Source organism: Bubalus bubalis, chromosome 8 (genome assembly GCF_019923935.1).
Source record: "Bubalus bubalis isolate 160015118507 breed Murrah chromosome 8, NDDB_SH_1, whole genome shotgun sequence".
Classification (NCBI taxonomy): domain Eukaryota; kingdom Metazoa; phylum Chordata; class Mammalia; order Artiodactyla; family Bovidae; genus Bubalus; species Bubalus bubalis.
The window spans coordinates 89,366,459-89,438,547 of record NC_059164.1 but is presented as its reverse complement, the minus strand read 5'-3'; the positions used below and the strand labels follow the sequence as shown (position 1 = coordinate 89,438,547).

General features: G+C 37.5%; 1 pseudogene; it reads left to right on the top strand.

Annotated features, from left to right (window-relative positions):
• Positions 1 to 37,635: 37,635 nt before the first annotated feature.
• On the top strand, positions 37,636 to 64,157 carry LOC102399392 (annotated as a pseudogene).
• Positions 64,158 to 72,089: the final 7,932 nt, after the last annotated feature.

Below are 72,089 nucleotides of genomic sequence, written 5' to 3'. Positions count from 1 at the left end.
ATTCAGCATATATATTGGGCAATTTTTCCTCACCAACATGATATTGAACTTTTATGATTATGATACTCCATTGGGTAAAATATAATACAAGAAGTCTGGATTATAGTTTCTACCAAATACAAACTTTATATTTGAATAGAAAACATACTTCCTTTTATAACTGCAAAATAAATCTCTAACTTTATCCATTTTATAACACAGTTTATTTAGGGCATGGTGAAGTGGACAAAAGAAATATGGATAGAAAACTCAAAACTGCATGTTTGAAAATGGACTATCTTAAAAGGTTATTTTAACATAAGGAAGCAAGTACATAAAATTTTACTTCCCTGATGGTCTACACTTTCCTGGTAGCTCAGGTGGTGAAGAATCCACCTAAAATACAGGAGACCCAGGATTGATCCCTAGGTTGGAAAAATCCCCCGGAGTAGGAAACAGCAACCTACTACAGTATTCTTGTCTGGGAAATCCCATGGACAGAGGAGCCTTGAAGGCTACAATCCACAGGGTCACAAAGAATCCGACACGATGGAACACACACACATAAAATGGTACTGTGTCTCTTTTAGTCATTGAAATAATCTTCACAAGTTGCAGTCAGTTTAGTCGCTCAGTCATGTCTGACTCTTTGTGGCCCCATAGACTGCAGCACACCAGGCTTCCCTGTCCATCACCAGCTTCTGGAGCTTGCTCAAACTCATGTCCATTGAGTCAGTGATGCCATCCAACCATCTCATCCTCTGTCGACCCCTTCTCCTCCTGCCTTCAATCTTTCCCAGCATCAGGGTCTTTTCCAATGAGTCATTTCTTCACATCAGGTGACCCAAGTATGGCAGCTTCAACATCAGACCTTCCAAGGAATATTCAGGACTGATTTCCTTTAGGATTGATTGGTTTGATCTCCTTGCAGTCCAAGGGGCTCTCAAGAGTCTTCTTGAACACCACAGTTCAAAAGCACCAATTCTTTGGTGCTCAGCTTCCACAAGTTTAGTTTTCATCAAAAGTTAAAATAGATATACTCTAAAAGTATATAGAAGATCTACTTTTCTAAATAATACATAAACAAGTTACATTGCAGTTCACATAGATAATCTTTATATAATCTAGGATTTACTAATAAGTCATATGAGAACATCAAAAATGTGTATGTATAATTGAACCTCATTATTTTTGCTTGCACTTAATTATGCTTTGATTTTATGTTCTCTGCATATGAAATAGTCACTGAGGTAAAAACACATTACAATGCTTATTATTAGGCTACTGTGAATAAATGCATTTGACTATTTTGTTCTTAAAGTTTCAAGTTAAATATTTAGCCATATTTAATCACTATTTTATAACTTGCAAAGAGTCAAACAAGACTGAGCAACTAACACCACACCAATAATTATGTGTTATTAGGTGTAAGTTTCATCTTTATCCTATTATACAGTAAATGCTGTTGGAAGTCACCTAAAGATTTTTTTAAGGATGTGGCATATACATTAATATGCAGATTTTTATTGTTTTTATATCAAAAGCACACATTTATCTGGGCCCCTTCACATGGCGTTAGTGCCAACTCAAAGGTTTGAAAACATCTGCCTGCCACACTCCCTGGTCCACCATCCTGACATTTTGTTCCTCTATACACTGAACATCACACAGCTCTCTGAAGGTAACAGCACAGGAGTAGCACTTTGTTTGATTCAACAACACAGACATCAGGGTTTCTCTGTGTTTGCTGTGATAAAACCTTGCTGACAATAGGACAAATAAGGAAAAGGAATAGCTAAGCAAGGTTCAGGGTTGTGAAACACAATAGACTGACACAAACAAGAAAATGGGGGTAGAAATAAAGTAACAGACAGCCAAGGAGGAGCTATAAATGTTTCAGATAAACAAAATGCTCTGCTGAGATCAGTAGTATAGAGCCAAGAAGAATACAGAAATCAAATTTCACTCTCGTGTTCAATCTGAAAACAAACCCAGAAAAACAGAACAGCTGCACAACTTCTATTTTCTCATTCCCTTCTTAAAATTATTGCATCAAAAGCCACATCAACTGCATTTAGCTACTTCTCTTTCAGCTCATCACCATCAGAAGCACAATCATCCCACAATATCCCACAATATCCTTCTTGCTCCAATGGTGAATTTTGTTACCATTCTAACACAACTCTCAGCAGCATTTTAGACTCCTGACTACTCTCTTCATCCTGTCAAAATCTTCTTCTGCATTTTCTTATATATATATATATGTTGTGACATGGCATTTTTCCGGTTTTCTTCCAACTGCCTTGAACAGTGTGTCTGACTCTTCTTTGTAGACTCCCCTCTTCTATTCAATCCTTAAGTGTTGAGCTCCTCCAAGGTTTTCTTCTCAACTCTTTGCTCTATGTACATGTGCTCCTTAGTTTGTCCATGGCTTTATTCTTTAACATTTTATATATTTACTCTTTTGTTTATTTAGGTATAAACATGTTTAGTATAGGAATTTTCAAACATAGATAAAAGATTCATAAACCTAATTTTTTATAACTCAGGTTGCATAGTGAACAACATACAATGAATTTTGGTTTATTTATAATACCTATTATCTACACGCCCCAAGCTGAATCATTTAAATAAGGCATATATCATTTCCCCCTTAAATAAACTATCGCTTCTTAAAGCACAGCCATAAGACAATTAATTCAGTTCAGTCCCTCAGTCCTTTCTGACTCTTTGCGACCCCATGGACTGCAGCATGCCAGTACTGTTTTTGTTTGTGCAGTAATTGTCCATCACCAAACAATTATTTATTGTATTCAGTAAATGTTACAATCTTCCTGATTACCCCATTTCTATAAATGTCTTTTTTACATTTGCTTTGTTTAAATTGGGATCCTAATAAATCCCATAGGTTGAACTTTTCATAACTTTAAATTTATTTTTGACTCTGTAACAGTTTTTCTCCTTTATTTCTTGAGGAAACCAGTCCTTCATCCGGTAGAATTCCCAACATCCTCTATTTGTTTAATTCCACCCCCAAAAATGTCACCATGTTCTTAATCTCAATGCTTTCTATAAAATTAATTAGACCTAGAAATATATGAAATTCACATTAAATTTTTATACAGGGCCATTTCACAGGTGGTGTCATTTATTTTCAGCAGCTATGCATTTCAAATCACAACACGTCCATCTCTGTAAGCAGTTAAAATTGGTCAGCCTGTTAGGATCTTATCCATCCATTATAACATTTCTCCATCAACCTTTCACCTAATGATTTTTGCAGCCACTGAAAAACATTTATTTTCATTTCTTCACATTATCTACATGTTTTAAAATGTCACCTATAGGCTGGTGACTGACTTCATACTTATAGCCGTAACCTTCATTTATAGCCAACTGTCTACACACTATTCCTACATGAAGATCTAGTACTTATATCCAAGTTCACTTTGCCAAACAGAAATAATAGTCCTTGATTTTAACCTATAACCAAGTCTTACTTCAGTAAATGGAAATATCAGGCAGTGAGCTTCTTTTCCCATAAACCTAGGAATATTCCTTGGTTCTTTCTTTCATTTTGTATTATAATCTATTACTATATCCTTTTGGCTCTACTTTTCAAATATGTCCTGAACATAACTGACTTATATTTTGCATCCTGCTACAATCCTTAGCCATTTTGCTATAAACTCACCCCTAACTTAATAGCATTCTGATCATCATCTCTGTTACCAAGTTTTTCTCCTACCTACAGCCAATGCAATTCTTTCAAAAATAGATCCCACCATTTCCCTATAAAAGTAATATGAAACTTTTAAATTTTCAATCAGCATACAATCCAAACTCACTAATATGGTCAATCTTATTCTACTGAACCAGGCGCCTAATTCTCCAAACTCTCTTTCTGTACACGCCACCTACAGCTGTCCTTATCCTGCTTACCAAACACATAGACCATGTTCCCATCCAATACTTTTGTACTTGCTAGTCTCTATATTTAGAACAATCTTCCCAGTATATTCAAATGATTCTTTCACATCTTTTCAATATAAGTTCCATAGATTATTCCAAACCTCTCAGCTAAAGCAGCAGTTCCAAATTTTTATAAAAATAGTACTTTTGCATACCAATACTCATTATTTGGGTGTTTTATAAACTGATTAATTTGTTTTCCCCAAATAAAATACATGCTCCACCTGGTTAAAGAAGTCTGTTCTTTTTCATTCCTAAACCTAGAACAGTGCCAAAAACATAATTTGTAGTAAGAAATCAATTACTGTTGAGTGACTGATTTGCAACAGAAAAGTTCATTCAATAATTTGCAAAAAATTTTCTTCCGATGAAAAAAGTACAAAATACGATAAGCTTTATTAAAATTAAGCTAAGAACTACTCAAATTAAACCCAGAGGTATTAAAGAAGGATGTCTCAGCATTAGATATGATAAAGTTTGAAAAAGAAAAAAAATCATAAAAATAACAATAGTCTTTGTGCTTCAAAACAGGATTACTTAAAAACCATAGGTTTAAGGAAAGACTTTAAATAAACTGAAAACTTTCCTAAGATATTTTTACAAATAAGTAGTCTTTGAGTCTTATTTGGCAAATCAAATATGGTATTAAATATATCTTACTTTATTATGAAATATTTTTCAAAGTAATTTTGTCCCAAATATACAAATGAAATCTATTTTATTATAGAGTTTAATAAATACAAAGTAAAAGTTACAGTTATAACCTTGAATTTATTGTATGTAAGGTCAGATAAGTGCTTTTAATTTTTTAATGCTTAATATAAAGTTCCAATACAAGCTTACTATTGCTAATTGCTATGGTATTTCATTCCTTTTATTTTTCCCCTTTCTCGTACCAATTATCTGAAAATAATAAAAATTACTTGCACATATTTTATATTTTGAATTTAAATGAAATTATTTCTACCTTAAATACATTTTCAGATTTAATTAAATAGCTAAAAATGTCAGAAAGTATGCTAAGCACATAGAATGTGTTCATTAAATATGTTCCCTTCATTCCTGAATAAATACACCTCGGTTGGGGGTGTGAAAGGAAGAAGCCTACTGAATTTATCTTAGTGATACTGTTACTAGGCTTCATCCAATACTTTGGGTTTAACTGTGTATCACATAAATAGCTTCTGCATTTTTTTCCTCAAAGACCAACTCCCTTTATATGCACTTCTACCACTGGATTCACAGCAGACAAAACATAACCTTGAAAAAGTTACACATACTTACTTTACTGCTTATACATTGTTGAACACTGTTTCACTTTGGAGTAAAAATCTTGTTACTTTAATGTATTTTATTACAAAATGAAGATTATCATCATTACTTTATCTCATAATTATATGACAAGTTTGTTAGGTAGTTCATAAGAAACCACAGATGCAATATGTGAATGATTGTATCATAGTTCCTATGATGTTATCAATTAGTATTATTAACAAATAACTTACTAGAGGAAATCTGTAATACTGGAGGCCATCTCTTCATGGCCATAAGGCTTAATTTTTCCTTATCTAATTTCTGTTTACTCCTAAGGAAAGGTTTGTTGTCCCAATGAAATACCTAGCTTGTCTGGATTTGCATTATATTACTACCCAGCTCATCAACATAGTTTAGATAAGGTATACTATGCAATAATTTAAAAAAATTCATTTTAAATTAGTAACCAAATATTAGGGCACTTAGTTCTATGATTGTTGAATATAATGTACCACCAGCCTCTGGAATGTGCTTCTGAAAAATTAATTGCTTCCAGGGCTGTCTGCCAGTTTCCATAGTAACCAGAACATATACTGAAAGGTAAAATATTTAATTTTTTATGATAATGTTTTTCACAGTTTCTTGTCTAGAATGGTTCTTCAGTTACTAATGCCCATCAAGCAACTTCAGCTGAAATAAACATTTATCTACTAACTCATAGCTTGACTGGCATACCCAAAGCATCCTTGTGACACAAAACATATTTCTTTTCAGATTAATTGAGACTAGTAACCAAGCTATTGATCAGAATGCCTCCTGGCTGATTCATGAGGTTGGTTACATTTAAACAGCTATTGATAACTAATATGACAGCCAAAACCAAAAAGAGTAGATTAAATTAGCATGTAACTGATGCTGGGAGGGATTGGGGGCAGGAGGAGAAGGGAAGGACAGAGGATGAGATGGCTGGATGGCATCACTGACTCGATGGACATGAGTTTGAGAAAACTCCGGGAGTTGGTGATGGACAGGGAGGCCTGGCATGCTGTGATTCATGGGGTTGCAAAGAGTTGGACATGATTGAGCTACTGAACTGATGTTTATTTATTTGTCTAAAGCTTCATATCCTACAGTTTGTTTAGTATTGGAGGTTAGATAACTGTAGGTGTCTTGGTAACATTTGTAGAAAATTTTCATTGAGTTATAATTAATCGGATCTAGAACAATATTCCAAGTAAAATAGTTGTTTTTTTTTTTTAACTGCTGTAAATATATGCAGAATAAAGTCTGGCATTTAAAAACATAACATAATGGCCTAATTCTAAAATATGCAAGCATCCAAGGAAAGGTACTTTCTTGTGAACTTTGCACAAAAACAGCTTGTACTAAAATTCAAAACACTTCTTTTCCCCACAAGCATACATTAGTCATTTTCTGTGTTTTGCTACCAAAGTAGAATAATTTTAGACATTCCTGACATTAAAGAGAAGACCTATAGGTCTTCCCATTCCCCTCACTCCCAGGTCTTTTTACTCAACTGAGAAAACATATAGTTAAAAGCATTCAGACGTCTCTGGATCCCTTAGCAGAATCCAGAAGTGTCAGACATGAAGCCATCACTCAAAAAACACCAACAGGGATCTCAAACTCATTGGCTTCCAAATCTCACCCCATCCCTAAAGCCATTTTCCATCCAAATGGAACAAGAGATCATGATGTCTGCTCACAGAAGCCCCAGATATCTCCCTTTACCCCAACGGTGGACTCCAGTTTCACGAATTAAATTTTAATCTACTGTAACATTCAAAATTACGAAAAACAGCACGGTAGCACGCAGGAATATGGGGCTTGCAGGATGATCAAAAACGTGTATGCCGAAATACGAGAAAAGCCACCTTCACTAGAAAACAAATCATTTTCTTCCACGTCCGGGAGACCTAGGATGGGGACGAAACCAATAGCCACAGGAGAGGGACCGTGATCAGCTGGCACTGGGAGGTACTCGTGGCACTCACCTTCTGCCCTCCGGCTCCAGGGGCAAGGTGTCTCAGTTCAGCGTCCCATGCTGCTGTCCGGGCGCTGCCACGCACCTGGAGGCAGCGCACCACTGGGCTGGGTCCGAAGAGAGCCAAACCCTGCCATGTTTGCAAGCATCTCAGCTCACCGCGGGGATTTGCCACGAGCGCCCCACGTGGAGGCTACAGGAGGGACGCTGGGCATGGCCACACCGGTGGTTTGGATTCTTGTGCCTTGTTAAAACAGAAGCACGTGGAGTCCACGTTGCGTCTTTTAACCTCCCCCAGACCTTTGCTTTCTCTGCGTGTTGTCTTTTCATGGCTGCCTGTCTGTTGCTTCTAATCAGGTCCGTTGTTTCCATCTTGGTGCTCTTCTCCGTTCAAACAGTATTGGAGCTTTAAGGGATAGTTGGCTTTCGGGGGGATTCGAGACAGTGAGCTTTGACTCGGTTGCTTTACTCTGCAGCTGCTCTTACCAGCCTTGGATCCAGGGGCAGTATCACTACCTGATCTTAGAGGCAGAGAAACAAAGATTGCACTGTTACATGATTTGCCCAAATTCACATTTCATTAAAAAGTTAGCCCCTTTATGACAATCAAATGAATCTGTTTAAATTTTATGGAATATCCAAGTAGAGAAGAGTGCAATAAAACAAAATCATAATGGAATAGAATGGATTGGAAACTCTAAGTCAGCCTGTTGTGTGAGTGTGTGTCCCTAGTGTTTGCTGAGAAACATTTCATAAGGCTTGCCAATGATAAATTTGGGTTTTGTTCAAATTTCAGAGCTCATAAAAGTTAACATCTGTCTTCTATGAGTCGCACTGCCCAAGGAAAGTAGACCATCTCTTTGACCCCGAAACTTGACTAAGTGTTTTTCAAAGTCAGGATCTGTTAACTCATATTAATACTAATTTTTTGTCTCCACTTGAAGTAAAACTGTGTTTGTGGTGTGTGTGTGTGTGTGTGTGTGTGTATGTGTATGTGTGTGTGCACGCGTGCGTGCGTGCCCTAACTAACCTTATGGAAGCTGGGGAGATAGAGAAGCTAAAATAAGATTGAACTTTGACCCTTTGTATCCAAAGCAACCCACTCCAGTATTCTTGCCTGGAGAATCCCATGGACATAGGAACCTGTTGGGCTATGGTTCATAAGTTCACACAGAGTTGGACAGGACTGAAGTGACTTAGCATAGACACATGCATCCAAAGCAAAATAAAACAATATCCCCCAACATTTCTATAATTCCTCTGAGATTAGTTGCTTAGTTATAGGACTTTTATCCAAAACTCTGATTTTCAACAGTAAAGGGTAAGAGTTCATATTGTTAGAAGTTACGATTTGATATAAATTGCAGGATATGGTAAGAGGGTTGGAAGGAGTTAGCAAAACTTGCAATGATAGTCTTAATCAAAATTTCAGAAAAATTGAGACCTGATTGAAATGAACAGGTGTTTATTTGGGGTCTGTTAGGACTATCCCAAGAGACACAGACTGAAGCACTTGAATCATGTTTCTCTGAACTACAAAATGGAGGAAGCGTATAAAGGCAAAAATGCAAGGCCACAGATAGTTATATGTTATTTGTGAAGCATTATAATTGGAACTGATGAAGTAAGGGTGCTAGTTAAGAAAGGATTGATTGGGGTCTGAAATGGTTGCATAGTTACAAGGGTGACCTTGAGACCACAAAGTGGCAGCTGTCAACTGATGCTCCAGATACCACTGGTGGTGTCCTTCCTTTGATATGTTCACAGAAAATTCAAGTTTCATGGTTCAGGGACATGTCTAAGTCCAGATCCTCAGTGGGCACCACACTCTGTTTCTGTGTGCATGAACTGTAATTACTTCATTACAATTGCAGTTTGTCATCAACAGCTTTTCTGTGGTGAGACAGGCTAAGCGAAAATATTTAGGTACCTGGCAATAGGAAGGGTTTGAATGGCAAAATTAGATTCTGGCATCATTCAGTAAGTTGAATGATGAGCCCAGATTTAAAGTGTTGAAAGTTCAGTAATAAGTAACAGCTTCTGGCAGTTTGATGAATTATGACTTCTTTTTTTCTTTTGGATGGAATATTAGTCAAATATTCAGATTGGGTCAGAGTGCAAAAACTCAGCCAAGACAGGTCAATTCAGCAACAGGTCTCCTGCCCCAGAGAAGACTTTGTAGTCCCTGCGTCCAGAGATAGAGAAAATATAGAGAAGCCATCTGAAATAGAGGTTAAAAGTAGAGCCTTTGAAGTACCCAGCAAAGAAAAGGGCCCAATGTAGGAATCTAGTCCAGACTGGCCCATTCCTTTGGGGCCAATTGGAAACTCACTCTACTCTCTTAGGTTTTGTCAAGTATTTACTGTGGTTAGTGTTAAGCATGTAGAAGTACTGAGGGTACAATAATGAATAAAAGGAAAATCTGAAAATACACTTGTGTATTCTCTTTTGGAACTGCTAGATGATGAAAATCAGAAAGATACCTATAACCTTCTGATGGTGGAAAATCAGATAGCAGCGATTGGGAATGGCAGATAGAATGATAAAGTGAATTCCCTTTTTAAAGTGAATTGGAAGTAACTGCTATGGTGGGCAGAGAAGGCAATGGCACCCCACTCCAGTACTCTTGCCTGGAAAATCCCATGGATAGAGGAGCCTGGTAGGCTGCAGTCCATGGGATTGCGAAGAGTCGGACACAACTGAGTGACTTCACTTTCACTTTTCACTTTGATGCATTGGAGAAGGAAATGGCAACCCACTCCAGTATTCTTGCCTGGAGAATCCCAGGGATAGGGGAGCCTGGTGGGCTGCCATCTATGGGGTCGCACAGAGTCGGACACGACTGAAGCGACTTAGCAGCAGCAGCAGCAGCTATGGTGGGGCTGGTCCATAAACTGCCGTCAGATGTGAAATTATGAGTATTTGCATGACAGGTAGCATCTTGCAAAGAAACAGAAAGTAACTGTTGGTTGATCATCAGTATGAATGGAATGAGCAAAGACAGAAAATCCAAATAGGAACAAACTATGGTCTGTAATAAGAATGAATGAGTTTAATGTATGTATGAAGTAATCAATCCTGGAGAAATTCTCTGAGTTTGTGAGATACATGATCTAAGCCTCCTCATACCTTTGCTCTGTAAGGAGTGGCTTTTGCTAGTTTTCCTCTGTGCGCACGGACTCAGAAAATGGGAAGCAGCTGTTAAAGGTATAGGCCTAGTTAGATAGGCTTCCCTGATAGCTCACTTGGTAACAAATCTGCCAGTTCGATTTCTGGGTCGAGAAGATCCACTGGAGAAGGAAAAGGCTACCCACTCCACCATTCTTGGGCTTCCATGTGGGTTGGCTGGTAAGGAATCTACCTTCAATGCCGGAGACCTTTGTTGGATCTCTGGGCTGGGAAGATCCCCTGGAGAAGGGAAAGGCTATCCACTCCAGTATTCTGGCCTGGAGAATCCCATGGACTATACAGTCTATAGGGTAGCAAAGAGTTAGACACGACTGAGTGACTTTCACACACATAGTTAGATAACAATTGAAACAACTCTCTCCTGAGAAAAAGTATTTAAAAAGTCTTCTGTAACTTGAGTTTGACAGATAAGAGTATGATACAGTTTTTAGATATTCTACACCTTGTTTACTTTAGGACTTCACTTGTACTCTGGTGAACAAATAAATAAGATCAAACTCCTGTGTCAAGATATTTCAAAACTTGGATATACTGTAGTCTGATATGATTTCCATATTCAGATAGTTTCAATCCCAGGAGGAGTTGTCACTGTGAAACAGGGGAAAATTCCACAGACACATATGGAGAGAGAAAGTGATGAGTTATTCTTGCAGATCATTCCCAGTACCCTAGAAAATGTAGCTATGTAGCAGCTGTGAAGATGAATGGGATATTTGGCAGTAAATGGGTGACTGGCAAAAAATATTGGGAGCATATGGAAATATGCTGTGAGCATACGCATTATTATAGAGTATTTTATCAAGAAGGCACATTAATAGCAAAAAATCCTACCAGCTATTATCATCATTAATGTTTCATCAGAGGCTTGCTCAAAGCAAATATGAGATTAAAGTAGATAACCAATGAAGACCTGTGGCACAGGGAACTCTGCTCAGTACTTTGTAATAACCTAAATGGGAAAAGAATTGGAAAAACAATAGATATGTGTAAATGTATACCAATCGGTTTTCTGTACTGGTGAAACTAACACAATGTAGTTAATCAACTATGCTCCAATATAAAATTAAAAAAAAAATTTAAAGAAGTTCTACTGTGGTAGGTGTGTAAGATTAAACAAATATTAGAAAGATAAATATAACCACATATTTTAGTCTATGAAAATATTACTGTATTGCCCTCATGTTTTCCAGATGACTGTGGATCAGTGAAATCTTCAAAAAGGGCAGGGACTGCAAAAGAAATATTTTGGGGTTAATAGGTTAAATTAATTGTACAAGGCATCACAGTAAGAGTCAGAATTAGAATTTTATTGCATCCACAGCCCTGTATTCTTTTCATAAGTTTATAGTTTTTGGTTCTTGCAATGGACATGAAGTATTATAATCACAGCTAAGACTTGCTATTATTCCTTGAGGAACATAATTAAACAATTTTGTATTAGGCTCTGATCAGTGAAAAAGATGGAAGAAAAAGATTAAATTGATATTTTATATGCCTCTATTTGACAGTCATAAAACTACCAATCATAAAACTATAAACAAAGATTTATATTGTTGGACTTTGTTTTGGAGGTATTTGATTCATACTTTCAAATGTATTAATTCTACTTCACTATCTCTATGCTTTCATCCTGCTCCTTAAGCAATGGGCTGCCTGCACAAATTAAAATCAGCTGCAGACAAAAGGCTGGCTTGTGTTTTACTAGTGTTTTCATCATATAGAGTGTTGTTTTTTTTTAATTCCCAGCAATTAGAGGAGCAGTCAGTAGAAGTGAAGTTCACAGAACTAAGAGAGGGAGGAAAATCTCATAGATTTTGAACTTTAAAAATTATAAAGGTCTCATGTTTTCATGTCTTCATGTTACAGTTGTTTCTCTGCACTGTGCTCTGTCTTCTTCATGCTTTTGCTCTACTACTTATCCCGTTTCTAAGTTCTGCCTTTTAAGAATACAATTTAAAGCAAATAAAAGATATCCAATTTGGAAATGAATCAATAACACTCTCTAACCACAGATCACATGATCCTGCATATATATAGAAAGTCCCAAGGAATCCACAAAGAAAAATACAAGAGCTAATAAACAAATTCAGCAAAGTTGCAGGGTACAAGACACAAAAATCACTTGTGTTCCCAGCAATGAATAATCCAAAAGGAAATTAAGAAAACAATTCAATTTATAATACATCCAAAGAATGAAATATTTGACAGTAAATTTACAAGTAAGTAAAAACTTGTACTTTGAAAACCACAATTTTTACTTAAAGAAATTAAAGAAAGCCTAAATAAAGGGAAAGCCATCCCCTGTCCATGGACTGAATAATGTAGCTGTTTTACATGGTTGTAGCCTGGAAAATCCCATGGGCGGAGGAGCCTGGTAGGCTGCAGTCCATGAGGTCGCTTAGAGTCGGACACGACTGAGTGATTTCACTTTCACTTTTCACTTTCATGCATTGGAGAAGGAAATGCTAACCCACTCCGGTGTTCTTGCCTGGAGAATCCCAGGGACGGGGGAGCCTGGTGGGCTGCCGTCTATGGGGTCCCACAGAGTTGAACACGACTGAAGTGACAGCAGCAGCAGCCCTCGATTGACTTTATTACATTGCAATGGGTAGAGAGGAAGGCTCAACTTTTTTTTGCAGACTATTTGTTTAGGCTCGATCTAGTTCAGAATTTTTCACCTTGGCACTATTGATATTTTGGACTTCTTAATTCTTTGTATGCAGATGGCACCACCCTTATGGCAGAAAGTGAAGAGGAACTAAAAAGCCTCTTGATGAAAGTGAAAGAGGAGAGTGAACAAGTTGGCTTAAAGCTCAAAATTCAGAAAACTAAGATCATGACATCTGGTCCCATCCCTTCATGGCAAATAGATGGGGAAACAGTAGAAACAGTGTCAGACTTTACTTTGAGGGGCTCCAAAATCACTGCAGATGGTGATTGCAGCCATGAAATTAAAGACACTTACTCCTTGGAAGGAAAATTATGACCAACCTAGAGAGCATATTCAAAAGCAGAGACATTACTTTGCCAACAAATGTCCATCTAGTCAAGACTATGGTTTTTCCAGTAGTCATGTATGGACGTGAGAGTTGGACTGTGAAGAAAGCTGAGCACCGAAGAATTGATGCTTTTGAACTGTGGTGTTGGAGAAGACTCTTGAGAGTCCCTTGGACTCCAAGGAGATCCAACCGGTCCAGCCTAAAGGAGATCAGTCCTGGGTGTTCATTGGAAGGACTGATGCTGAAGCTGAAACTCCAATACTTTCGCCACCTCATGCAAAGAGTTGACTCATTGGAAAAGACCCTGATGCTGGGAGGGATTGGGGGCAGGAGGCGAAGGGGACGACAGAGGATGAGATGGCTGGATGGCATCACTGACTCGGTGGACATGAGTTTGGGTAAACTCTGGGAGTTGGTGATGGACAGGGAGGCCTGGCGTGCTGCGATTCATGGGATCACAAAGAATCAGACACGACTGAGCGACTGAACTGAATTCTTTGTTTTTGTCAGAGTGCAGGGGTGTCCCGTGCTTTTTTAGAGTGTTTAGCAGTACCCTAGCCTTTAGATTCCACTAGAGGAATTAGATTCTATTAGCATTTTCACACTCGACACCCCAAAATATCTCAAGGCATTGCTAAATGTCCTTGGTGGAGGAAATGGGGTTAGCCCCAGTTGAGAACCACTGTTCTAACATTGTTTCATATGTCTGGTTTATTCCCAGTAACCACCTTCAACAAATTTCAAAATTATGGTTGAATCTGGTAAATTTAATCTTTTAGGAAGTTAGCAGATAATTTGTGTCATGGCTGTGGCCTGAATTAAACTGAAACATTTCCATTTTTTTCTGATTTTTATTTGTGAATATTTTATTTAGTTTTGATTTATAATCTCTGATAGTTGTTTTCTGTCCCATCTTGAAAATAGACTTATTCTAGTTATAACAAACATGAGAAATGAAAGACTACTACATTATCCTATTGCAAAAATAACTTTCTATTGATGAGGCTAGGCTTCCCTGGTGGCTCAGAGGTTAAAGCATCTGCCTCCAATGCGGGAGACCTGGGCTTGATCCCTGGGTCAGGAAGATCCCCTGGAGAAGGAGATGGTAACTCACTCTAGTATTCTTGCCTGGAGAATCCCATGGACAGAGAAGCCTGGTAGGCTACAGTCCACGGGGTCGCAAAGAGTCGGACATAACTGAGCGACTTCACTATACTATACTATACTATTGAAATCCAAAAACAGTAGTCAGTTTGTTTAAGGATCGATAGCTGACTTGAAGCTAGTCTTACAAAATCTCTCCATCCAGGTGCTATGAATGCATTTTATTTAATGTTGAGACTCTGGATTCCTGTTACTTTGAATTGGTATTTAAAAACATCCATTGTGTTACTTATTTATAAACTTGTTTTTCTTGATAATTTGACTTTGCAAAATCAGTAAACAATTCAAATATTTCCACTGTCTCTCCAGTATTACTTATTTATCTGAAAAATCATAATATCTGAAATATATGAAGTGCAATTCTATAACCTATTTACTGTAGTATAATGACACAATGAAATTTCAAATTAAATCATGTATAAAAGAATATTTTTATATTTTCTTCATTTGTAAAGAGACTATAATAATTAAAACTAAATCATGAGTAATTGAACCATGATGACTTCTTAATGGCCTCATCTTATGCCACTAATCATTTTGTGTATATGATACAACTACTAAATTACTAAATTATGCATGGAAGCTCTAACCTTTGTTTTAAATTTTATTTTCAGAGTCACATCAAATTAGGAATCAAGACTTTAGACTGCATTTGTATATTCAGATTTCTGGCTCCCCTCAGAGTGAGTTACTTAAACAATATCAGCCAGATCACTGATGTAAAGATAAAAGTTTCTGATAAATGAAACAAAAAGATATGCCTTAAAAATAGCATAATCTTCTAATATCCTGTGCAGTCTGCAGTAATTGGCAATTATTGCATTTTTCAGTTCAGTTTAGTCACTCAGTCGTGTCCGACTCTGTGACCCCATGAATTGCAGCATGCCAGGCCTCCCTGTCCATCACCAACTCCCGGAGTTCACTCAGACTCACGTCCATCAAGTCAGTGATGCCATCCAGCCATCTCATCCTCTGTCATCCCCTTCTCCTCCTGCCCCCAACCCCTCCCAGCATCAGAGTCTTTTCCAATGAGTCAACTCTTCGCATGAGGTGGCAAAGTACTGGAGTGTCAGCTTCAGCATCATTCCTTCCAAAGAAATCCCAGGGCTGATCTCCTTCAGAATGGACTGGTTGGATCTCTTTGCAGTCCAAAGGACTCTCAAGAGTCTTCTCCAACACCACAGTTCAAAAGCATCAATTCTTTGGCACTCAGCCCTCTTCACAGTCCAACTCTCACATCCATACATGACCACTGGAAAAACCATAGCCTTGACTAGACGGACCTTTGTTGGCAAAGTAATGTCTCTGCTTTTAAATATGCTGTCTGGGTTGGTCCCCTGGAGAAATGAGACTGAAAACATTTAATTTGGGACTTAATGTGAACTGAATACCAAACAACTCCTGTATGTTATTTGGGCTTAATTGCTTTTTGAAGGATATAGAATTTTTTAGTTTAAAATCCTCTTATGATCTTGCTTTCCAATGGCAGAGATATGGCTTCCCATATTAGTCTTCATGGAAGATAATAGCTATATAAATCGATGTAGGTATTAATATCAGCATTTATCAAAGGCCTATCAAAACTGTACAAATGACTTTAATCCTTCCTCAATTATTCATTTCAACTGTAAGCAGCCTATAAATACTACCATTTTCTAGCAGAAGACACTGAAACTTAGTGACAATAAACAACACATAATTTTATAAGCTCACAAAGGCCAGTACATGGTAGAGTTAAGGTTTGGGTTTTCATTTCTGTTTTCTGGTACACTATATTGAAACACTTCCTTGTGTATGTCAATAGTTAAACAGAATAAAAAACTTTCAAACCCCTGGATATTTGAGAAAGGTCTTAAAAGATAAGTATGCTTCTTCTCAGACTAAATCAACTATGGTTATTTGAAGGAGGAATAACAAAGAGAAAAGTAACTTGGAGGTGTACTTGATCAAGGCATATTTGCTGCTGCTGCTGCTAAGTCGCTTCAGTCGTGTCTGACTCTGTGCGACCCCATAGACGGCAGCCCACCAGGCTCCCCCATCCCTGGGATTCTCCAGGCACGAGTTCTGGAGTGGGTTGCCATTTCCTTCTCCAATGCATGAAAGGGAAAAGTGAAAGTGAAGTCGCTCAGTCGGGCCCGACTCTTAGCGACCCCATGGACTGGAGCCCACCAGGCTCCTCCATCCATGGGATTTTCCAGGCAAGAGTACTGGAGTGGGGTGCCATTGCCTTTAAGGAATGACAAATTGTCAAACAATTCAAGGAAACAGGAGTTCCAAGTAGGTAACACCCACTATCAACTAAAGGATATAAAGAAAAGTTTAATGAGGATTGGATAGAGGCTTATACATATGTTAAGAAATTGAGTACAAACCTTTGGAAAGTGAAGAAACAAAATCTTCCTTGCTCTCCACAGAAGATAAAATTCTGTATATATGCTTTGTTAGGTTATTTAGAGACAGATGAGAGGCAAGGAAATAGTTCTATTCAGCATAAGCAATTTTCACGATTCCAATTGAGGAGCTATTCACTTGAAAAGCAGCGCTATTAAACAAAAAGCAATGACAGTAGGTTAGGTCCATCCATCATTAGCAGAGACGTGTCTGAATTCCAAAAGGGACTTTCAGGCTACATTGCTAAAGGAAATGTGTCTAGTTTAAATTAGAAATATTTTTGCACCTCCAGTTTGTGACAGGTATTTTTACATAAAGTCTGAAAAAGAACTTTGAGGTGATGGCATCAAAAACTAGAGGGAGATAACAGAAAAGTCTAATAAAGTTTCCTTCAGTAATGACCACACGGAACAAATTAATAGTATCCAGAGACACTATAGAAAGTATTGCAAATAAGTTATAAATGAACATCTAAAAATGGGAATAGAGTTTTCTAATGGATTGTGCCACATCGAATTTTGTTTCAGAAACAAGTAGAATGGGAGCAGAATTGGAAAATAACTGAGACAATAATAACAAAATGTGGAACTTGGGGAAACTCAAAAACATAAGACTTTAGGATGGCACCCATTACCACTTTATGACAAAAAAAAAAAAAAAGAAAAACAATAGTGTATGCTTGGTTTTAGTGAGTTTGGACTCTTGGATTTAGTGTCTTGTAAAGAATCCACAGAGGTCAAGACTATAAAACATTAAAAAAAAAAAAGAAAGAAAGAAAGAAAGAAATCTAGAACCTTTGGACACTCATACCACTCATACTGTTTACTATTTACTAATTTACTCTTCCTGAGCAAAAATGAAGAATTGGGGATAGGGGGAGAATTGTTAAAAAGGATAGTGTTTGCAAGTAACATAAAAGTCAAAATTCACTTTTTAAAAACTTGTTTATATACACTGCTGCTGCTGCTGCTAAATCACTTCAGTTGTGTCCAACCCTGTGCGACCCCATAGACGGCAGCCCACCAGGCTCCCCCGTCCTTGGGATTCTCCAGGCAAGAACACTGGAGTGGGTTGCCATTTCCTTCTCCAATGCATGAAAGGGAAAAGTGAAAGTGAAGTCGCTCAGTCGTGTCCGACTGTTCTCAACCCCATGGACTTCAGCCTACCAGGCTCCTCCGTCCATGGGATTCTCCAGGCAAGAGTACACTATCATGTGTAAAATAGATAGCTAGTGGGAAGCTGTTGTACAGCACAGATTAGCTTGGTGCTCTGCGATGACCTAGAGGGGTGGGATGGGTGGGGGAGGGAAGTCTAGAGGGAGGGGATATATGACTACATAGAGCTGATTCACTTTGTTTTACAGCAGAAACTAACACAACATTGTAAAACAATTATATTTCAATAAAAATAATAAAGCAAATGAAAAAAATTAACAAATAAAATACCCAAAACCAAACTTGTCTATTCACCAAATAGCCATATATAAATATGGCTTCTCATCTAGCAAATTGCCCATTTTTGGTCAATAGATGTATGTTGATCTATTTCTATTTTTCTATTATTTATATTTTTTATTACTTCAACTAAGCCTCACTTTTTGACTCCTTACACTTAACTTTTATAGAAGTCATAATATTAAATAAAAGCAACTAGCCAAAGATATTTCAGAAGGAAGAAATTTAACTTCTTCCATCTGGATGTTAAAAGCAATTGGGAGGATAAATAAACAACTATTTTAAAATAAAATGTTAAAATTTGTGAAGCTGTTTGAACAATTAAATGCAGACTTCCTTTAGACACACAATGTCCATAACATCCTAAGACTATGATTATATAATAAATACCACCCTAAGAACTGTGAATATGTCCAGAATTGTGTTTTCTATGTCCTTATTTTTAACAGATGAATTACTCAGTTTGGGGACTTTTTCTCCTAGCTACTATTTTTGTGGGGTTCCTTCAAGGCAACCTTTTCAAAATATTCTACCAAACACATGTTTTCATTTAAACAGTACCATGTAGCATGAACTTAAGAGTTATTAGGCCACTGTGCATGTTCTCAGTAAGATATTTTCTCTATTCCCCAATCACTGATTTTTTGTTAATACTAGTTACAATAGTTAATACAAGTTCACTGTTGCTCTGTGAACTAAATATTATAAACCAATAGAGATATAGCTGAAAAGTGCCTTAGGCAACATATAATGAATAAATGGAAAGATTTTGTTTGCTTATTTCTCTTAATTTTTTTACAAATATAATTTTTAAACACAAAAATACTAGACTTTAATAGGAATTAAAGTAATTATAGTTATTATGATATTTGATCCCTCACATAACTTATATCTAGCCCACCACGAAGTCCTCTTGGGAAAAAGGTCAGGCACAATATCAGTGCAAGCACACAAGAAAAGATAAATTTTACATCTTTGCTATTTTGAATTTATATCAACAATACCACAAAATCATCTGTTACATGTTGTTCTTTTTATCCCTGCTAAGATTTAACATCACTTAATAGAAAAGTGGGCTTCCCTATTAGCTCAGATGATAAAGAATCCGTCTGCAACACAGGAGACCCAGGTTACATCCCTGGGTCAGGAAGATCCCCTGGAGAAGCGAAAGGCTACACACTCCAGTATTCCTGCTTGGAATAGGGTTGCAGAGAGTCAGACATGACTGAGCAACTAACACCTTCATACAAATGGAAAAGTAGTTGATGTGTATCAAATGTAGGTATATTGTCATCCTGCTTACTTAACTTATATTCAGAGTACATCATGAGAAATGCTGGGCTGGATTAAGCACAAGCTGGAATCAAGATTGCCTCGAGAAATACCAACAACCTCAGATATGCAGAGATACCACTCTAATGGCAGAAAGTGAACAGGAACTAAAGAGCCTCTTATGAGGGTGAAAGAGGAGAATGAAAAAGCTGTCTTAAAGCACAACATAAAAAAACTAAGATCATGGCATCCAGTCTCATGGCAAAGAGATGGGAGAAAAGAGGAAGCAGTGACAGATTTTATTTTCTTGGGTTCTGAAATCACTGTGGACAGAGACTGAGGCCATGAAATTAAAAGACACTTGATCCTTGGAAGGAAAGCTATGGCAAACCTAGACAGTGTATTAAAAGCAGAGACATCATATTGCTGAAAAAGGTCAGTAGAGTCAAAACTATGGTTTTTCCTGTAGTCATGTACAGATGTGAGAGTTGGACTATAGAGAAGGCTGAGTGCTGAAGAACTGATGCTTTTGAATTATGGTGCTTTAGAAGATTCTTGAGAGTCCCTTGGATAGCAAGGAAATCAAACCAGTCAATCCTAAAGAATATTCATTCATACTTGATTCCCTGAATATTCATTGGGAGGACTGATGCTGAAGCTCCAATATGTTGGCCACCTGATCCAAAGAGCTGACTCACTGGAAAAGACAGAGCATGATGCTGGGAAAGATTGAAGGCAAAAGAAGGGGGCAGCAGAGGATGAGATGGTTAGATAGTGTCATTGACTCAATGGACATGAATTTGAGCAAACTCTGGGAAATAGTGAAGGACAGGGAGCCTGGAGTGCTGCAGTCCATGGGGTCACAAAGAACAGGACATAACTGAGCTACTGAACAACGATAACAACAAAATCAATAAGAACATCTAACATCAGATTTTATTACCATTGCCACTTACAAAAAGGGCTCCTCTATCCTGGGTTGGCACAGGAAAAGGACAAATGTTCCCAGAGCTCTATTTGTTCCAGAAAGCAAGGATGCACGCACCACTGAGGAAGACTTGTCCAAAATGTGACAGGAGATGGCTTCCCCTTCTGGTTGAGATAAAGTATTGGGGATTGGATTTACTCTCTCCCCTGAAATAACTAACAAATGAACAATAAAATATGTGATACAATGGTTCTCAAGAACCATCCAAAAACAGAGGACAGTGATCTCTGAGACATGGGGAAAAAGGTGAACACTATAATTGTCCCTACTTAGAGCTTGGGTAGAGTTTCAAGGTCATGGGGTTGAGAGGGAGAACTCAGACAGAGTCCAGTGGAATTCTTCAGGTGATGAGATGGAGCTCCAAGGCTTGGGAGAACCAAACATCTATGGTTCACAGGACAGAGTACTAAAAGTAAAAACGCCATGGAAGAGAGAAATCTGGAGAGCTGCAGAAGGTCTTGCTAAGAATTTAGGCGAGTCTTGAGTGAGGAGACTAGTGGGGCTAGAAAAGAAGCACACACAAGGATTTGTAGTGGAAAAAAAGAGGGAAAAGTAACAGTAACAACAAAATAAAAGAGCATCAATGAGTTGGGAGACAGCCTGAAGCAGCCTGATACATAAGTAATTGCAATCCTGGAGGAGGAGGGGGAGCAGCAGAGAAATATTTGAAGAAATAAATTGCTGAATTTTTTCTTCTGATTTTATGAAAACAGTGAACTCACAGATCCTAGAAGCTGATCAAAACCCAAGCTGATAAACATAAAGAAAATAAAAAAAAAAAAAATACACCAAGGCACAGTATAATTGCTCAAAATCAGTGATAAAGATAAAAGACTTAAAAAGCAGCAGGGGGGGTGGGCTGGAAATCACATTGTTAAGGATAATAGCAGGCTTCTCAATGGAAATAATATGTTAAGAAGATAACTGAACAATATATTTAAAGTAGAGTTATTAAAACCTGTCAATCTAGAATTCCGTGTGTGTGTGTGTGTGTGTGTGTGTGTGTTCAGTCATGTCCCACTCTATGTGATCCTATGGACTATAGCCCATCAGACTCCTTTGTCCATGGAATTTTCCAGGCTAGAATACTGGAGTGGGTTGTCATTTCCTCCTTCAGGAGATCTTCCTGACCCAGGGACTGAACCTGCGCCACCTACCTCTCCTGCTCTGGCAGGTAGATTACCACTGAGACCCCTGGGAAGACCCTTAGAATTCCATACCACTTAAAAAAAAAAAAAAAAAAAACTCAAAAATGAAGGCAAATTAAAGAATTGTTTTAAAAAGCTGAAGAATGAATCCCCACAGATTCATATTCTAGAAATGCTAAAGGGAGTCCTTCAGTTAGAAGGAAAACAGACTTCAGTCCAGTAGTTAAGACTGGCAGTCCAATGGTTAAGACTCTACAGAGCTTCCACGACAGGGGGCATGCGTAGGTTTGATCGCTGGTTGGAGAACTAAGATCCCACAAGTTGCAAGGCCAAAAGAAGGAAAATAATACCATATAGAAATCTGGATATACATAAAGAAATAAAGGCACTGGAAATGGCAATTCAATGGGATTCATTATTACTATTATTACTAGTATTTAACTATCTTTATAGGACTACTGTTGCAGGGGTTCTAAGGGAATACCCTCAGGCTTGATGATTTGTTACAAGGATTCACAGGACTCTGCAGAGTTACCTATAGCAAATTAAACAGTTTAAAATCAGCAAAAGGAACAGGTTCATGGGTGAGGTCCAGGAGAAACCAGGTGCAGGCTTCCAGAGGAGTTGTATGGATATGCTTGATTCTCCCAACAACAGTGTGTGTCAACATTTGTGACGTAATATCAATCCAGGAAGCTCTCCTGGGTCTTGGTGTACAGAGTTCTAATGATGGCCTTGACTGAGTCTTCACATGTTGCCTTCAGACACAGCCTGCTGTTTCAGATTTCTATACCAATGTGAACTTCTTTCAGGCAGGTTTGGGAATGAGGAACTAGTAATATGTCCATATATAAAATACACCTCTTCCCAAATCCAAACAACCTAATCAACTGCTTTGCCTCTTGATTAGTTCCAAAAGGAGGCAACAAGAGCAGTTTATTCTTAGTTGCCTGTGGGTGGTATGTTACAGGTGGCCCTCCCCACAAGCCGGCCTCTGTTAGTCGTGTGTCATCATGGTCAATGCATTTAGTCAGTACTAGCTTATTCTTCCCAGAGAAGGCAATGGCACCCCACTCCAGTACTCTTGCCTGGAAAATCCCATGGACGGAGGAGCCTGGTAGGCTGCAGTCCATGGGGTCGCTAAGAGTCGGACACGACTGAATGACTTCACTTTCACTTTTCATTTTCATGCATTGGAGAAGGCAATGGCAACCCACTCCAGTACTCTCTCCTGGAGAATCCCAGGGACCGGGGAGCCTGGTGGGCTCCCGTCTATGGGGTCGCACAGAGTCGGACACGACTGAAGCGACTTAGCAGCAGCAGCAGCAGCAGCAGTTTATTTTTCAGTTTCTGACACTATCATACTATCATCAATTTAGTATAATTTCATACTAGGGATTTTGCATTAAGTTCAAAACCTTTCTACTCAAATAATGACAGGAAGCTGGTGAATTCAAATAGCCTATGAATACAGTACATGATAATTGAGATCATTCACACTTAAAGGCAAATTGTTGTCAGCTCATTTCCAAGACTGAGGGAAAAAAAGCATTTGCAAATTCGATCACTGACTACCATTCTCCTTTGGCTTGATGTAGATTTTGGAGTGTTGAAATCACATCAAGACTGCTGATGCTGTATGTGGTACTAAAAGTCATGATAATCTACTATTGGTCTCTCTCCATCAACTATTTTCCTCATAGGCCACTGAGGGGTATTTACATATATTGATATCAACATTTTAATCTCTGACATGCCATTAATTAAACTGAGGTTTTAGTTTCCTAGAGCTATTGTAAAATCAGTATACAAATTGGGTAGATTAAGACAACATACTTTTTTCTTTTTTTGGTCTCACTGTTCTGAGGGCTCCAAGTCCAAATTTACGGTATTGAATCTGAGTATGTTCAAGCTTTCTGATCCACCTGCCAATTTGTGGGTCATACAGATGACACAGGAAAACAGTGAGCCATACCATGACAGTGCAGCTGGAAATTTATATTGTGGGGAAATCTACAAGTAAATGGCTTAGATTAATTCAGTTCAGTTTAGTTTAGTTGCTCAGTTGTGTCCGACTGTTTGTGACCCCATGGAAAGCATCACGTCAGGCTTCCCTGTCCAACACCAACTCTGGGAGCTTGCTCAAACTCATGTCCATTGAGTCAGTGATGCCATCCAACTATCTCATCCTCTGTCGTCCCCTTCTCCTCCTGCCTTCAATCTTTCCGAGCATCAGGGTCTTTTAAAATGAGTCAGTTCTTTGCATCAGGTGGCCAAAATATTGCAGTTTCAATTCAGCATCAGTCCTTCCAATGAATATTCAGGACTGATTTCCTTTAGGATGGACTGGTTGGATCTTCTTGCAATCCAAGGGATTCTGAAGAGTGTTCTCCAACACCACAATTCAAAAGCAGCAATTCTTCAGTGCTCAACTTTCTTTATAGTCCACCTCTCACATACATACATGACTACTGCAAAAACCATAGCTTTGAGTAGACAGACCTTTGTCAGCAAAGTTATGTCTTTGCTTTTTAATATGCTGTTTAGGTTGATCATAGCTTTTCTGTTTTTTAATTTCATGGCTTCAGTCACCATCTGAAGTAATTTTGGAGCCCCCCAAAATAAAGTTTCTTACTGTTTCCATTGTTTTCCCATCTATTTGCCATGAAGTGATGGAAACAGATGCCATGATCTTAGTTTTCTGAATGTTGAGTTTTAAGCCAACTTTTTCACTCTCCTCTTTCACTTTCATCAAGAGGCTCTTTAGTTCTTCTTCGCTTTCTGCCATAAGGGTGGTGTTATCTGTGTATCTGAGGATTTGAAATGGCTCAACTGAAATTCCATTACCTCCAGCAGCTTTGTTTTTAGTGATGCTTCTAAGACCCACTTGACTTTGTATTTCAGGATGTATGGCCCTAGGTGACTGATCATACCATCATGGTTATCTAGGCTATCTAGATCATGAAGATCTTTTTTGTATAGTTCTCAGTGTATTTTTGCCTCCTCTTCTTAATATATTCTGCTCCTGTTAGGTCCATACCATTTCTGTCCTTTATATTGCCCATCTCTGCATGAAATGTTCCCTTGGTATCTCTAATTTTCTTGAAGAGATCTCTCTAGTCATTCCCATTCTATTGTTTTCCTCTATTTCTTTGCATTGCTCACTGGGGACGGCTTATCTCTTCTTGCTATTCTTTGGAACAGCGAGGGCCTGGCTGGCATGCTGGGGATGCTGGCACCAGGGGCCCAGCAGCTGCCCAGTGCTGGTCTCTGGCCATGCAGCCACTGCGTGCCTTGCTCCCAGGTGCTATGTCGGCCACGAGCCATGCATGGAGGCCCTGGCTCCATGGCAAGCCCTCTCCCCGCACCTCTGGGCTGGCGCAGGTGATCGTGGAAGACCTGGGCGGGGGGTGCAGGGTTGGATATCATTAAAAATTATAATTAACAAATATAAGTAAATGAGCAAGGTCAGATGGAGAGTTTTACATTTGTGGGAGTTTTTGTTTGTTTCATTTTTTAATTCTTTACAGTTTTTTTTTTTTTTTTAAGATATCTTCTTTTATAATGTTTAAAAAGCTGAAAATCATTGCTGATACACACAGAAATTTTGGCATATTCTCTGGTTTTTCTTTATGTTTAAAATGTTGATAGTAAGTTAAAAAGTAAAACAGAGTAGTGACTACAAAACGTGTGCAGTCTAATAGCACTAAGGGCTATCCGTCACTACCGTTGGAATAATTTTGAATATTCTGAAGAATTGGTGCCAATTAAGTTCTTTATTCATGTAAAACATCAGGTAAGGAATATGCTTTCTCAGTCAGTTATACTCACAAATACAATTTAGAAGTAGAGAATTCTATACATTATGAAGATTGATAAGAATTCCCTTTTTCTAATCATTGCCAAGATAAGACTGAAGAAAGTTAGCTACTTAATGCTAATGAATTACCCATTTTTACTTGTCAGATATAATGCAAAAGGCAAATTTTGACTCCTGAACTATTCCATCTGTCTGCTGACCTCTTTTTATGCCTTGGAGTGGTTGCCTGATCTGGGGACCATATGCCCTCAGCTTTTCCTATAGCAACAAAACCACATGATTTGAGATTTGGAACTCATGTAAATCCCCATTCCAACTTCATGGTAAGAAACATAACCTCAAACGCAGGTGAAATAATCATGTGATAGATCTTTTCATCAGCCTATCGAGGATAAAGTCAGAAATTATAAAAAAGAAAAAGACAACCTTCCCAAATGATTTTAATGTCACTGTAGTAACTGATGTGATTCCTTTAGAATCAAGTCACTCTCTACACCCAGGAGCTCTCTTTAGACAAATGGACCCCTGGATGTTGGCTGTACTTGGCATTTGGCTGTCCTCCATCAACTCAGATAAAATAGGCTCTCTTTATAATGTCAGAATTAAGTTGGCTGTAATTGAAATAAATGGATTTTACTGCTTTTCATATTTACAGATAATTGAGAAGAATTAAATTCTTATTTTATACAGCTTGTGCCTTATTCTTTGGAATAAGAAACTTCCGGGTGAACTTCACGAAATTTGATATTCTTAAGTTATCTGCTGGTTCTTCTTGACAGTGCTGAACAATAACAAAAAGAAAAACTTCATGTTCATAAATGACATTGAACCTAAGACTTGGAGAGTGGCAGAGACATGTTTTGATTTAAAAATTGAGCAGAACATGTCAGATGAGAGAAAATGAGAATATACACATGCCAAAATGTCATTTTCATAAAATACCTGTTTGAAAGATACTTCATTTTAAGCAGAACATTAAATAAGCCTATAAAGAAATAACTAGGACCACTTTAAAAGCATTCAAGATTTTTCTTTGTATGGATTTACATTGTAGATTCCAAAGGTCATGATCACTATTGTGCTAGAAAAACTGTGTGTTTATGAAGACAGAAAATAGATCAACAAAATACATCATCAAAAATCTCACCAAGTTTATCATATACATTTAAATCCAAGTTAGAAACATACCCATTTCATATAGCATACCAGGTAGTGGTCATATATGCAGACTGCATTCAAGTTCATATGAACCTTCAGAACTTCCTAAAACAAAGTAGAAACAACAGGGAATCTATGAAAGTGAAAGTGTTAGTCACTCAGTTGTGTCTGACTCTTTGCAACCCCATAGACTATAGCTCACCAGGCTTCTCTGTCCATGGAATTCTCAAGGCAAGAATACTGGCATGGAGAGCCATTCCCTTCGCCAAAGTATCTTCCTGACTCTTTGATTGAACCTGGGACTCCCACATTGCAGACAGATTTTTTTGCTATCTGAGCCACCAGAGAAACTTATCCCTCAATAGGATGAAAAATCAACAGATCAGTTTTTAGAACAACCCAAATCAGTAATTATGTCCACCAGATCATTGTTCTGGTTTTTAATCCTATTCTCTGCCAGACAGTATAGTTGTTTAATCTATATACCTTTTGGGCATACCTCTTCCCATAAGATAAGTTCAGTTACTAGGTAGGACTAAGCCTAAGGTGGTTAACATATATGTTATCAGTCACAATGAAAAAATAAAATCAGAAAAAAATGGAGGACTTGAGTGAGTCTCATTCAGTTGTCTTATTTAGGGTCCATACACACACGCTCATGTCCTTCATATGTATGTCTTTGCATGTGTGCTAAACAAGGTTCTCAAAATACCCTCCACATTTATTTCATGTTCCTGTATTGAACTGAACTAAAAATATTTTTTAGACTTATATTGCTATACTTGGGTTGTTTTCCTCAGACTGTATTCACTGTTTATCTCTCCTTTCTCTTAGTGCTGTGTTGTGTTTCTCTCTCTCTCTTATTTATTTTTCTTATTATAAGTGTCTTTCTCCCTGCATTTCCTTTCAGGGCTTCCATTTCTCTTTAGTTACCTGGTCTATAACTAGGTTTCAAACTACATTGTCTATTAAAGAGAAGATACTCCTGGTTTCGTAGTTTAGACCCAGGGATTTAATCAATATCATCTTCTACAGTATGGTGACCAGAAGCCTCATGGACCATAACATTTCCTGGAGTTGAGTTACTATGTTAGGCAGACTCAACTCTAAGATAGCAAGCCTTAATTCTTAGAACGTGTAAATATTACTTGATATGTGGGGTCTTTGCATTTGTGATTAAATGAAGGATTTTGACATGGGGAAATTGTAATGGGTTAGTTAGATCACAATTTTCATGATAAGAGAGAAACAGGGAGAGATCTGACAGAAAAGGTAATGTGAAGATGGAGCCCAGAGAAAATTAGAAGATGCCATTGTTAAAAATGGCCATGATTAGACTACAAGAAATGCCAGCAGACCTCAGAAACTGGATGAATCAAGGAATTCTTCCTCAGAGCCTATGGATAAAGTACAGCCCTGATAAAACTTTTATTTCAGCACAGTGAGATAACAATTTTGGACTTTTTGCCTTCAAAACTGTGAGCAAATACATTTTGTTGTGTTAAGCCACCAAGGTTATGGCAATTAGTTATAGTAGGCACGAAAAAAACTAATGCATTTATATAATTAGTTCATTCTTTGCATAATTAAATGTGTTATTTAATCATCTGTCTGATTTAGCAAAAATAATACTGACTTAATAGGATCCCTCAACAGCTACTTTTCTGTAGGAAAGCCTGTGTTCCCCCTGCCTGTTTCCCTTAAATTTTGCTTTTGCCACATGTTCAGGTCAAGGCAGTATTCTCATCTCAACATTACTATTAATTTATAAGAATGGACAGACTTTCTGTTCTTTATTCAGTGTACTATGTTAACATACGAAGGTATACTATCCTAAGCTATTTTAAAGATACTATGGTTTCAGAGCGAATCTAAAAAAAAAAAAATACTCAAGTTTGAAAGAATCTTCTTTCCTTTACACAAATTGTTTAATTTTAAATCTTAAGTAATTTCATTCATACAGAAATTTTACATTATTAAGTGCTCTGAAACAAGCACAAACATATAAACATTGAAAAGTCTTGTTTTTCTTGATGTTTTGGGAATGGGGAAGTCCATTCTCTGAAAGCTGAAATAATATGAATTCCCAATCACATCTCACCTTTTAAATGAAACTTTGACTTATGTAATCTATCCCAGGATGTTATAAGGTCTCACGTTTATTTTATTTCCCTTAGAGCATTAGAGCACATGGTGAAAAGAGTCTATGTCTGAACTTATAAAGCTGAGGATGGCTGATATTAACATGCATTAAAATTGCCATTGTCCCTCCCTTATCTGTATTTTTAAATATTAAGCAAAATGGGCAAAGCACTGATATAATAAAATAGCCATATACTTTGTTCATGCCATACTGTAGGCATGTAGGAGATACGGCTACAACTCAGCCACTGTCAATCAACATATAATAACGTCAAAAAGCCATTACTGAAAATATAACATAAAAGAGCCATTCAAGAATATCCATTATTAAGGAATAAAGTGCAGACTTATGAAAGCTAAGGATTTCTTCTCCTGTGTTCCACTATTCTGAGAATCATAGAATTTTAATCAATGGTTATCCCTTTATCTTATTATCCTTTGCTATTTTCATATTTCCCCCTCTGGAAGACTAAAACACTTTGCATAATATTCAAAGGCAAATTTGAATATGTTAAGAGAATCTGTAGGTTTATATAACATATACTCAAAGTAAGATGTATAATATTCATTTCATATATTTCTGGTTATTAGCCAGATTTTAGAGGTGTTCTTATAGCTGTTTCTAATTTCCCCTTGATATGCTTTTGTTTGCATATCCAATAATATTTCTAATTCTTCCCCCTATTTTTTCCTCTTTTTTAACTGAATTGACATATAATAGTATATTATTTTCCAGTGTATGATATAGTGATTAAACATTTATATACTTTTCCCCCATTTTTAACTAGAACCCCCTATTTGAGGAAAGAGGAAAAATACATACCCTATTGGATATTCCCTGTAGCTCAAACCGTAAAGAATCTGCCTGCGATTAAACCTGGATTTGATCTCTGGGTCGGGAAGATCCCCTGGAGAAGTGAATGGCAACCCACTCCAGTAGTTTTGCCTGGAGATTTCCATGGACAGAGAAGCCTGGTGGGCTACAGTCCGTGGAGTCGCAAAGAATCAGACACGACTGAGCGACTAACACTACCTCTACTATTGGATATTCATGTCAAGTGTCTGTTTTACTTTGCCTTGGTAAAACTAATTAATATTAACTTATAGGACATGATTTCTTTAGAAGGTAGTATTCTAAGGTTTTCAACTGAGGCTTAAGCAGCAGCTATATTTATTACTGCACATAAATTCCCTGAGTAGTCTGAAGGAAGCATTTGATGCTGTATTTGATTTGCAGCCAAGCCACTCAGCAAAACTGTTTCAACATCCTCTACGAACATGTAAGCAAAGTAGGTGTCTTTTAAGCTTATTATCAGCAGAAGTGTTCTCACCCAATGCATCAGCAACAATGATAAAAACAAAGTACACTAGACCAAAGGTGCAGAGCTGAGCCATGGGTCTTGAGAAGCTCTTTCCATAAATCAATGCATGATGTCTTTTCTATAGAGTATCCAATTAACTGTAAATAAAACTTCAGACATGCTTAAAAATTGTTTCTTCCCCCAAGAAATGACAGTTGGAAATAGCTTCCTGATAACAATCATTACTGGCTTTTACCATTTACTACAAAAGGCCTGACCATGGTTAAAAGGTTTAATTTTTATGTTTCAGTGGTCACAAAGTCAAAAACATGGATTTATCTACAATTGCAAAGATAGCTATAAATTCTATTACTAGTGACAGCAATTTTCCTTCAACTATCTTACGCTGAATGTAACTTTATTGCTAGTTCTAGGACGGACTTGCAGGAAATTTCTAGTTTACAGTCACCATGAGTTAAACTCACAATCCCAAGCAGCAGTCATTTCAGACTGGTGCATAATTTGAAGACAGAAGTGTAACATGTGGATCGCATTATCCACCGGCACTGGCCTTGGTGTCTTGGTTGCTTAATCTTCTGCCAGCCCCAGCCAATCAATATGTCTGACCTGTCAGAGTCAGATTGACAAGGTGCTTGCTGTGCATTTTTTCTTTTTTATTGCGTTCATTATTATCTTCACATAGTGTTTTTACATTTCCCTGGTAGGGAGACTGTCAAAATGCAGCTGAAGTCAATAGTTTGCGTTTTATAAATGAGAAGTCACTAATTAGACACCCCTCTAGCATAGTTAGTGCACTAATGGTATAATATCCACTCTTTTCCTAACAACTTATCAAGGTTTTGAAAAGAGTTGATAAGAATTGTTTTTAGATCTCAAACTAGTAATAGAACAGTGTGTTCTGGCCATGTGTTAAAGAATAAGATGTGATCTATACAATAAAGCTTTATAATTTTGTTTATAAATTCATGTATTGGGGTATTAATGTAGAGAACAGTACTAAATATTATTCTTTCATTTCAAGCTGGATATGGGACAATATCAGCAGAGTAAATACTCTGAAAAGCTCTGGAGTTGCATCAACACTTAAACAAACTTGTTATGGCAGTATGATTATCACTAAGAAAATCTCATCCATTTTTTAAAAAAGCATTTCTGGTTATTTCAAAGCACAGGATCATCTCAACATGAACAAATATGTAACATATGCCATATTACATAAAATTGGACTAAAGTTCATAATATTTAAGTAATTTATTCAGGATTACACTTCCCACTATGGCTTCCCTGGTGGTTCAGATGTAAAGAATCCACCTGCAATGTGGGAGATCTGGGTTCAATCCCTGGGTCGGGAAAATCCCCAGGAGGTAGACTTGAAAACCCATTCCAGTATTCTTGCCTGGAGAATCCCATGGGCAGAGGAGCCTGGAGGGTTACAGTTCATGGTGCCACAAAAGAGTCAGACACGACTGAGCGACTAAGCACACATATTCCTAAGAGTTTAAACAATAATGTCTTTTGTGCTGGTTAATATCAGAACTGGGACCAGAACCCAGAAACAGGTGTCTGATGATAACTTAGCACTCAAACAGCTGTGGACTAAGTGAAGTTCATTTTACATATATAATCAAAGTGGCAAAAAAATTTCCACTCACAGTGAAGCCTAGCTTATTAGTTTTCTCTGGTTTAGCCATTGCTTAATTGTGTCAGATGGAAACATTAATAAAAAAAAACAAAAACAAACTAGACCCCTGTTTTAAAAAATGGCCTGAAATATTTGCCAGTTAGCTAAAATTTGTTTTCCACCCTAATTAATGTTGTATTCCAACCAAATATAAAGATGCAAGACAGATAATTTACTCACTCTTTTACTTTATTTTCCCTGATATTTGCTATAAATGACATTTATAAATGTATTATATGTGATATGCTTCTGTAATTTAATTCAATATTTGTGTCATGTATAAAAGCAGATAAACAGATGTGCAAACATATGAATGATGGGAAAATATTGAGAAAAAAATGTTGATAAAATTCAAAACTAAAAGCTTTAATTAAAAGTTCAACAGATGCCCCCAATCTGTTCACATGATTGTGTTCCTTTTACTTCTCAGAACTTTTCAAAATATTAATCACTTTTAATCTATGTAACCACTCCAGTGTTCTTGCCTGAAGAATCCCAGGGACAGGGGAGCCTGGTGGGCTTTCGTCTATGGGGTCACACAGAGTCGGACACGACTGAAGCGACTTAGCAGCTTTAATCTATGTGAGAATTTTATTTGGGGGTAGTTGTAAATTTTCTGTATAGATATAATTTTAAATGATGCATTTGGATACTTGAGTCACATTTTCAGATGTCTTCTCATATTATAGTTCTTAAAAGTCTCTAAACTGTGGTCCCAACTTGCTTTCTAATTAATATATCATCTATATGTTACCCAGTAGATAGTATTGCTTGTTTCATCAAGTAGATATTTAATAAGTGCCTCTGGAAACTGCTAAAATCTCTTGCCACACACCTGAGGCTTTTGTGTCTCTGTATGTTAATTTAGTCCTTTACCCCACAGTCTAGAATGTTTTCTAAGAATTTCAGCATGCAGATGCTAAAGCCAGATTGCTTGGTGAAAATTCTATTATTACATCTTGTGACCCTGAAAGTGAAAGTGAAAGTGAACACTCAGTCATGTCCAAATCTTTGCAACCCGTGGACTGTAGCCCACCAAGCTCCTCCATCCATGGGATTCTCCAGGCAAGAATACTGGAGTGGGGTGCCATTTCCCTCTCCTTAGGCATATTTAAATTCCCTCTTTGCACAGGCTCTTCATTAAAAAAAAAAAAAGGATCCAATGCTTGTAGCTTGCACCTACTTATTCAACTGCAAAAACCAGTGAGCTATCCTGTCATCTGTTTGGAACAGTACTTGACATCTAGTAAATGCTCCATATCGGTTGTTGTTGTGGTTTAGTCACTAAGTCGGGTCCAAGGCTTTGCGACCCTAGGGGCCGTAGCCCACCAGGTTCCTCTCTCCATTTCTAGGCAAGAATACTGGAATGGGTTGTCATTTCTTTCTCCAGGGGATCTTCCCCACTGGAGGGATCAAAGCCTAGTCTCCTGTATTGGCAGGAGGATTTGTTAGCACTGAGCTCCCAGGGAAGCTCTGTATATCGGTAGTTATTATCATTTTTATGAATCTGGAATTTACCTTTTACAAATTATATCAGTTTTAAAATGTAAGTTTTCCCTCCTGTATTCAATTTCCTGTCACAAGCTGAGCTGCAAATCTGTTGTTCTTTTGACTTTGCTTACAATTTAATTTTTCATTTGTTCATTGAACATTTGTGTAATGCCTAATATGTATTAATTCTTCTGTTGGGTTCAGTTCAGTTCAGTCGCTCAGTTGTGTCTGACTCTTCGCAACCCCATGAATCATAGCACTCAAAGCCTCCCTGTCCATCACCAACTCCCGGAGTTCACTCAAACTCATGTTCATCGAGTCGGTGATGCCATCCCACCATCTCATCCTCTGTCGTCCCCTTCTCCTCCTGCCCCCAATCCCTCCCAACATCAGAGTCTTTTCCAATGAGTCAGCTCTTCACATGAAGTGGCCAAAGTACTGGAGTTTCAGCTTCAACATCAGTCCTTCCAAAGAACACCTAGGACTGATCGCCTTCAGAATGGACTGGTTGGATCTCCTTGCAGTCCAAGGGACTCTCAAGAGTCTTCTCCAACACCACAGTTCAAAAGTATCAATTCTTTGGCACTCAGCTTTCTTCACAGTCCAACTCTCACATGACCACTGGAAAAACCATAGCCTTGACTAGATGGACCTTTGTTGGCAAAGTAATATCTCTACTTTTCAATATGCTATCTAGGTTGGTCATAACTTTCTTTCCAAGGAGTAAGCGTCTTTTAATTTCATGGCTGCACTCACCATCTGCAGTGATTTTGGAGCCCCCCAAAATAAAGTCTGACACTGTTTCCACTGTTTCCCCATCTATTTCCCATGAAGTGATGGGACCGGATGCCATGATCTTCGTTTTCTGAATGTTGAGCTTTAAGCCAACTTTTTCACTCTCCTCTTTCACTTTCATCAAGAGGCTTTTTAGTTCCTCTTCACTTTCTGCCATAAGGGTGATGTCATCTGCATATCTGAGGTTATTGATATTTCTTCCAGCAATCTGGATTCCAGCTTGTACTTCTTCCGTTTCTCATGATGTATTCTGTATATAAGTTAAATAAGCAGGGTGACAATATACAGCCTTAACATACTCCTTTTTTTATTTGGAACCAGTCTGTTGTTCCAAGTGCAGTTCTAACTGTTGCTTCCTGACCTGCATACAGAAGCCTTTAAAAGAGGCAAATTTGGGATAAGGTATTTTTTTAAAAAAGGAATAATTTCTACCTAATCATACATAGTATTAATAACTTAGGTATTTTGCAATTAAACTATCAATGGTTATTTAGTATTAACTCCTTTTTTTATTTATAAATGCACCCTCTTTTAAAAGAATAATTGATATTTTTAGCTTTGATGACTATAGACCAAAGAAAAGTGCTTTGTTTATAGCTAACACATCAATAATTTTAATGCACCATGATTTTCATACATTCTATTTATTTATTAATTAATTAAAACATGACCATGTGTATTAATTTGCTAGGACTACCACAACAAAACACCACATTTGAGGGTTCAAAGAGCAAAAATTGTATTTCCTTTAGAAATCTATACCTATATTTTCTATAGATTTTCCTTTGAAGATTAATATTAAGTTAACTATCTTTGTTATGAATTATATCATATACAAACACTTATATTACATTTAAACATGTTTCCTGAACTTACTGCCTTTCATGATAGAGTAAGGGATAAGATTTTATAACTCAAATGCATATTGAATAAAGCAGATTGTATATAAAACACATACAACTTCTTTTTAAGATCCCGTAGAATATTTACCATAATTAAATATTCGATGATAGTAAAAAGTAATAATGGGGCTTCCCTGGTGGCTCAGACAGTAAAGAATCTGCCTACAGTGAAGGAGACCTGGGTTTAATTCCTGGGTTGGGAAGATCCTCTGGAGAAGGGAATGGCTGCCCACTCCAGTATTCTTGCCTGGAGAATCCCATGAACACAGGAACCTGGCAGGCTACAATGCATTGGGTCACAAAGAGTTGGATGTGACTGAGCGGCTGAGCATGCACAAAAAGTGATGATAATGGCAACATATGACAGAACATGGACTTCCCTTGTGGCTCAGACAGTGAGGAATCTGTCTGTAATTCAGAAGACCTGGGTTCAAGCCCTGAGTTGGGAAGATCCCCTGGAGGAGGAAATGGCAACTCACTCCAGCATTCTTGCCTGGTAAATCCCATGGACAGAGAGCCTGGCCAGCTACAGTCCATGGGGGCACAAAGGAGTCAGACACGACTTAGCAACTAAACAACAATGATAAAACATACATATGAAATCCAGCAATGAGATAAAAATATATGTATGTATATATGTATACATAAATACACATAAAATCATACAAATGAATACATTAAAAAAGCACCAACTCCAAAGTATTTAAAGAACAAGTCAATAATGCTCAGAGAAACAAAAAAAAATTAATAAGGATAAAATCTTAGATCAATGAATTTTAAAATTAGATTCACAAATAAGTCTTTAGGACATGAAAAACAAGTAGAAAAATATGATTTATCATAGCCAAGCCTATTCTCAACAAGACAGCTGTTAGCTCATACCATCAAATGAGTACACATGCATGAGTGAGTCCAGCTGAAACTATCCAAGCAGACTGCTCAGTTATCATGTAAATTATAAAAATATGAGTAAATAGGTGCTATTTTAAGCCTTTCCATTTTGGGATGCTTTTATTCTGGGGTGCTCTATTACACAACAATATTTAACTGATACAGTAGTCATTGAACCTTGTGAAAATTTTATCTGTTCAAAAGTAAAAATTTAAAAATACAAAGTGAAATAATAAAAATATGCCATTTTTCATCAAGCATAAGAAAAAATGTTTTTAAGTATTGTTATATAAGTAGTGAGAAAAATAATCACAAATATTATTTAAAATCTGCATCTAAAAATAATTATCTCAAGGTAGTTTAGATGTAGACATGAAAAATATGAGAATCTTAACATAGACTTTTATCTAAAAAACACTTATAATTTGTCTAAAGAAATTAATCTTTGATGCTCATAAAATCAGAGCTATGAAGAAGCTTTTCATAGGCATATTATTGACAATGGGAAATATATATTATTAAGAATAAAATATTGAATGCCAGGGTATGATACTTTGACTTTATAGGTAGCAGTACTTGGCTCATAAGATATCCTTAGATTTTAAAACTTCTACATTTTAAAACTCTCATGGTTACTTTTTAAACTTTTTGAAATTATGTACTTCCATACAGTGTCAAACTTTATTTTTCGGGGCTCCAAAATCACTGCAGATGGTGACTGCAGCCATGAAATTAAAAGACGCTTACTCCTTGGAAGGAAAGTTACGACCCACCTAGATAGCATATTCAAAAGCAGAGACATTACTCTGTCAACAAAGGTCCGTCTAGTCAAGGCTATGGTTTTTCCAGTAGTCATGTATGGATGTGAGAGTTGGACTGTGAAGAAAGCTGAACGCTGAAGAATTGATGCTTTTGAACTGGGGTGTTGGAGAAGACTCTTGAGAGTTTCTTGGACTGCAAGGAGATCCAATCAGTCCATGCTAAAGGAAATCAGTCCTGGGTGTTCACTGGAAGGACTGATGTTGAAGCTGAAACTCCAATATTTGCCACCTGATGTGAAGAGCTGACTCATTTGAAAAGACCCTGATACTGGGAAAGATTGAAAGCAGGAGGAGAAGGAGACGGCAGAGGATGAGATGGTTGGATGGCATCACCGACTCAAAGGACATGGGTTTGGGTGGACTCTGAGAGTTGGTGTTGGACAGGGAGGCCTGGCATGCTGAGGTTCATTGGGTCACAGTCAGACATGACTGAGTGACTGAACTGAACTGAAGGGTTCTGTGTTCCTATTTTGTTGCAGTGGCAAAGAATCCACTTGCCAATGCAGGAGGCACGGTTTGACCCCTGGGTCAGGAAGATCCCCTAGAGTAGGAAATGGCACTTGTTCCAGTATTCTTGCCTAGAAAGTTCCATGGACAGAGGAGCCTGGTGAGCTGCAGTCCATGGGGTTATAAAGAGTCAGACACGACTGTGTGACTTAGCCCACACACACATATACATTCTTAATTTAAAGGGAACTCTTGAAGGTTTTGCTCAGGTGCTTCAACCTGGAAAACTCAGTTATTTTTCATTATCCTTATGAAGAATGCTTCAGAATACTGTAGAATTAAGGTTAGTGATGTCACTGTCAGATCTGAATGCTAATCCTCCTTCCAATATCAGTAAGTATAAAGCATAATGGAACCATGAGAGGAGCATTCCAGATCTGGCTTGTAGTAGAATCCATTTTGGGTCTCAGAAATCCTACTATTTATTCCTTGTAAAATGAATGAAAAGACATACTTCTCCTATTCTTTCTACTCAACACAAACTACCTTTTTGGACTCATCAGCAACTCTAAGACAGTTTATAACAATGGTGAGTCCTGCAGGTCATCAACAACTGTGTCCGTGAATAGGTACTGCTTCAGTCAATTGAAATTCTTATAAAGGATATCTGTGGTTGCAAAGATAAATCACACAGCTAGAGAAACATTAAAAATGTAAAAGAATGGTGGTGAGCTCCAAGCAACTTGGCACATATTTATTCAGCAGACAAAGGGACAGAACTTAGAATTGGCAGGCATTTTCTGTAGAAAACCTCATGGGGTGTTTGTCCCCTTTAGGTATTCCCTAAATGGGAAAGAAGAAACAGGGTGAAATGGTGGCCAACCTTTGAAACCTCACACTTGATTTTTAAAATATAAATCACCTCCCCTCACTTCATGATGAACTTTCAGATTTTTGAGACAAATACAGAGAGAGGGAGAAGAGAAAATGACCCTTTTCTGATGTTGATAATGTGGATTAATTCCTTGAAGAACTGTTATTATAAGAAATTATACAGAATAATTCATATACCAACAAACATTTCTACAACAAACAATAATCATACTAGCAGTATCCATCATGATCCCTTACATTTTGTGAAGAGCATGACTAATGTGTCAGTTGTGAGGCTCACACAATTGATTTTTCCATGTTAACCGTTAGATCATCTCTCATTTGTCTAAAAATTCTGTCTTGTTTAATAATTACTTTTTATTAAAGAGTGTATTACCATAATGTCTCATCAGAATAGCACAGAATGGAGAAAAATAATAAGATTTATGTTTTTATATTTCTACGTCTTCCAACAGAAGCTTAAATACATGTGTCTTCAATATCTATCTTCCTTATTTCCTTACCCATACCTACAGCACACTCATACACACCCAACAGATATACATCCCATATGTGTGTGTGTGTGTTAGCAGCTCAGTCATGGACTGTAGCCTGCCAGGTTCCTTTGTTCATGGAATTCTCCAAGCAAGAATATTGGAGTGGGCAGCCATTTCCTTCTCCTGGGGATCTTCCCGACCCAGGGACCAAACCTGGGTCTCCTGCTTTACCATGTGAGCCACCAGGGAAGTCCATGCCCCTTTTATGCATGCACAACTCTGATCTTTTTATACTCTTACTTTGGTAATTATGCAGCTAACACTGGGCTGACCTAATCTATCTAGTCCAAATTGGAAAACATATTTTTAAAAAATTCATGTGATAAAGTATTTTAAAATGCCAACATATAAAGACAGAAAGAAATGAACAAAATAGCAGTATGCTGATAAATTTACTAATGTTATGAATCACAGTATCTATAGACAGTGACTTAATAACTAGATATTGTCAAGCAAACACTCATTTGGAAAAACCTATAGCTAACAATACACTCTCCCTAAGATCAATGTCAAATATAGGGATATTTTCTTTTATCAGTTTTATATAATAGTTAATTTGATGCCCAAGCCAGTGAAATAAAGGAATAAAATAAGAATATATTATCAGAAAGAAAGTAGTAAAACTACCTATTCACAAAGACATAATACTTTAATTAAAACGCCTTAAGGGAGAAACAAAAACTTAGAATGAATAAATGACATTTGAAAGGCATACAATTTAAAGGCAAAAATTAATCACATTCTTCCTATATTGGCATTAAATGATTAGAAATATGAAAAAGGAATCATTAAAATAAAATATTTAGGAATAATTTTCACAAAGGATATGCAAAATATCCACAATGAAAACTAAAAACAGAAAAGTATTCACAAGAAAAACATTAGTTTTAATAGATTAAAAATATATATTATATTCATCATTAATATTGCATTCTAAAAGTGTCCATTCTTTCCAATGTGATCCATAAGATTTAAGGTAATACAAATCATAATCCCAAGATGTTTTTCAGAAGAAATGGACAAAATAACTCTAAAATCATGGTAGCTCAGACGGTAAAGAATCACTCTGCAATTCAGGAGACCTGGGTTCGAACCTTGGGTCAGGAAGATCCCCTGGAGAAGGGAAAGGCTACCCACTACGGTATTCTTGCCTGGAGAATTCCATGGACAGAGGAGCCTAGCAGGCCATAGTCCATGGGGTCGCAAAGACTCAGACATGACTCAGCAACCACAATCCGTATAAAAATGCAAAGGATCTAAGATATTCTTTAAATAGAAGACAGAAGTTGGACATCAAGTATACAGTAAAATAATAGTAATCAAAATACTGTAATATGTATAACTAAGCAAATAGAGATAGAACAGAAATAGACACTCATATAGAGTCAATTAACTTCAAAAAAGTGTCAGAGCAATTCAATGGGGAATGAAAGTTTCTTAATAAATGGTGCTAGAAAACTTGTCTATCAATTTGCAAAATAGATACAAGAAACAAACCATACCCTTACCTCCTATTATTCATAAGTTAATTTGCGAGAGACCACTTATTTATGTGTAAAAGCTAGATACATAAAACATCTAGAAGGGAACACACAAGAATAAAGCCGTGAACTAAGAGCAGGCAAAGATTTGTTTGAAATAACCTAAAACCCATAATTGATAAACTATATTAAATACTTCATGTCATCCAAATACATTATTTTAAGGATAATGAAGCATGAACTCAGAGGAAAAAAATGTAAAATATGTATCTGGTGAAGAAGTTTTATCATATATAATCAAAATGTCTCAATTCAACACAAATGACAAAGAATCTAATAAGAAAATTATCAAAATATTTGAATATACACTTCTCAAAGTCAGATAAATGAGGTACCAATAGTCACATAAACATGAATTAAATCAGCAAAATGTGAAATAAAACAACAATAAGGCATCGCTACACACACACAACCTGCTCCAGTGTTCTTGCCTGGAGAATCCCAGGGACGGAGGAGCCTGGTGGGCTGCTGCCCATGGAGTCGCTAGGAGTCGGACACGACTGAGCAACTTCACTTTCACTTTCCACTTTCATGCATTGGAGAAGGAAATGGCAACCCACTCCAGTGTTCTTGCCTGGAGAATCCCAGGGACAGGGGAGCCTGGTGGGCTGCCGTCCATGGGGTCGCACAGAGTCGGACACGACTGAAGCGACTTAGCAACACACACATACTAGAAGGGCAAGTATGAAAAAGGTTTCTATAGAAAGATGGTGAAAATGTGACACAATTATAACTCTCTTTTATTGAAGATGACCAGGTGCTAATAAAAGTAAACATACAACTAACATATTACAAAGAAAATACTCTCTTAAATATTCACTCAGAGAAATAATGATAGAGGTCCACAGAAACACTTATGCATGAAAGTTTATAGCAACTTAACCTAGAACAGTTTATTTCCAAACTTGATAATTACACAAATGCCAAACCATATCCAGGGAATGGATAACTAATTGTGTTCTATTCATACAATGGCATATGAATTTCTAGAATAGATAAAATTAATCTATGGTGAATAAAAATAAATCAAATATTCACCTCTAAGGAGATGTTGGTTGGATGAAGCACAAACTGGAATTAAGATTGCTTGGAAAAATATCAATAACCTCAGATATGCTTCAGCAATACGTGAACCTTGAACTTCCAGATGTTTAAGCTGGTTTTAGAAAAGGCAGAGGAACCAGAGATCAAATTGCCAACATCTGCTGGATCATGGAAAAAGCAAGAGAGTTCCAGAAAAACTTCTATTTCTGCTTTATTGACTATGCTAAAGCCTTTTACTGTGTGGATCACAATAAACTGTGGAAAATTCTTCAAGAGATGGAAATACCAGACCACGTGACCTGCCTCTTGAGAAATATATATGCCAGTTAGGAAGCAACAGTTAGACCTGGACATGGAACAACAGACTGGTTCCAAATAGGAAAAGGAGTACTTCAAGGCTGTATACTGTCACCCTGTTTATTTAACTTATATGCAGAGTACATCATGAGAAACGCTGGGCTGGAAGAAGCACAAGCTGGAATCAAGATTGCCAGGAGAAATATCAATAACCTCAGATACGCAGATGACACAACCCTTATGGCAGAAAGTGAAGAGGAACTCAAAAGCCTCTTGATGAAAGTGAAAGAGGAGAGTGAAAAAGTTGGCTTAAATCTCAACATTCAGAAAACTAAGATCATGGCATCTGGTCCCATCCCTTCATGGCAAGTAGATGGGGAAACAGTGCAAACAGTGTCAGACTTAATTTTTGGAGGCTCCAAAATCACTGAAGATTATGATTGCAGTCATGAAATTAAAAGATGCTTAGTCTTTGGAAGGAAAGTTATGACTAACCTAGAGAGCATATTGAAAAGCAGAGACACTGCTTTGCCAACAAAGGTCCATCTAGTCAGGATATGGTTTTTCCAGTGATCATGTATGGATGTGAGAGTTGGACTGTGAAGAAAGCTGACCACTGAAAAATTGATGCTTTTGAACTGTGGTATTGGAGAAGAGTCTTGAGAGTTTCTTGGACTGCAAGGAGATCCAACCAGTCCATTCTAAAGGAGATCAGTCCTGGGTGTTCTTTGGAAGGACTGATGCTAAAGATGAAACTCCAGTACTTTGGCCACCTCATGCGAAGAGTTGACTCATTGGAAAAGACTCTGATGCTGGGAGGGGTTAGGGGCAGAAAGAGAAAGGGACGGCAGAGGATGAAATGGCTGGATGGCATCACCAACTCAATGGACATGAGTTTGGGTAAACTCCGGGACTTGGTGATAGACAGGGAGGCCTAACATGCTGCAATTCATGGGCTCACAAAGAGTCAGATACGACTGAGCAACTGAACTGAACTGAACTGATGCAGATGACACCACTTATGGCAGAGAGCGAAGAGGAACTAAAGAACCTCTTGATGAAAGTGAAAGTCTTGGCATCACCAAGTCGATGGAATTGAGTTTAAGCAAGCTCTAGGAGTTGGTGATGGACAGGAAAGCCTGGCATGCTGCAGATCATCAGGTTGAAAGAGTCAGACACAACTGAGAAACTGAATTGAACTGAAAGAGATGTTTGGCAGGGACGGGAAATGGACATTTCCTTTGGTGATCAAATACTGTATATTTGGATAGAAATGTAGGTTATTTGTTAAAAAATATAAAATTACATAGCAAAAGTATGTGTATTTTAATTTACTTAAATTTTATGTCAAAGAAAATCTGTAAGCAAACATAAAAGGAAACATGGCATAATTACACATATAAATTTTGGTGCTTCCCTAGCTCAGATGGTAAAGAATCTGCCTGCAATGTGGGAGTCTTGCGTTCAGTCCCTGGGTCAGATGATCCCGTAGAGAAGGGAATAGCTACCCACTGCAGTATTCTTGCTTGATAAATTCCATGGACAGAGGGGCCTGGCGGGTTAGAGTCCATGGGATCACAAAGAGTTAGACATGACAGAGCAGAGCGACTAACACTTTCACTTTTCACTTTCATAAAAAAATGTTTGGGTAACTAATGAAAATAAATATAGAAAGAAAATAAACCAATAAAGATAAAATCAAGATCTTTTAAGTGCACATAAATTGGGTCAATTTATCTTTTAAATTTCCCATAGATTGAAAATATCGAAAACTATGAATGCACTAAAAAGAACAGTGTGAAATCAGAAACACTTAAATCCTATTTCTTGTATGTAAGTGGCATTCCTACCATTCCATTTATAAAATTATTGCCAATAATTTTTCTCCTCATTTTGTTTTCTTGGTAGGGAAAAAAAATGTGAAAATTGCAGGGAGTAAGAGACAGTGTTCTAACAGATATTGTAATTTATTTTAGCAAGTTTAATAACATAGAGCTGAAATTGTGACCCAAGTGCATTAAATGATGAATAAATTATCATTTGAAAGGTGAAAACATAGCATATTATGTCTATCAAAACTGGTGACTAGGGCACGTATTTACTTTATTTTCTAACTATTCAACATTGTAAAATAGGAAGCTATACCAATTTGACATTTTTTTAGTGATTCTAAATTCCATTATATTTCCCTCTATTATTTTTGAGTATTGGAGGATGTAAATATAAATATACATTCTGTTACATTAAAAAAAGGAAAAGAAAATGATAAAGGAAAAGTCATTTAATGTTTTGGTTTTAGGTCATTCATTTTTCCATGCATGAGGAGAAGTTAAACAATGCCATCCTAAGGGAATATTATCCTGCAATAAAGGAATCAGATTTTTTAAAAATCAAGGTATAAATTATAAGTAAAGCACAGCTCCTCTAATATCTACTTTTTGTAATTCTTTTTTAAGTGTATGCTTAAATTATTACAGTTAATTATTTGTATTATTTGAATTATAACAAGGTTTCACAGGCTTTCATCTAAAGTATTTAAAATTTGGAAATTTTATTCAATATACAACAGCAAATGCATATTTAGAATATAATTCAGGAACAAATTTCTGCCCTTCTATAAAAATAATGAAATCAATTGCACTGTTAAGTTTAAGAACTTCACTTTTACCTGAAGGAAAATTACTTCTCTACCAAAGGACAGCAGAAAGAAGGATTAATCTAAATCCAGTTAGAGTGCAAAAGAATAATCTCCAATATGTTATCAGTATTTCTCAACTTCTTGAGGCTATTTCTTATAGGCTGTTTTTTACATAATTACATTTTTATTTTATTGCAAATGTTTTTATGTAGCTTGAAATATAAAATAAACTTCATTTGGAAAAGTAAAATCCCTCTGTCTCTTACATATACATTTATTATCATTATAGTAAATGGAATTTGCTATTGTCAATTAGGGAAAACATTTTGTGAGGCTGGAGATGAGAAATGAGATGGGAAGCTAACCCAGCAAAGATAACTTCCGAGTTCTTTTGACCACAAATAGTGTGCCCAGGTGACCATGTCTTAATAAGTAAAGTGGATTCAATTTGCTGTGCCTGCTAGTTTTTTGCTTTCCTTCAAGGAGCTGTGACAGACAGTATAGGGCCTGCGGGGGATTGTTCGTACCCTCCCACTGCTGATATCTGTCATTGCATCTTGTTCCTGTTCCCTGGCTTGACAGGAATTCTGCTTCAGGGTTGAGAATGGTTGGGAACCTAGCCCATTTCTGCCTGTCAACCTTGTTGACAGGTAGACACGGGAGCTGCCCTCTTTAGTGTCATCTAGCTTAGCTTCTAGAAGCACCAGAATAGAGGTTTTCTTTTCCACTGAACAAAGGGGAGTCCACAACACAGAGATGTGACACCTTAACTGCTGTCACTCAATTCTGGTTTGTTGATTCAACAGATTGTCCCTCCCACCACTCCTGGCTTAGATCAGCATTTAACCAGTATGCAAATCTAAATGAATCCTCTAGACTCAACAATACTGAGTGTTTCACCATACTCCAGGCATACACATGTGTGTGGGCTAAGTCACTTCAGCTGTGTCCAACTCTTTGTGACCTGATGGACTGTAGCCCACCAGGCTCCTTTGTCCATGGGATTCTTCAGGCATGAATACTGGGGTGAGTTGCCATTTCCTACTCCAGGCAAACACACACAGATGGTTAAAAGGGTCCTCCCAAACTCATCTCATTATTAAACTTCTGTGTTAGTTAGCTTGGGCTTCTAAGACAAATGTATCATAGACTGGACTGCTATTTTTCAGAGTTCTGGAGGCTGGAAGTCTAAGATCAATATGCCAGCTAATTACATACCTGGTTAAGAGTGCTCTTTCTGGATTTGCAAGTGGGAAAAGGCAAAATGATAGGATACTGAAAGAGAAACTCCCCAGGTTAGTAGGTGCCCAATATGCTACTGGAGATCAGTGGAGAAATAACTCCAGAAAGAATGAAGGGATGGAGCTAAAGCAAAAAGAATACCCAGCTGTGGATGTGACTGGTGATAGAAGCAAGGTCTGATGCTGTAAAGAGCAATATTGCGTAGGAACCTGGAATGTCAGGTCCCTGAATCAAGGCAAATTGGAAGTGGTCAAACAAGAGATGGCAAGAGTGAATGTCGACATTCTAGGAAACAGCGAACTAAAATGGACTGGAATGGGTGAATTTAACTCAGATGACCATTATATCTACTACTGTGGGCAGGAATCCCTCAGAAGAAATGGAGTGGCCATCATGGTCGACAAAAGAGTCCGAAATGCAGTACTTGGATGCAATCTCAAAAACGACAGAATGATCTCTGTTTGTTTCCAAGGCAAACCATTCAATATCACAGTAATCCAAGTCTATGCCCCAACCAGTAATGCTGAAGAAGCTGAAGTTGAACGGTTCTATGAAAACCTACAAGACCTTTTAGAACTAACACCCAAAAAAGATGTCCTTTTCATTATAGAGGACTGGAATGCAAAAGTAGGAAGTCAAGAAACACCTGGAGTAACAGGCAAATTTGACCTTGGGATATGGAATGAATCAGGGCAAAGACTAATAGAGTTTTGCCAAGAAAATGCACTGGTCATAACAAATACCTTCTTCCAACAACACAAGAGAAGACTCTATACATGGACATCACCAGATGGTCAACACCGAAATCAGATTGATTATCTTCTTTGCAGCCAAAGATGGAGAAGCTCTATACAGTCATCAAAAACAAGACCAGGAGCTGACAGTGGCTCAGACCATGAACTCCTTATTGCCAAATTCAGACTTAAGTTGAATAAAGTAGGGAAAACCACTAGACAATTCAGGTATGACCTAAATCAAATCCCTTATGATTATACAGTAGAAGTGAGAAATAGATTTAAGGGGCTAGATCTGATAGATAGAGTGCCTGATGAACTATGGAATGAAGTTAGTGACATTGTATAGGAGACAGGGATCAAGACCATCCCCATAGAAAAGAAATGCAAAAAAGCAAAATGGCTGTCTGGGGAGGCCTTACAAATAGCTGTGAAAAGAAGAGAAGTGAAAAGCAAAGGAGAAAAGGAAAGATATAAACATCTGAATGCAGAGTTCCAAAGAATAGCAAGAAGAGATAAGAAAGCCTTCTTCAGCAATCAATGCAAAGAAATAGAGGAAAACAACAGAATGGGAAAGATTAGGGATCTCTTCAAGAAAATCAGAGATACCAAAGGAACATTTCATGCAAAGATGAGCTCGATAAAGGACAGAAATGGTATGGACCTAACAGAAGCAGAAGATATTAAGAAGAGGTGGCAAGAATACACAGAAGACCTATACAAAAAAGATCTTCACGACCCAGATAATCACGATGGTGTGATCACTGACCTAGAGCCAGACATCCTGGAATGCGAAGTCAAGTGGGCCTTAGAAAGCATCACTATGAACAAAGCTAGTGGAGGTGATGGAATTCCAGTTGAGCTATTCCAAATCCTGAAAGATGATGCTGTGAAAGTGCTGCACTCAATATGCCAGCACATTTGGAAAACTCAGCAGTGGCCACAGGACTGGAAAAGGTCAGTTTTCATTCCAATCCCAGAGAAAGGCAATGCCAAAGAATGCTCAAACTACCACACAATTTCACTCATCTCACACTAGTAAAGTAATGCTCAAAATTCTCCAAGCCAGGCTTCAGCAATATGTGAACCATGAACTTCCTGATGTTCAAGCTGGTTTTAGAAAAGGCAGAGGAACCAGATCAAATTGCCAACATCCCCTGGATCATGGAAAAAGCAAGAAAGTTCCAGAAAAACATCTATTTCTGCTTTATTGACTATGCCAAAGCCTTTGACTGTGTGGATCACAATAAACTGTGGAAAATTCTTCAAGAGATGGGAATAGCAGACCACCTGATCTGCCTCTTGAGAAATTTGTATGCAGGTCAGGAAGCAACAGCTAGAACTGGACATGGAACAACAGACTGGTTCCAAATAGGAAAAGGAGTTCGTCAAGGCTGTATATTGTCACCCTTTTTATTTAACTTCTATGCAGAGTACATCATGAGAAGTGCTGGACTGGAAGAAACACAAGCTGGAATCAAGATTGTTGGGAGAAATATCAATAGCCTCAGATATGCAGATGACACCACCCTTATGGCAGAAAGTGAGGAGGAACTCAAAAGCGTCTTGATGAAAGTGAAAGTGGAGAATGAAAAAGTTGGCTTAAAGCTCAACATGCAGAAAATGAAGATCATGGCATCCAGTCCCACCACTTCATGGGAAATAGATAGGGAAACAGTGGAAACAGTGTCAGACTTTATTTTTCTGGGCTCCAAAATCACTGCAGATGGTGAGTGCAGCCATGAAATTAAAAGATGCTTACTGCTTGGAAGGAAAGTTATGACCAACCTAGATAGCATATTCAAAAGCAGAGACATTACTTTGCCAACCAAGGTTCGTCTAGTCAAGGCTATGGTTTTTCCTGTGGTCATGTATGGATGTGAAAGTTGGACTGTGAAGAAGGCTGAGTGCCGAAGAATTGATGCTTTTGAACTGTGGTGTTGGAGGAGACTCTTGAGAGTCCCTTGGACTGCAAGGAGATCCAACCAGTCCATTCTGAAGGAGATCAGCCCTGGGCGTTCTTTGGAGGGAATGATGCTAAAGCTGGAGCTCCAGTACTTTGGCCACCTCATGCGAAGAGTTGACTCATTGGAAAAGACTCCAATGCTGGGAGGGATTGGGGGCAGGAGGAGAAGGGGACGACAGAGGATGAGATGGCTGGATGGCATCACTGACTCGATGGATATGAGTCTGGGTGAACTCCGGGAGTTGGTGATGGACAGGGAGGCCTGGCCTGCTGCGATTCATGGGGTCGAAAAGAGTCAGACATGACTGAGCAACTGATCTGATCTGACCTTTTGGCTGTATCCTCACTTGATGATAGCTCAAATGGTAAAGATTCTGCCTGCAATGCAGGAGACCTGGGTTCGATCCCCTGGTTGGAAAGATCCCCTGGTGAAGAGAATGACAATCTACTCCAGTGTTCTTGATTGGCGAATACCACAGATAGAGGAGCCTGGCAAGCTACAGTCCATGGGTTAGAAAAAGAGTCAGACACAACTGAGTGACTAACACTCACTCGATGAAGACAGAGAGGCTCTAGTCTCTTCCTTTTATTATAAGAACACTAACCCCATCCTCATAACCTCTTCTATCTCTCATTACTTTCCCAAAGCCCCATCTCTTAATTGGGAATTGCAGATGGCACTGGCACCCCACTCCAGTACTCTCGCCTGGAAAATCCCATGGACGGAGGAGCCTGGTGGGCTGCCATCTCTGGGGTCGCACAGAGTCGGACATGACTGAAGCGACTTAGCAGCAGCAGCAGCAGTTCATTGCATTGGGGATTGGAGTTCCAACATGTGAATTTGAGGTGGGGGGAGGGGATAAACACTCAGTACATAACACTGTATGCCTTATTTTATTTTTTTTTCATTTTTTCATATCGTTTTTATTTATTTATTTTTTTAATTTTATTTTTAAACTTTACATAATTGTATTAGTTTTGCCAAATATCAAAATGAATCCACCACAGGTATACATGTGTTCCCCATCCTGAACCCTCCTCCCTCCTCCCTCCCCATTCCATCCCTCTGGGTCGTCCCAGTGCACCAGCCCCAAGCATCCAGTATCGTGCATCGAACCTGGACTGGCAACTCATTTCATAGATGATATTTTACATGTTTCAATGCCATTCTCCCAAATCTTCCCACCCTCTCCCTCTCCCACAGAGTCCATAAGACTGTTCTATACATCAGTGTCTCTTTTGCTGTCTCGTACACAGGGTTATTGTTACCATCTTTCTAAATTCCATATATATGCGTTAGTATACTGTATTGGTGTTTTTCTTTCATCTCTTAAATACTAGCATTAGTGTTTAACATATCTAATTTATTTTGTGTAAGGATATTAATTATTGGATCATGGGAATTCAATTCAGTTCCCATAAAATGAGCTATTATTTTAGTGAGTTCAGTAGCATAAGCAGTATTCTTTGGAAACACTCAATTATAAACATTGAGTTGATTATTCTTTAGTTTCATCACCTTTGCAGTGTCTATATTATAATGCATGCTTTCTTATTATAAATTTTCACACTGTTTACATATCAATTTGCCTATAACATTAGGAGCTACTTGAAAACCAAAAGTGTAACTTATTAATTTTTGCCCACTTCATTTATGACAATTTATGGAACAAAGCAGGCACTGAGTAAATGTGTTTAGAGTGTGGAATGAATGGCAAAAATTATCAAATATAATGTGCAAAAGAGCAAAATATGGAACTTATCATAATACATTTATCATTTAATTATATAAACTATAATTATGGCTTTGTAAAATTTATACTAACATTTGAACAAAGACTAAAAAAATAGCAGGGAAAATGAGAACAGACTGATTTGTTGGAGATAGTAAAAATGAGCTTTTCTATGTTTCTGATTTCTATTCAAATGATCATATTATTTGGCAATAAGCAAGATATAAGAAAAATGCTATGAATATTACATGAGATGTAATGAGTTCTATGTCTATATTATGCAGCTGTTTATATTTCCCCAAGATTGGTTGGATGTGATTATCCCCATGATCACTTGAGCCAATGAAATTATAACTAGCTAAAGGACAAATGAGTCAGCTCTTCACATCAGGTGGCACTCAGCTTTCTTTATAGTCCAACTCTCACATCCATACATGACCACTGGACAAACCATAGCCTTAAGTAGATGGACCTTTGTTGACAAAGTAATGTCTCTGCTTTTTAATATGCTGTCTAGGTTGGTCATAACTTTCCTTCCAAGGAGTAAGCGTCTTTTAATTTCATGGTTGCAGTCACCATCTGCAGTGATTTTGGAGCCCAAAAAAATAAAGTCAGCCACTGTTTCCACTGTTTCCCCATCTATTTGCCATGTAGTGATGGGACAGAAAGCCATGATCTTAGTTTTCTGAATGTTGAGCTTTAAGCCAACTTTTTCACTCTCCTCTTTCACTTTCATCATATTATATCAAAGAGAATTAAATTATTGATTAGCTTGTAAAGAAGCACATTATTGATTATATATGTTAATATTTTACTAAGTATTAAGATCTAGTGTAATGGCATTTGTTATTCTAATCCCTTAGCTCTCCTGTAGGTAAGTTCAATCCTACATTTATTTTTGAGATAAGGATTATGTAAATAGAATCTCCTCCAAATAATGTAACTCTATGAGTAAAATTAGACTAAAAAAGTATTAGCCTATTTAATTCAAATGTTCATCTTTAATAGTAATATCTTTCTTCCTCTTGTAATGACTTTTTATTTACTATTTCAGGATGTATATTTTACCATTAAAAGTAAAATATGTAGATTTTATGTGCTATGTAAGTTATCAATATGACATATAATATCTATTAATATACTATTAATACATAACTGATGAATATTTTAGAATTAAAGTTAAATATTTTAGCATTCAAAATTGTAGCTAATTTGTAAACCCATCTAACATTGTTTAAAATAGAGTAGAGCCTCTCAAGGGCCTCTATTAAGTCTCTTTCCGACACCCAAGGACTGAAAAATTACTGGAGGCAAGAAGTTACAGATTCTCAGAAAAACCACATCCTATAGAAGCACAGCTGACCCAGATATAACTGTGGACCAGAATAGATATGAGCCCAACCCCTCTTTCCTGTTCCTTGCCCTTTGAAACTCAATAAAAAGACTCAAAGTCCCACTCTTCTGGGCCGAGATCACTCTGTATGGCCCCTTTGCTCCCTTGAAAAGTGAATAAAAGTTCTGTTTTCTTCCCTTAATAATGCTTCTGTGAATGATTTCACCATCTGCATTGGCATACTTAACAGAACTGGTATCTATAAATTTTTACTTCTTTAATTTGTTGTTGTTGTTTGTCACTAAGTTGTGTCCAGCTCTTTGTCACCCCATGGACTGTGTAGCCCACCAGACTCCTCTGTCCATGGGATTTTCCAGGCAAGAATATTGGAGTGGGTTAGCTGATTCCCTTCTCCAGGGATCTTCCTGGCCCAGGGAACAAACCCACATCTCCTGCATTGGCAGGAGGATTCTTTACCACTGAGCCACCAGAGAAGCCCAGTTCTTTAGAGTGTGTGCTAAGTCCTTTAGTTCTGTCTGAACTTCTTGGGACCCTGTGGACTGTGGCCTACTAGGCTCCTCAGTCCATTCTAGGCAAGAATACTGGAGTGGGTTGCCATGCCCTTCTCCAGGGGATTTTCCTGAGCCAGGGATTGAAATTGCATCTCTTATGTCTCCTGCATTGACAGGCAAGTTCTTTTTCCAACAGTGCCATCTGGGAAGCCCATTCTTCAGAATAGTGAAGTGAAGTGAAGTCGCTCAGTCCTATCCTATTCTTTGTGACCCCATGGACTATAGCCTACCAGACTTCTCTGTCCATGGGATTTTCCAGGCAAGAATACTGGAGTGGGTTGCCATTTCCTTCTCCAGGGGATCTTACTGACCCAGGGATCAAACCCAGGTCTCCCACAATGTAAGCAGATGCTTTACCCTCTGAGCCACCAGGGAAGCCCCATTCTTCAGAATAAATAGTGCTAAATAATGAATTATGGCAAAAAAGAGAATATAATCTTGACTTTCTTTTCAACCCCACTGATAATTTCAAAGTCCCATTGATGTACTCTCAAGCTATCATTATTTCCATAACCAGAAGAGCAATTTCAGTTTAATGACAATTTTGTCCAACTGCTTACATAAATGGACCTTTACGTTGATAAATTTTCTCAGGCTCCCCTGCTCCCAATTCACATAGATGTGACGGTATTAACTGTAGCACCACAACATGAGTTTGAATCACTTCATGGCTCTGTCCCAGCAACAGCTATCATGCCACACAAGGATTACCTTGCCAATGAGACTAATAACAAAGATTTAAAATGATTGGTGTGCCCAGCCCAGAAAATAGTGAATGAATGTTCATGACTATTCACTGGAATCCAGAGACAACATATTATGGAAATTTTAACTTCTTTGCATAAGAAATACAGATATGAGACAAAATAATACATGATACATATGAATCTGCTAAAACAAAATATTGTCTTAATTTCCCTTTTCTTCTATGATCTGAACATTGTTTGAATTCCATGTCAGTTTCTTGAAATAAATATTTATCAACAAATCAGTACATAAATAAATACATATTTATCAGCAAATCAGACTAAGTAGATATTCAGTATTAGTTCAGTCAGTTATATTTTAAGAAGAAAGTATTCACTCTAGTATTCTTGCCTGGAGAATTCCATAGACAGAGGAGCCTCATGGGCTACAGCCCATGGGGTTGTAATGACCCCATTGGACATGAGTGAGTGACTAACACTTTCACTTTCAAGCATTGTTTTAGCTATTGAACAGTTACTTGGTAATGAAAAATCAAGAAACAAACAATCCTTGCCCTTATGAACTTTACTATAAACCATAAGTAAATAGAAATAAAAAGAATGTGTATATAATATGTCAGAGTTAGACTCATTCTATGAAGATAACAAAACAAGGGGGAAAAAGGGGCAAAAAGAGTGACCCAATGCGGCTTTGCTGTTTTATAAAAGATAATCAGGAAAGATTCTTTGGTAAGGTGATAAAGAACAGAAACATTAAGAATGTGACAGTAGCTGAGTGGATATCAAGGGGAAGAAAAATCGTAATAAATCTACTGTGACTTGAACAGGATAAGTGGGAATGGGGAAAAAGGGGTAGTAAGGGCCAAATGATTTAGGGTTTTGTAGTTCAGTATAAAAACAAAAAATTTTTTTAAATAAGATGAGAAATCTGGGAAGTGTTAAATTTAAACATTGACTTTGATTTTTGAAAGATTGTTCTGGCATTTGGTGTGGAGAAATTGAAAGAATGAGCAAAATTGCAGCATGGAGACAAGTTAATATTGTATTCCAGTCATTCAAGCAAAATATGATAATGGTTTAAACCATTGGTAATAATATTTTGCATGCCTATTTGATAGACCAAAGAGGAGGATGAATAGGCGGTTAGCTTTGTTGCTCAAAATTCTTAGGTTTGTAACAGATGTAAATTTGGAAGATGTTACAGTAGAGATTGGAGAAGGCAATGGCACCCCACTCCAGTACTCTTGCCTGGAAAATCCCATGGATGGAGGAGCCTGGTAGGCTGCAGTCCATGGGGTCGCTAAGAGTCAGACACAACTGAGTGACTTCACTTTCACTTTTCACTTTCATGCATTGGAGAAGGAAATGGCAACCCACTCCAGTGTTCTTGCCTGGAGAATCCCAGGGACGGGGGAGCCTGGTGGGCTGCAGTCTATGGGGTCGCAGAGAGTCGGACATGGCTGAAGTGACTCAGCAATGACTCAGCAGCAGCAGAGTAGAAATTGTGCCTTAATTTTAGCTTGGAAAAAACAGATTATTTGCAGCAATTCATGTATGAGAAGTTCTTTGGAAGCAGAGGTAGCAGTAAGAATGCAGGCATAGAGACAGAGAAGGAGAAAACTCTAGAGTCGATGTGTATGATTGAGACTGATATTGCAAGTATTGGACATTTGATTCTGCAAGAACCTCTGGAGAAGTGCACAGATTTCTGGAAGTTTCCATCTAAATGACAGAAGGCTGGGGAATTTATTTGTTTATTTGCTCCTGTTCTCCATCATTATCAGAGACTTGCTTCCAGGAGTTTTACATCACTCTGGATATCCCTGCTGTCTTTCCCTCTAGGTCAAATGTTTTTAAAAAAATTCTGGGGAAGAAGATAGAAACATGCTTAAAGTGGGAACCATGTCACTCTAAGATAATTCAGAGTTTGCATGGAGCTGCCATTAAGCCTGAAATCAGAGGGGGCCTCGAAGAACACAGCATAGAACCAGAGACATCCACTACAGACATTCTATAAACCTAGATGATGAAATGGGATAGGGCTCTCTCTAAGGACTAAAAAAATTAAGAAGAATTAGAGAAGAATTCCCCACAACCTGTGGCTACTCCCAGTATTTAGAGTTTGGGAAAGTTCAGAAGAACCAACAAAAAGAACCAAAATTCATTATTAGATTTATTGATAATGACACTGAAAATAGGATACACAGTCCTGACTGAAATAAACTTAACTGAGACTAGAAAAACAAGCAGAGAAGGCAATGGCACCCCACTCCAGTACTCTTGCCTGGAAAATCCCATGGATGGAGGAGCCTGGTAGGCTGAAGTCCATAGGGTCGCTAAGAGTCGGATAGGACTGAGCGACTTCACTTTCACTTTTCACTTTCCTGCATTGGAGAAGGAAATGGCAACCCACTCCAGTATTCTTGCCTGGAGAATCCCAGGGATGGGGGAGCCTGGTGGGTGCCGTCTATGGGGTCGCACAGAGTTGGACACGACTAAAGTGACTTAGCAGCAGAAAAACAAGATGTGGAAATGAAAGGCAATAAACAAACAGAAAACTCAAGGGGTTTTATAGTGAAAGAAGGTGAAAATATACTGGCACATTGAGGAGGCTGTGGTATAAAAAAAAAAAAAACAAATAATATTTTATGAATTCTTTTCTAATTCTACTGTAAGTAGCTAATGAGTTAAGCTTGGTTCTGTAGCTCAAAAGAAAATCTGTGACTAGAGAAATATAGCTCTGATTGAAACATTTTGCTTATACACTGCTTATCCTATAAAATAGAACATTATAACATAGAAACCCCTTAAGACTCCACCAGAAAATTACTAGAACTAATCAATGATTATAGTAAAGTTGCAGGATATAAAATCAACACACAGAAATCCCTTGCATTCCTATACACTAATAATGAGAAAACAGAAAGAGAAATTAAGGAAACAATTCCATTCACCATTGCAATGAAAAGAATAAAATACTTAGGAATATATCTACCTAAAGAAACTAAAGACCTATATATAGAAAACTATAAAACACTGGTGAAAGAAATCAAAGAGGACACTAATAGATGGAGAAATATACCATGTTCATGGATTGGAAGAATCAATATAGTGAAAATGAGTATACTACCCAAAGCAATTTATAGATTTAATGCAATCCCTATCAAGCTACCAATGGTATTCTTCACAGAGCTAGAACAAATAATTCCACAATTTGTATGGAAATACAAAAAACCTTGAATAGCCAAAGCAATCTTGAGAAAGAAGAATGGAACTGGAGGAATCAACCTACCTGACTTCAGGCTCTACTACAAAGCCACAGTCATCAAGACAGTATGGTACTGGCACAAAGACAGAAATATAGATCAATGGAACAAAATAGAAAGCCCAGAGATAAATCCACACACCTATGGACACCTTATCTTTGACAAAGGAGGCAAGAATATACAATGGATTAAAGACAATCTCTTTAACAAGTGGTGCTGGGAAAACTGGTCAACCACTTGTAAAAGAATGAAACTAGAGCACTTTCTAACACCATACACAAAAATAAACTTGAAATGGATTAAAGATCTAAAGGTAAGACCAGAAACTATAAAACTCTTAGAGGAGAACATAGGCAAAACACTCTCCGACATACATCACAGCAGGATCCTCTATGACCCACCTCCCAGAATATTGGAAATAAAAGCAAAAATAAACAAATGGGACCTAATTAAACTGAAAAGCTTTTGCACAACAAAGGAAACTATAAGCAAGGTGAAAAGACAGCCTTCAGAATAGGAGAAAATAATAGCAAATGAAGCAACTGACAAACAACTAATCTCAAAAATATACAAGCAACTCCTACAGCTCAATTCCAGAAAAATAAATGACCCAATCAAACAATGGGCCAAAGAACTAAATAGACATTTCTCCAAAGAAGACATGCAGATGGCTCACAAACACATGAAAAGATGCTCAACATCACTCATTATCAGAGAAATGCAAATCAAAACCATTATGAGGTACCATTTCACGCCAGTCAGAATGGCTACTATCCAAAAGTCTACAAGTAATAAATGCTGGAGAGGGTGTGGAGAAAAGGGAACCCTCTTACACTGTTGGTGGGAATGCAAACTAGTACAGCCACTATGGAGAACAGTGTGGAGATTCCTTAAAAAACTGGAAATAGAACTGCCTTATGACCCAGCAATCCCACTGCTGGGCATACACACTGAGGAAACCAGAATTGAAAGAGACACGTGTACCCCAATGTTCATCGCAGCACTGTTTATAATAGCCAGGACATGGAAGCAAGCTAGATGTCCATCAGCAGCTGAGTGGATAAGAAAGCTGTGGTACATATACACAATGGAGTATTACTCAGTCATTAAAAAGAATACATTTGAATCAGTTCTAATGAGGTGGATGAAACTGGAGCCTACTATACAGAATGAAGTAAGCCAGAAAGAAAAACACCAATACAGTATACTAACGCATATATATGGAATTTAGAAAGATGGTAACAATAACCCTGTATACGAGACAGCAAAAGAGACACTGATGTATAGAACAGTCTTTTGGACTCTGTGGGAGAGGGAGAGGGTGGGAAGATTTGGGAGAATGGCATTGAAACATGTATAATATCATATATGAAATGAGTCACCAGTCCAGGTTTGATGCACGATACTGGATGCTTGGGGCTGGTGAACTGGGACGACCCAGAGGGATGGTATGGGGAGGGAGGAGGGAGGAGGGTTCAGGATGGGGAACACGTGTATGCCTGTGGTGGATTCATTTCGATATATGACAGAACCAATACAATATTGTAAAGTTTAAAAATAAAATAAAATTAAAAAAAAATAGGATATTTGTTGTTGTTTAGTCACTTCAGTTGTGTCCGACTCTTTATGGACTGTAGCCCTCTAGACTCCTCTGTCTATGGGATTTCCCAGTTAAGAATACTAGAGCGGGTTACCACTTCCTTCTTTGGGGGACCTTCTGGACCCAAGGATCAAACCTGTGTCTCCTACATTGGCAGGCAGATTCTTTATTACTGAGCTGCTAGACAAGCCCAAAATAGAATATACTTCAGAGTAAACATTCATCACTAGGTGTTTTTTTCCTTCTACTTCCTTTTCCTTTTCTCACGTTTTCACCACTGAGCTTAACAATCTCTCAGCAATCTTAAGCTGACAGGACAATTGTGTGACAGGTATGTTGCATATGATTTTTCTCTACTTATTTTAAGGTAGGCATATGGGTAAACAACCTAGAATTTGGGGGCCCCAGCTAATCACAATCCAAGTAAGGAAAAAATTCAACAGCATAATTTCCTGTTCATACCCCCCTGAAGAAGAGTGTGGAATGAGATCAATGAAAAAGAATCCCTCAGGGGAACATTTAAGAAGTGGGGTGTCTGTGCTAATCCAAAGTGGTCAAATGATATAATGGGTTAAAGCAATTAAAAGCATGATTTGCAAAATCTTTTGAACATTTTAAACTTTCCAAGTGGGAGAATTACGTGTCTATGAATAGTAATTAGGGGGTTCCGTTGTCAATGACACCAAGAAGCTGGTTGGTATTGTTCAACTTAAAAGGTAGAGTGCTCAAGTCAGTAAATCATAGTTGATGAATTAAAACCCTGTCACATGTTTACATAATAGTTCCGTTATTTAATAATATTTAAAGTCCATTAGAAGAAAGTATCATGTTCAGTTCAGTTCAGTTCAGTCCCTCAGTCGTGTCCGACTCTTTGCGACCCCATGAATCGCAGCACGCCAGGCCTCCCTGTTCATCACCAGCTCCCGGAGTTCATCCAGACTCACATCCATCGAGTCAGTGATGCCATCCAGCCATCTCATCCTCTGTCATCCCCTTCTCCTCCTGCCCCCAATCAACTCCCAGCATCAGAGTCTTTTTCCAATGAGTCAACTCTTCGCATGAGGTGGCCAAAGTACTGGAGTTTCAGCTTCAGCATCAGTCCTTCAAAAGAAATCCCAGGGCTGATCTCCTTCAGAATGGATTGGTTGGATCTCCTTGCAGTCCAAGGGACTCTCAAGAGTCTTCTTCAACACCACAGTTCAAAAGCATCAATTCTTCGGCGCTCAGCCTTCTTCACAGTCCAACTCTCACATCCATACATGACCACAGGAAAAACCATAGCCTTGACTAGACAGACCTTTGTTGGCAAGGTAATATCTCTGCTTTTCAATATGCTATCTAGGTTGGTCATAACTTTCCTTCCAAGGAGTAAGCGTCTTTTAATTTCATGGCTGCAGTCACCATCTGCAGTGATTTTGGAGCCCCCAAAATAAAGTCTGACACTGTTTCCACTGTTTCCCCATCTATTTCCCATGAAGTGATGGGACCAGATGCCATGATCTTCATTTTCTGAACGTTGAGCTTTAAGCCAACTTTTTCACTCTCCTCTTTCACTTTCATCAAGAGGCTTTTGAGTTCCTCTTCACTTTCTGCCATAAGGGTGGTGTCATCTGCATAGCTGAGGTTATTGATATTTCTCCCGGCAATCTTGATTCTAGCTTGTGTTTCTTCCAGTCCAGCATTTCTCATGATGTACTCTGCATAGAAGTTAAATAAGCAGGGTGACAATATACAGCCTTGACGTACCCCTTTTCCTATTTGGAACCAGTCCATGTTCAGTTCTAACTGTTGCTTCCTGACCTGCATACAAATTTCTCAAGAGGCAGATCAGGTGGTCTGTTATTCCCATCTCTTGAAGAATTTTCCACAGTTTATTGTGATCCACACGGTCAAAGGCTTTGGCATAGTCAATAAAGCAGAAATAGATGTTTTTCTGGAACTCTCTTGCTTTTTCCATGATCCAGCGGATATTGGCAATTTGATCTCTGGTTCCTCTGCCTTTTCTAAAACCAGCTTGAACATCAGGAAGTTCACGGTTCACATATTGTTGAAGCCTGGCTTGGAGAATTTTGAGCATTACTTTACCACCGTGCAGTAAAGTAATGCTCAAAGAGAGGAGTGCAATTGTGTGGTAGTTTGGGCATTCTTTGGCATTGCCTTTCTCTGGGATTGTAATGAAAACTGACCTTTTCCAGTCCTATGGCCACTGCTGAGTTTTCCAAATGTGCTGGCATATTGAGTGCAGCACTTTCACAGCATCATCTTTCAGGATTTGAAATAGCTCAACTGGAATTCCATGACCTCCACTAGCTTTGTTCGTGATGATGCTTTCTAAGGCCCACTTGACTTCACGTTCCAGGATGTCTGGCTCTAGGTCAATGATCACACCATCATGATTATCTGGGTTATGACAATTTACCTAAATTATATCTATAATTGCTGTATTATTGAGCTACTAATCATTTGTGGTTACTGAGTACTTGAAATACTGAGGGTCAAAACTGAGATGTGCTGTAACTGTGAAATACACACTGGGTTTCTAACTTTTTGCATGCAAAAATGTAAATTATGTCATTAATAACTTTATACTTGTTACATGTTAAATAATACTATCAGGTAATTTTGGCTAAATAAAATGTGGTTAATTCAAGTTTACAGAGTCTCTTCTTATTTTTTTAATGTGGCCATTAAAATTTTTAAATTAAAGGTATATATATATATATTCTGGCTGGCTAAATTCTAAGATAGTCCCCAAGATCCTAGCCTCTGGTATATAAACACCTTCTTCTGGATATCCAGTTAAGCATAAATCTAGATGACACTTTAAAGGGATTTTGTAGGTGTTTAAGGTCCTAAATCAGGAGAAGGAAATGGCAACCTACTCCAGTACTCTTGCCTGGAGAATTTCATCGACAGAGGAGCCTGGTAGGCTCCAGTCCAGGGGGTCACAAAGAGTTGGACATGACTGAAGCAACTTAGCAAATCACAAATCTGTTGATCTTAAGAAAGAGAGATGGTTGAAGTGGGCTTGACCTAATTATGTGAGCCCTTTATTTCCTGCACTTGGTTACAGAAAAGGACATCTGAAGTGTTCTCTGTCTGACCTGAAAGAAAGTAAACATCCTTGCTCTGAAATGACTGTGAGAAGTGTCTTTGGTGGAGACACGATTCAGTCTATAGCAGATGGTACATGGTAAGGAACTGCCTGTAAGCAGCTGAAAATCATCCCTGCTTGATACCTAACAGGAAAACAACCTCAGTCCTGTAACTTCTAGGAATTAAACCCAGTAAGTTTGGAAGAGGATCCTGAGGTCTAGATGAGAAACATAAGTATGGCTTAACCCAATGATTTTAGTCAAGTGAGACCCTGAGCATAATGTTTAGCCCAGTGAGACCCAAAGAAGAATATTTTATTGTTCCCAGATTTCCTACCTACAGACATAATGAAAATAAATGATGTTTTTTAAACTGCTGAGTTTGTGGTAATTTGTTATGCAGCAAGAGAAAATAATGCATGCAGCTCATAGTTCATCAAACAGTAGTTACCCAACAGTGACAATTCTAGGTATGATGTGGTTAGAAAAACTGTAAAAGTCTTCAGAAACTTAAAGGTGGTTTTGAAAATGGAGTGGCTTCTTCCCTAATATCTCTCTCCTGATTCTTTATTCATCAAACATATGCATAATATTTTCATGGGGTTGTTACTGGGGACTGCAGTGTAAAAAAGCTATCATCTTGTACTCATGGAAATCAATATATAAAATCTATTTTGAATGATATAATATAAACAATCTTTGCTTTATAATTCATATTTTAATGTGTACGATTGCATTAGCAACCTTTCATTCCTAAACTCAATCAGTTCAATATAAAAATTAATTGTATTTAACTAACCACAGCTTATTAAAATGGAAAAACAAGAAACAGACTAATCCAGACCTTCTTTAAGTGCACCAGTCAATAATTTCTACAAAAATCTATTACGAGAGTCATTTGGACATTGGAGAAATTTTTATAACTTTAGGTGAATGAAAGCTAGCCTTGAAGAAGCTTCTGCTGCTGCTGCTAAGTTGCTTCAGTTGTGTTCGACTTTGTGTGACCCCAGAGACGGCAGCCACCAGGCTCCCCTGTCCCTGGGATTCTCCAGGCAAGAACACTGGAGTGGGTTGCCATTTCCTTCTCCAATTCATGAAAAGAAAAGTGAAAGCTACCTCTCCACAAACTTCCATTCCAATAACATTCTTAAAATTAATGCAAGAGCATTAGGAAATGTCTCCAAAGTATCTGCTTATGCCAAAAGTCATGAAAGAAAGAAATTGGACCTAGCAGTTTTTACCAGAAGATTAGAGGGCAGAATCAGTAAATATGAATCCAACTCAGGAGACCAGCGATAAGATATGACAAACTGACCATTCTGCAGATGGTTTAGAGAGCAACCAGCTCAGATAATAATTAGAAAATGGAGAACAGGTAGGATCAGGGAAATACAAGTAACTGGGATAAAAAAGGTAGCATTTCATGCCTTCAGGATATAAAGATTTATTAATTTAAAAAAAAGTAGATGAGTAAAAACTCAAGGAGGAGGGGGTGTTTTACAAAGCTAAAGAAGCACATTAAAATGCTTCCTGTCGTACCAATGGATGGAATATCAAAAGAAGTGAATCTATTTGAAATTAATTTTACACTAATTACTATTAGAATGGTCCTTGGTTAGAGACAAGGCTTCCTTTGTCTCTTGTGGCTCAGCTGGTAAGCAATCTGACTGCAGTGCAGGAGACCTGGGTTCGATCTCTGGGTTTGGAAGGTCCCCTGGAAAAGGGAAAAGCTTTATATATATATATACCTTCCCTCTTGAATCTCCCTCCACTGGAGAATCCCATGGACAGAGGAGCCTGGCAGGCTATAGTTCATAGGGTCGTACAGAGTCGGACATGACTGAAGGGACTTAGCACAGCACAGCAAGGACAGAGAATAAATATATTGATGTCTGATTTTCAGATAAGTAAAATGACATCAAACTTTAAAAGGTAAAGGTGTACATAGTATAAGATACTGAATTACACACTTGTAATTAGAAGTATTATAGAAGACTGCTGTTACTCAGATGGAAATCAAGAAAACAATAATACAAAGGAAGAACATAGGACAATAGCATATTTTCTGAAAGTTTAGAGGTAACAAAAATTAAGATCATATTAAACTGTAAATGTAATTCATTGGTGGTATGAATCGAAAGTGGAAATGGAAAGTATTCAAAGGAATTATTTAAATCCTCATCTTTTATAAAGAATAAATAACTTTTTTGCAACAGGTTTGCTGCCAGGACACAGGTGTCATGAAAACCGCCGTTTGGGAAAGGAAGAGACCCACATCATCATTGTTGTCACTAGACATGTAGATTCAGGGAAGTCTACCATGACTGGCCATCTGATCTACAAATGTGGTGGGATTGACAAGAAAACAATTAAAAGTTCGAGAAGGAAGCTGCTGAGATGGGAAAGGGCTCCTTCATGTATGCCTGGGTCTTGGACAAACGGAAAGCTGAACGTGAGTGTGGTATCACCACTGATATCTCCCTGTAGAAATTTGAGAACCAGCAAAGACTATGTGGCCATCATTGATGTCCCAGGACACAGAGACTTCATCAAATACATGATTACAGGCACATCCCAGGCTGGATGTGCTGTCCTGATTGTTGCTGCTGGTGCTGGTGAATTTGAAGCCGGTATCTCCATGAAAGGACAGACCCGTAAGCATGTCCTTCTGGCTTTCACTCTGGATGTGAAACAACTAATTGTTGAAGTTAACAAAATGGATTCCACAAAGCCATGCTACAGCCAGAAGACATAGGAGAAAATTGTTAAGGAAGTCAGCACCTACATTAAGAAAATTGGCTACAACCCTGACACAGTAGCATTTGTGCCAATTTCTGGCTGGAATGGTGACAAGATGCTGGAGCCAAGTGCTAACATGCCATGGTTCAAGAGATGGAAAGTCACCCACATGGATGTCAATGCCAGTGGAACCATCCTGCTTGAAGCTCTGGATTGCATCCTGCCACCAGCTTGCCCAAGTGACCAGCCCTAGTATTTGCCCCTCCAAGATGTCTATACAATCAGTGGCATTGGTGCTGCCCGTATGGGTTGAGTGGAGACTGGTGTTCTCATACCTGGCCTGGTAGTCACCTTTGCTCCGGTCAGTGTAACAACTGAAGTGAAGTCTGTTGAAATGAACCATAAAGCATTGAGTGAAGCCCTTCCTGGGGAGTGTGGGCTTCCATGTCAAGAACGTGTCTGTCAGAGATGTTTGTCATAACATTGTGGCTGACGACAGCAAAAATGACCCACCAATGGAAGCATTTGGCTTCACAGCTCAGGTGATCATTTTGAACCATCCAGGCCAAATCAGTGCTGGATAGGCCCCTGTGCTGGATTGTCACACAGTTCACATTGCTTGCAAGTTTGCTGAGTTGCAGGAGGAGATTGATCATTGTTCTGGGGAAAAGCTGGAAGATGGCCCCAAACTCTTGAAATTTGGTGACGCCACCATTGTTGATATGGTTCCTGGCCAGCCCATGTGTTTTGAGAAGTTTTCTGACTATCCTCCCCTGGGCCATTTTGCTGTGTGTGACATGAGACCGACAATTGCCATGGGTGTCATCCAAGCAGTGGACAAGAAGGCAGCCGGAGCTGGCAAGGTGACCAAGTCTGCCCAAAAATTCAGAAGGCTAAATGAATATTATTCCCAATACCTGCTGCCCCGGTCTTAATCAGTGGTGGAAGAATGGTCTCAGAACTGTTTGTCTCAACTGGCCATTGAAGTTTAATAGTAAAAGACTGGTTAATGATAACAATACATCATAAAACCTTCAGAAGGAAAGGAGAATGGTTTGTGGACCATATGCTTTGTGTGCGGCAGCTTTAAGTAATTAATTAACTTTTTAAATTAATTAAATTAATTTTAAAATTAATACTTTTTAATGGAAGCAACTTGACAAAAAATCTGTCACAGAGTTTGAGACCCATTAAAAAAAAAAAAAGTGTGTCTGGACCTCCTGTATAGCATGGGGAACTCCACTCAGTGCTATGTAATGGTCTATATAGGAAAAGAATCTAAAAAAAGAGTGGATATATGTATAACTGATTTGCTTTGCTGTACACGTGAAACTACACAACATTGTAAGTCAACTATACTCCAATAAAAAATTTAAAAATAATAATAATAAAAAGAAACTTGTGTCTTATTTTGGTCAACTTTGTAACTTCCTAGAGTATTACTTTGGAAAGAATTGTTCATAACCTATTTCTGGTGAAACCGATTTCTATTTATGGGTTTGTAGTTCTGATGGAGAAGGAAGTGGCAACCCACTCCAGTGTTCTTGCCTGGAGAATCCCAGGGACAGCGGGGCCTGGTGGGCTGCCGTCTATGGGGTCGCACAGAGTCAGACACAACTGAAGCGACTTAGCAGCAGCAGCAGCAGTTCTGAAGTGGAGCTTCAGGTTTGTTAACCTTGTGTTGAGAACTCATCTGTTTTAAGAAACATCTTGAGAAACATTGATGTAACACTTGACAGGTTAGGATAGATGAGTAAAGAATAACTTTTATATGTAAACAAATGTGTAAGGTCAGATTCCATAGTATAAAAGTTCCTGTTGCATTTGCTTTCCTGGATCCCTCATCCTGGGGAAGCCAGCTGCCATGTCACGAGGACACTCAAAAAGCTGTGCAGAAAGGGTGACAAGCTGAGATCTCCTGCCATCAGCCAACATCAACTTGTCATTGCTTATGTCATTAGCTAGAGAAATAGAAGGACTCCAAGTGGCCCAAACTAGTTTGTTATAGCCCCAGTTAATAATAACATGATATTTTGCTACTTTTGAGCCATCACATTTATTTTCCCTCTTTGTTTTTGGACAAAACTGGGGATGACAGACACATAAGGATGCAGGAATATATGAATTCCTAAAAAAATTATCCCCCTCACCTTGACATTTACTTTGCATATGTTCCAATATAACAGTATTTAGAATTCTAGATAGTCTATGAATGAAACAAATGAAGCATCTGTTAACACCCCCAAGTAATTATTTATAATTCAGAGATATCATCAATATTTTGGCAAAAATTTAAAATATATTTATGTGTGAGGTGAGTTGAGTTCAAGCAATTCTTTTGATTTTGAAAACTCCAAAATATTTATTTTCAGACATCTTCAACATAGGCTTCATGTTTTAGACTTTCACTACCTATGAAAGTAAACATTTTTACTTTGAAATTCTGGAATAGGTTTTATTTATCCTATTTAAGATAGGATAAATATTTCATCAACATTCTTAAAGATTTATGAGCTCTTATAAAACAACTGGTATATAAGTGAAAATAAAATAAATCTAGGTGAATTACTTCAGATTTATTTTATTTTCACTTATATACCAGTGAATTCCCTTAGGGTCACTAAATAGTGAGAACTGAACCACTTCACCACACTAAACTACTACATTGGCATCTACAGTAAATAAATCACTGATCAGGTCATATATTTTGATTTACAGACAAACACCAATTTCTATTCCAGAAATATCACCTAAAAGCTTACGCTGAAAATTTAAAGATAAGTAAGAAACTTTTAAGAGTACCACTAACACAGAAGCTGAATCAAGTAAAGCATCATTTCCCTCATCTCCAACAGCCAATTAAACTTTGGAAACAATCCAACTTTATCCATTGTTAGTATCACTCAGTTCAGATTCAGCATCATCTCTGGATTTAGGTTCCTAGCAAGCCTTTCTATGTCTAGAAATAGCCACTGAAGAATATGGTTCAAAACATCCCTTGGATGCTTAAATATGGTCCCTGATGAAAATCCTATAATGATTGTCTATTTTCCTGATGCCTATTTCACTGTGCATCAAATTCCTTAATATTGTAGCAAGTCCCCTTGTAACTTATAACTTAGCCTCTCACTCTCTTTCTCACAGCTTAAAATTTACTTGCAGCTACTCAATTGTGCAATGCTGCACTAATCTCAAAGAGATTACTCATTTTGCTTTCTCTTTGCCTGCAGTGCCCTTCCGTCAACCCACCCCTCTAGGACATAGGTAACCTCTCCTCCTCTGTAAGACTGTAAGAGAATGAGAGTCATTGGTGTGTGTGTGTGTGTATGGGTGTGTTTGGTGTGGGAAGGGGATTTTCATTCCTTAAATTTTAAACTGTTTGTTAAATTTTTGTTTGCAGACTATGACAAGTAGATTGACTCAATATCCTTGTCCTGTCTATTTATTCATATTTAACTGTTTATTATGCATTTTTTCATATTTGTTATTTTCCTACATATTGTTCTAGCTCTGTATGCCACTACAGCCAGGCTCCTTTCTATGTAATTACATCTCAAGGCGATTATTTTGAGAGAACTAAACTAATAGCCAAAATAATTTAAGTTAAAGGTATCCTTCAGATGTTGAGAAAACTGCCCCCAGGAGCTTAGTCCTAGTGTTTATAGTATTTTGAAAATGTACAAGAAGTCCATAATGGCCCAGAAATGTGTAATGATCAAAATAATTACATTTTATTCAAAGAGAGATCTGATTTAAAATAATAAAACTTGATCCAATGCAAAATAATCACACATTATCTTTGTGATATGTTGCCTTCTTAGCAAAGGAAAAGAAACTACAATTTATGATACTCTTGTATCAACCTTCTCTCCGTGTCAGAAGAAAAGATGAATATACACAGTATTCCTTTATCTAATTATTTCATTGGCATCAACTATTTTACAAACTTTTCCCTTACATTTCATCTCGAATGCCTGATCTTCTCTATGATCCTATGGTCAAAAATTAAACAAATTTAAACATAACTTGAAATTGGTTAGTCATACCCGCTCAGTTAATCTCTTAACCAACTTCATGAATATGCTGTTTCTGGTCCTGTAGGCTCTCTGAAGTTCAGAGTGTCCAAATTTATTGACTGAGACTTGAAACAACCTTTTAAGGAATTAATATTTTCTGTCCTAAAACTCCAGCAAATCAGCATTCCTTAATAGTATAATAATCCCACCTGTTCCTTAAATCTCTTCAACAATTATCCTTCAACTTTTTTTTTTTTAATAAAGCCTAAACTTTTTATCAAGGTATACAAAAACCCTTTAACTATTTGTTCCTAGGCAACTTATCCAGAACTATCTTCCCTTTCTTTCACTCTCCTCACGCTCAATCCTCAGCCACACACAATGAATTCATGCTTATAAAATGCTTCTCTACATTTGCCTTTCTCCTCTCTTCTCCTCCACAAGAGAACTCCACTTACTAAACCAGAACTTCAATCTTCTTTATGATGTTTCTCCACCCCAACCCCACCCCAGTCCCACCGAGGCTGCAACCTTCCTTCCTGAGCTCCTGTAGCATTTTGCACAAGGCTCTAACAATGACATATTTTTATTGTGATTTTCTTCTCTCAGGCTTTAATTCATTCAACTAAGTTTTACTAGACTGCCCTGTGCCATGTCCAAGAAATTCAGAGATGTAAAATACCACCCTGTCCCAAGGAAAATATTAACAATTTAAAAATAACTATACTTCAGTAAAATTAAAAAAAAATAAAAAGCTAACAAAAAGATACACAATTATAGTCAACTATTAATTTGTATGATAGGTGTATTAGAACATGACTGAAACATCAAAAAATAATTTCTAGAGCAGATGACATTGGAGCTGAAATTTAATCATTCTTGTCTTGTCACCAAAGACAATATCTCAATTAATATTGAATTTTGAAAAACCTGGAGTGAATAAGCAAAGTTCACAGAACACTTTACCTTTAAATATAATGTCTCTGAAAAGAAACATTATTTTATTAACTGTAATATGTTTGATCAGTGGCTATGACCTGGATGAGCTTGGGCCCATATATATCTTAAAAAAGAAAAAAGTTGCCTTTATTCACAAGATCTCCATCAGGGATGAATATTTCTCAGGTTTCAGTCACTTTAAACTACTCTGATATGAGGTTAGGTATTTACTTTGGTAAATTGATGTTTCATTTTAACATTTGTTAGATTTACGGCACTTCATAAAATGTAAAAAGAAAAACTGGTTTATTTTTCTAATACTAATTTTAGATTCTGCCCATATTGATTCTTTCCTTACTTGATATTTTAAAGAGAATAAATTATTCTACACACTCTCCCCCTGACTCCTCAGTTCTTCACAAGAGGCAATACATCATGACTACAAGTCACTAATTAATACTTCACAATAGAGATTGATGAACCATTGCAACTTCTCTGAAAGTACGCTAAGTTTCAGAATCTGAATTGTCATTAGTCATAAAAATACTGACATAATGATTAAGTTTAACTAGATAATTCTACCCCAATTTAAGTTTCTGGTAACATGCCAAACTCAGAATCCATTCATTTATTTAGCTGCAATCATCAATACAAGAACTGTATTCAAAAATTTTATGCTATTCAAATTGTTTCTAACACTCAACTGGTGAGTTCACCAGCTCATGACAAATAATTACATCGCTTATTTATATGTTTGTCAAAGTAATATATTACCTTCCCCTGGGAAGCTCATTGTACTTCCTAGTAAACCGAAATTATGCTCTACTGTAGTATACACACAACAATGAAAAGGAGAGGAGGAAAGGAGGATGTATCAGCGCAGAATGAAACAGTTAACAGTCACTAAGTCAACTTATGACCAGAAAAGTGACTGAACAAATGTGTCACAGTAATAGTGTATTAGCCTGTACTTCCAGAGAAATAAGATATTTATCTAGAATTTTGACAAATATATTGTGCCTTTGATGGGCTTTCCAGGTGGCACCAGTGGTAAAGAATCAGCCTGCCAATGCAGGAGAGTTCAATCCCTGGGTTGGGAAGATCCCCCAGAAGAGGAAATGGCAACCCACTCCAGTGTTTGTGGCTGGGAAATCCCATAGACAGAAGAGCCTGGCGGGCTGCAGTTCACAGGGTCACAAGGAGTCATTCACAACTGAACACACACCTGCACACTGTGCCTTTGATGGAATGTTTTGTTGTGATAGTTTTGCTTTTTATTCAGTATATAGTTTCACAGGACTCTGTTGAATATCTCGTGGTGATGACAATCCAAAGTGAAGTTAGGAAACTTTCTCTCACCTTCAAGAATATTTAACAGGAGCTAGGCCTTAGTCCTCTGAATAGGGATCTCTTTTTTAATCCTGTTTCTTTGATGACTAATTTGGTGAGTAGGTATGCTATATTTGAAACTTTTATTGTCCAGACCCTAGCGAAATGATTTCTGGTTCTTAAAACAGAACTGCTTTCATTTTTTAAAGGTAACAAAACTGTTAGAACACTGAAAAAATATCCTTGTGTTCACAAATACTATGTTATAATCAGTGCAAACTATTAAATTTAAATCTAAGCAAACTCCTAGACTGAATTTGGGCTAAGTTCAGTTCAGTTTAGTCACTCAGTCATGTCCGACTCTTTGTGACCCCATGAATCGCAGCACGCAAGGAAGTAGACTCAGGGATGAACAGTACAAGGATGGCTGGATCATGCTGAATTTGTCACGGTAAAATGATCATTTGGGATATATTTTATTGAAGCAGTAACAGGGTCCATTACCTCCAGGATCTGCTAATTCCACTTTAAGATTCTAAAGCAAAGTAAGGGCTAGTCCAGCTGGATCCATGTTGTTCACCGGTGGTTCTGTCTTGATTGGTGCAGTGTCTGCCATATCAAAGAATAAGCAGTTAAACACTTTCTTAGAAATACCTTCCAAAATAAAATACAAAATAAATTTCATGTCAAGAATATACTTAACTCTTTTATCTGTCTCTTTCACTCTTTTTCTTAAAATAAATTAGACATGCTATATTATTTCTTGAATATCCCAAACTACTACTTCACGTGAAAGATTTAAAAATTTTAGCCCTTCAATAATCATTTGAAATAATTTCTGTGTTAATCACTAGTTCTGACATGTAGGTTTATGCATTGTCTTTATGACAATCCAGTTGAATGGCAAGAACAGATGTGGATACTTATTTTATTATTTACAGTCTTATTTACTGCAATGGTATAAATGTGAAAATCCATCAAACTGTTGAATATTTTTGTGAATATGAAAAATTTCAGATGGTTGTGTCTGTTTGGTTCTACACCTCACTGGTATTATTTTTTTTTAATAATGATTAAGTATAGTCTGATTTACAATTAACTAAGATTATATTTTAATTGTCATTTTTTTTCTGTTTTTATGAATCTTCTTTTGGTAGTATTTACAAACATAGGACTGAAAATAGAGAGGGGGACGTCTAAAATATTAGAAAAGAAGCTAAAAGTTTAATTTTGTATAATATTTGCACTGTATCATAAAAATCTGTACAAGTACATAATACCGACTGAAGTATATAAAATATTAGGTGAGCTTCAAAGTAAAGAAGTATTGTGTCTTATTCTTTAAGTTGAAGGTTTGAAATATTCAACAATTCTGAAATTCTGATAGTATCTCATTAAAAATTTATGATGAGAATGTAAGACTAACTTTTTTTCTGTAAATTAAAAATTTGTTGCTAGGGGTATTTGTTTACAAATGTACATATCCCACTCCCTATTCCTTGTTGATTAATGGTTGTTGGCCTCACTTCTTTTTCTGTAATAAATTTCACTTTTTAAATATCTTTATATGCTGTTAGAAAAGCAATATTCATACACATACAAGCAAGTAAAGAACTTATTATCAGTTTCATTCTGTCATATATAAGACTCATGCTGAGTCATATACTTGTATGCATCTATCTGTTATGGATTAGTTAGGAAATAGCTTTTGTAATTTGCAGAATATATATATTATATTTTTATGTGTATGTTAAAAGCATAGAATGTACAACCAAAACAGCTGACTGATTATTTGGGCTTACATGTGATTATATTGGTCTTAATTTAGATAGTAACTCATTAAGCCTATTTAGCATATTAATTAATGAAAATTTTTATTCTGTTTATTTACAGAGACATTGTAGCATATTTATAATGCCCAGTAATGACATTTTTAGCAGATCCCAATAAAGCAGTCCAATTAATTTTGGCTTCTAGGAACTGAAGTAAGAATTAATTCATTTCGCTGTTTACTTGACTCTAATCTAATATTACAAATAAACAATTAGTAAGTAAAATTAAAATTTTAAATTTTGTGCAATAGTAGAATACGTAATTGCATTAATTGTACTTTAATAACAACCTCATAGAATTATAGTTTATCCTCTGATCTTAATTTAAAATAGGTTTTTACCGAGTGCTTTCTTCAACATCATCAAAGAAATTAAAGAATCAGCCCATTATTATCTTAGAGGGAAAATAAATGGAAGAACTAGAGAAAAATGATAACTAGCTTATTAATAGTTTCTAATAATATTTATTTTTAAATGATTAAAATATATTTAGTCTCAATTGTTGCCTGAGATAATTAGTTTGGTCAAAGACCAAGAATGAACCATATATAAGAAAGTTTTCTACCATTCTAATTATCTCAATTATTAATGCATACTTTTCAGTCTCTTTGTGTTTTTATTGTTTTATTGGTGATGCATTATAAAAGATGATATATGTCCTGCTGCTGCTGCTGCTAAGTCGCTTCAGTCATGTCTGACTCTGTGCGACCCCATAGATGGCAGCCTACCAGGCTCTACCGTCCCTGGGATT